Source organism: Chenopodium album, chromosome 21 (genome assembly GCF_948465745.1).
Source record: "Chenopodium album chromosome 21, dcCheAlbu1.1, whole genome shotgun sequence".
NCBI classification, from domain to species: Eukaryota; Viridiplantae; Streptophyta; class Magnoliopsida; order Caryophyllales; family Amaranthaceae; genus Chenopodium; species Chenopodium album.
The window spans coordinates 8,610,348-8,679,274 of NC_137854.1; the positions used below are offsets into that span (position 1 = coordinate 8,610,348).

Consider the following 68,927-nt stretch of genomic DNA (forward strand, 5'->3'; position numbering starts at 1 on the left):
ACCTTTTTTGGCCGAAAATAATAATTGTCGAGATGTTTACCATGGTCCCTAATACCCTCCGAGAGTTTGATTGGTGGGTGGAACCATCCAATTTGCCTTTAAATGGTCATTTTACCCGTTTTCGTACATGCCTCTTGTATTGGCTATAAGCTTTCACGGGACCTTTACGTCGCCGGATAATGGTCATATATGAGTCACACAATATTATATGATCTCGGGATTCATCCTGTAGTGTTCTGTGAAATTCCAACACCAGCTCCCGACACATCCTAAATCGCTCCGATTTCGTGTATTATAATTGCACATATATATTAAAAAAAAAAGTCATGTTTATCTGTCATATCCCTTACAGTAACTCTGATAGTGGACATTATTTCTTCATCGTTAATGGAGAAAGCTGACAAGCAACTCAAGAATGGAAAACTTGGTTTCAATGAAGGGGGAAAACTCACTTACTCTTTTGGTTTACCATGCCCTTTACTTCTCCCTTTTTTCTTAATTTTTTCGTTTGATATAACGGAAAAACCGCCCCTGGAAATGGTGATGTCAGTATCGGTGGAGACGAAGAAGATAAAGGTGTAAAACTGTCGGTGTTAGATATGGCGGTGTCCAAAATGTTGGAAATGGTGGTGTCGGTGGAAGGTATGTGGGGGTCAGGGGAGTAAAAAGAATCAAAGGTGGAAGGAGATGAAGAATCAAAGGAAGGTAGAGGAGATGAATTGAAGGAAGAGGAAAAGACATAATGACAAAATTAACCTTCACTTTACACTAGAAATGACAAGTTTGCCCCATGATAATCAAGATTAGAAACAGAAACCTAGTTTTCCTTCTTCAAACATGATACTGTTAAATTGATAAACATTTGCATCGTTGTAGAATTATCTCAATGGATTACACGAGTTAACAAGTATATTTCCTTTATTAACGTATGTTTTATTTTTAATTATTCACTTCTACTAATAACTCAATATTCAAGGGATTAGGGTGGCTCTTGAAGTGTCTTGAGCCAAAGAGATACTGTGGAGTAAAAGATCGTCAAATTTGAAACTTACTGCTTTTCTTGCGTTGCATGAAGTAATCCAGAAAATAAATCACTAGAAAAGTAAGTTTCTAACTCTATTAAAAGTGAACATCATAACAATAAATTTGTACCTAATGCTATACAGCAAGGACAAAAATTTTAGGTATCCAAATTTTAACATCTCAACATATTAACCTGATGGAGGTGGTGGAGGCGGCATTGAATATTGTTGCTGGTAAGGCGGCCTGCCAGCCATTTGCTGAGGTGGAGGTGGTGGCCTCCAACCAGGTGGACCCCCCATTGACATTGGGGGAGGTGGCCTTGCATACCCTTGGCCTGCCTGAGGGGGAGGGGGTGGCATCATGTTTGGTGGCGGTGCAGGCCTGTATTGTGGTGGTGGTGGGGGCATCGAGGGTGGCCCTTGACCTTGCTGTTGCGGCTGCCCCTGCCAAGTGTTGGCCATCTGCATTGGTGGAGGGGGGAATGATCCTACAAGTGGGGGTGGTGGAGGACGGAATTGGGGCATGGGACTCGGTGGGACTGCACCGTTTGCAAGAGGCCGTGGAGCAGTAGGAGTAGGTACAGCACCATTGGCTTGAGGAAGGGTTGGGGGACCACTTGCAAACAGGGTGTGAGGTCTGCTTTTCTGAGTACCTGGATTGCTTGCAGCGAGAACTCTCTCTGCATTTTATCAAAAGATAGAACATGTTAAATATCTGGTGTATTATGAATTACTATGGACATTATATACTGAGGCACTGAGCAATGAAACCTGACCTGCGGGAGTGCCATGCCTCTCCCCCTTTGTATCTTTCTTGTATGCATAGGATACTGTAATTTGACGATTACAAAGATATTGACCATTCATTGCCTGCAATTCCAAAAAGGTTGTCAAGTTAAAGCCCAAACATAAACTAATGCCATAGAAAAAAAAAAAAAAAAAAAAAAAAAGAGAGAGAGAGAGAGAAGCCGCCACGTATCCAATTTCTTAGACTGATATATGAGCAAAGTTCTATAGTGGCAGTACATACCTCAATAGCTGCATCAGATGCCTCGAAAGAATCATAACTAATGAATCCAAAGCCACGGGAATTTCCTGTTTCTGGATCTCTCATAATCTGCAAACGAAAGCTAAATTAATATTCATAGCATGTGAAAGACACCTGTCAAGATTGAGTCATCTCTAGCCTTAAAACAAATTTCTCCATTTTTTTCTGGACTCCATAAGAAAGATAACTAGAAACAGTATATATGTGGTTAGCTTACATCACTTACCAATGTTTCTAATTTTACAGTAAATGGCAAGCCAAATATAACAAACTTTCAGCAAGGTGTGTGAGAATTAAAATTCTTAGTTTCTTACTGAGGCAGGCATTCCTTACAAAAAAATGGTGATCTTAGGATTTGTAGGATATCAGGCCCACTACTTTCTCCAATACTTGGTTAATGTTGAAACAGAGGTTACAATCAAAGGTCAAGTAGAAACCATAACCACCTCTTTGCAAGTGATAAAGGTCAAGTAGAAACCATAACCAAACACTAAATAAAATGATAAAGATGACAACTACTAAAGGTGGGAACCTCATGAGAGACGCAATACGTAAGATCTTGTTGGTATGTTGTAGAGGATCGCAAGTTTAATTATTATGTTTGGCTATAGCTAGATAAGCAGGATCATAAGAAAAACTGCATGACTATACTAAAGTGATAAACACACAAGGGGTTTTGAGCAATAAGCATCCCTCCTTTTTCAAAAAAGATACAGATCAAGGAAAGTTGTTCCAGAAAATTGTCTCAAGCATTAAAAGCACTCGAATGTAGAAAAAAGAAATTATAATTCAAAGAAATTTCTAAAGCTAGAAGGCTGATGACAGATAGCCAAAGCACAGAGAATGACGAAGGCAGCAAGTGCTAATCTAGCATGAGTATATCCAATTTCTATGTTAGTACCAGAGATTAAGACAAATGCAGACTTCTATGTTGATCATACAAGCAATTGGTACATACAGGACAAAACTTAGGAAGCTAGAATCAATCACGAAGTCCATGAAGAACATATTCTAATACAAAATTTTCACAGATGAAATTGCAAGTTGCCAAAATCTACAGTTAATGAGCAGCTCTACAGGGTAAACCACAAAGGTAGAATGAAGTATTACCTTTGGATTTGTAACAATAACTCCAAACGCACTGAAAGTATCATAAAGAAGTTTCTCATCCACATCCTACAAAAAGAGGGAAGAAAATATCTTAATGTCACATGATAAAGAAAGAGGGAGGTGACAGAAATCATTTGTGTCACAATACATATGATTATGGCAGCAAAGACAGCAAGTTAAGTGTATTGAAAAGCAAAGTAACAATAGGTCTTACAGGGTCCAGATTCCCAACAAAGAGATTTGCTCCAACATCCAAGCTCTTTTTGTCTTGAGAAGCCTGTAAGAGGGCATAGTGGAAAAAACATATAGGGTTAAACATTTGAACTTCGCAGATCTGAATACTCTAACATAGAATCATAGATATCCTTACGCGGATAATTAAAAAAAAAAAAAAAACCCCCATTTAACTATGTCACGCAATGAAAAAAAGGTCCAGAATCAGGATACCTTATTTACACGTATAGGTTTCCCATAAAGCTTGATCATATTAAGAACTTTGATTGCCTGCATTATAGAGAAAGATATTAGGGCAGGATCACAAATATGATTAACTAAATACAACTTAAATCATTGTCAAACACATCAGAGGTGACAATAAAAGTTACTAAGGAAAAAAAGGGCATACATAATCAGCATCTTCTTCACTTCGGAATTCTACGAACCCATAGCCTTGATGGAGGTTTGTTACTCTATCTTTTGGCACATAGACATTCACTGCAGAGAAGATTAAAATATAGTTATTCATACAAGATTCAGTCATCAGAAAACCAAAAAATATGACTTGTACAAAAATTACCAACAGGGCCTGCTTGAACAAACAATTCCCACAGCAATTCTTCAGATACCTACAGCATAACAGCCAAGGATGATCAGTGCATAGTATTTTGCATGATAATTCAATCAATACAAAACAATGTTACTCTCGGAAAAATAGTTATTTCCTCCATACTTTGAAGTTCACTTATAGTAAACTATTAATTCCTATATCCACACTATCCGACACAAGATAAACCCCAAACCGCGTATCAAATACAGAGGCAGCTCAGGGGATAAGGAATAAAGCAATCCCTAGAGATCCTTACAGAGCAAACCGGTTCAGAACAACAGGGGCCAATTGTGTCAATGGTCACTGCAAATTTCTAATATGGCAGGGAAGTCTGTTGCATATTACTTGTAACCATTCGTCTTTTTTTAAGTCATATACCTTTTACTGTTTTACAGTCTTACTAGAGGGTTAACTGGGTTCTTTCTCAGATCTCTTTTCACTCACTTTCCCCAATCGGTTACAATCGCAAAGCTTAGCTACCGAGCTTACAATTCTCCGGTAAATTCCTCCACTCTTAATATACCTTAAAATTAATCTAAATTCTAAGTTAAAAAAGGTTCACTATCAAGTGATTGCATTGCCATTCTTTTCCTTATTTTAAGTTTGTAACTTAGGATACATTAAATTCCCAAACCCCTAAAATGAATTACACAAATCATACTTCCGAATTCCTCCAGCATTATAGAACATCGCCATATGTTTCAAAGTTGCAATAGTTCAAAAATCAAGCAAATTTAAACTCCCCTCCATCCCTCCCCAAGCAGAAACAAGATGGTTTGTAACAAGCTATGAACTATAGACCAAATCAAAATCACAATTACAACAAAAAAAAAAAAAAACTGAAAATATTACTGCATATCAAACTTAAATCTCTTATTAGCATCCCCATAAATTCAGTAACCATAAAATTGTTCACAATTACAATAAACTAAGTGGGAAATTACAAAATACTTACTCGATTAAGCTCACTCACAAGATTATTAATTATAATATTTAATACACGAATTGAAATCTGACCTAGTTAGAAACTATCAAAGTAGTAAAAATGGAAGCAAAATCAATTCATAAAAAAAAATTAAATGAAAAATAAAAAGAAACCCTAGAAAGGGAAGAAGAACCTGGGCATCAAGGTTACCGACGTAAGCGGTAGCATCTTGATTTCTCTCAGCAGAATGTTGACCCAGAAGATTGGCTCCTACTCCCGGAGCTATTCTCGTCGTCATTTTTCACTTTCTCTCTCCTTAAATTTCTGAATTTCGGAAAGATTCACCGGTTACCGGGGAACTTTGGGAGGGAGAAAGAAAAGAGAATTTTTGATTGAGGGTTTAAGGTTTTTAACCCAAATGATATAAATACTTTTTAATTATGTATATGGCGGTTGAATATGAAAATTATAATTGATTTTGTTGGTAAAAAAAAAAAAAACACTTAAACACAAGTGTAAGACTTGTATTTTGGACTTCTCAATAGAATTTTTTACTTTAGTTGAATTTAGGTTTTAGTTCGGTTCCATTTAATAAATTTCAGTTGTGAGATTCGTGACGGTAAAGATGAGAAATTATAATGAGTTGTTGTTAGAGAGAAGTTAATCGAGTCGTTGATTGTTTAGCTAGGTTTGAGGTGTATTCGACTCAAAAGATGACAATTTTTGAAGTAGTTGGGTTGAATCTACGTGTTGTTTTATTATAGGGTTTAAGTAGTTAGGTAGTGAGTCTTGTTCTAGTATGGTGCCTAGTGTTTAGCCTTTGACTTTGTCTTTAATTTGTATTCATTTCTTGTTATGTCCTATATGCAAAAGACAAACTTTTAAATAAAACGGATGTTCAGTAAATTACTGACCATCCGTTATAAAGTAACAATAAAATGCGCAAAAGTTATACAAAAATGCACAAAAGTTGTTCTGACATATATAAGAGTTATTTATGCTTAATTGATAAATTTGACAAAAGTGACAATAAATTTGACAAAAGTGAACCCGTTGTTCAGTAAATTACTGAAAACCGTGTGTATATAAAAGTTTTCCTATGCAAAATAGTTATGATTTTGATTGTAAAAATTATGTTATCTTCTTTAGACCAATAGTTTACAAATCTTTATTATTATTGTGGATGTCGTATGGTTATTTATTGATAATAATATTCTTCTTCTTTTTTTTTTCTTGTGTTATGTTTGTTTGCTTTCTCGTTTAGGGGCTTGCTTCTCTCTTTCATGAAAGAAAAATAGTAATACTCTAGGTGAAAAAAAATCGCTTTAAACTTGGTACAAAGTATTCTCAAGTGAGTCTCCTTCATTGCCTAAAATTATTTAATACTTCTTATACAATAAAATATAATTAGTACTAAGTATCACTAAGGCCCTGTTTGATTCACCTTAATTTTGCTGAACTGAAATTATTTTTACTGAACTGAACTTATTTTTACTGAACTGAACTTAATTTTACTGAACTGAAATTATTTTTACTGAACTGAAATTATTTTTAGGATTTTTTGACTTTTGCTACCTGTGAAACAACTCGATTTCAATTTTGCTACCCATCAAAACTTTTATTTTATTTTACTACCTAACATATGCACATTTTTTTAATTTTGCTACCCGTTAACGGAATCTGTTAGGGTTCCGTTAAGTTTATAATTTCTTTTAAAAAAATAATAAAAAATTAAAAAAAAAAAAAAAAAACCAGCAACCCCCTGCCACCCCTTCTCTCCCCCCCTGCCGGCGGCCGGCACCCATAGTTTCGGCCGGCGCCGGCGCCGGAACCCACCTAGCCCCCCTTCCCCCACCCCTACGCAGCCCCGACCCCCCTTTCCCCCACCCAGCCCCGACCCCATGAAGCAAAACCACCCCCCTTTCCCCTTCCCCCACCGGAATCCGCCCCCAGCCCCGTTCCCCCTCACTGAAATCGACCCCCCTCCCCTTCCCCTACCGTTTTCTGCCTCCCCTAACCCTAAACCACCACCCCACAACCACCAAAAACGAATTTGGATTCGTTTTTGGTGGTTGTGGGGTGGTGGTTTAGGGTAAGGGGAGGCCGAAAACGATAGGGGAAGGGGAGGGGGGGTCGATTTCGGTGGGGAAAATAGGGCTAGGGGCGGATTCCGGTGGAGGGAGGGAAAATAAGGTGGGGGATTTCAGTTTGGGGTGGGGATCGGGGCAGCGAGAACGGGGGGAGAAGGGAAGGGGGCTGCGTAGGGTGGGGGAAAGGGAGGGGAATGGGTTTGCGCCGGCGCCGGCCGCCGGCAGGGGGGAGGGAAGGGGTGGCAAGTTAGGGGAGGGGTGGAGGGGTGTCTGGTTTTCTTTTTTATTTTTTTATTTTTTTTTGGTGGCTGACGGGGAGGCATTTAGGGTGGCTAAGGAGGGAGTGGTGGCCGGAAGGTGGTAATGAGGGTGGCTTGATCTCACTAACGGAATTATAAACGGATTCCGTTAACTGGTAGCGAAATTTAAAAAACGGGATTTGATAGGTAGTAAAATAAAATAAAAGTTTTCATAGGTAGCAAAAGTGAAATCGCGTTTTTAACAGGTAGTAAAAGTCAATTTTTCCTTATTTTTACTGATTTTCTATTATAATTCTTCTTTAAGAAAACTAAATTTTACTGAACTGAACTTATTTTTACTGAACTGAAATTATTTTTACTGAACTGAACTTATTTTTACTGAACTGAAATTATTTTTACTTAATATTATTTTTTTAAGGTGAAGAGAAGAGGGCCTAAATAGTCATAATGTGTTGTAGTGTTATGCTGTTATGGTTTTACTACCATTTCTGTTTTCCATATTAATCTTGTGTTTTTGTCAAACTTAACTTATTTTGTTGAAATCAGCCCTCAAACTGATTTGAACGACATTTTGTTGGAATTTGCTCAAAAGCATTTTGCAAGTGAAGCAACAGAACGAACGCTCTAATGGCATTTTGTTTATAGGAACGAGACAGTAAAATCTTGAATCCAAAAGGAGAAGCAACTTGACATACAAACCAAGGAAAGATAAATGGAGCTGATGCATCCTCCCATTTGAAAGGATAGCATGAACCGAACTTTCCATACCTGCTCGTTTATCAGCTTGGTGGCGACAAATTGACAGTCAGCTCAATGAGATTTTGCATAATTATGCAAAAGAATATAGGTATTTCCTAGGAGATTGGGGTTTAGAATAAACGTTCACTTCAATTGAGGATACAGGCATGTAAACTATGAATATCAGATTAGGGTAGCAAATAACTAGAGAAAACAAGCTTAGAATAGGCAGCAATAGCGAACCTGAGGATCAAGTTCACCTGCATAACAGCATAAACACTGAACACTGACATCTGGATCGGACTGCTCTCTGCATCCTTGTATTACTGCATTTTCAAGCCCATGACTAAAAAAACGGCTCTAAGGAAGTTCTAGGAAATTCGAGGATGAGAAAGAATATTGAAATATACTAGTACATTGTTTCCTAAGGATGTGCAGAAGATGTCTATACCTCCAAATTAGCTTTCCATCCGTAACAGTCCAATCTCAATCAAATATCCTCGTATCGAAATCATCTACTGCATACTGAGATTACTGACTGATGCAATAAATCACAATCACGCTTTGTAAAATCTACAGAACTGGTGCAGAACTCAACCCAAAGGCCCCTTAATACAAGGAGATTGAAAGAAACCAACGCCAGGACATAGACTACGGTGCCTGAAAATTATACCTTCAAATATAAAAGCATCACCTGTTTAGAAAAACTGATAATTAGAATTGCAAGTTCATCAGCTTGAATAGTTTTTGGTGTATCAGTAGAAACCATGTCAAAGCTACATCAAATTGTGGAAATGGAAGGAAACCATCTCCTGGTGCACAGCTATGATCTCTTCAGATAGAGCAGTAAACTTAGAAAATCACTACCCCAGTATTTGATTCGTCTAAATGAGATGTGCAACAGTACAAGTATATTGCATTAAGTTTGACATAGAACTCACCAGAAAAAAGTTATTCAGCTATGTCCAGCAACTCAGCCAGAAACTATCTAAAGCAATTTCTTCTGATACCAACAGGCAACTCCACAGAAGCCAAATAGTAGGATTGAGATAAGTTTAAAAGACTGAGAAAAGTTAGCTCAGTAGTCGCAAATGCATAACCAAAGATAGAATCAGACAATCAGTTAATCTTCTTGAGAAACAAACCATATTCTGTGTTTCAAGACACGCTTATAAAAGCATTGTAAATCCATAACCAAAGATAGAATCAGTCAAATCTTCATGAGAAATTTCAAGATACATTTAAAAAAGCACAAAGTGTAGTAAAACAACATTTAGTAGCGTTGGGAACTGAGAATCGCCAAATAAAGTAAGCTTCAATTATATTCAAAATAGAAATGGAGCAAGATGGGAAAAGATAACTATAAAAATTATTGCATTGCCTGTTAAAAAATGACATGATATTTATCATTATGCCTTACAATGGACTTCAGGAAAGCTGAAGCCTCAAAATCGTACAAAATTGAGGTAAAAGGAACCGTTCAAATCCTGTTCTGTCAAAGGGAAAGTGGGGAAGTAAATACATAACTTGGGTCAAAAATCATAGCTGCGGACTGCGGTCTACTTCAAAATCAAAGACCTTCTCCAGAAATCATAAATGAGAAATCTGCACAGTTGTTTGATCATTGTCGCAATCATATCCTATTATCCTGTATTGGCCGTATCTAATTTCATGTGCCCTTCCTCAATTAAGGTCACATGAAATTTGTATTTGCTCTAGCCACACTAATTCTAACCCTTAACGTCTCCAGAGGACCACTATTTTGCAGCCTCTTTCACTTCAGGCATAGTAGCAGCAGATTCTTGTGATACCAAACCAAGTTCAACCTCAATTTTCTTCCAAGCATTCAAAACATTAGACGGGAACTTCTTCTTAACAGTCCGAATCAATCCCTTAGCATCCTTCTTGTTGTTCTTAGCCACCAACCCTTCCACCAAAACCTTCAAAGTAGCGAAATCCGGGATCTTATTATGAAATACACTACGCTTAAACACATCATAACCTTTCCCAAACTCTTCATTCTTACATAGATAATGAACTAAAGTCCTAAACGTTGCAGCTTTCGGTTTAAACCCACTAGCATCCAACTCTAGATAAAGTTTCATAGCCTCATCCATCCTCCCATTTCTACAATAACAAGTCAACAAATAATTATAACTAATAGCATCCGGTTGCAACCCCGCCGCAGCCATGTCTTCAATCAACCGCATCACATCCTCAGGCTCGCCGCCATAAGCATGACCAATCCTTACATTATACGCCGCAGCATCAATCAAACACCCCTTATTCACCATCTCATTCCAAATGCGCTCAGCCTCATCACTCATCCCTTTCTTACAAAATGCATCATAAATAGTAGTAAAAGCAACAGCAGTAACCTCAACACCCTTCTCCTCCATTTCCTCTAAAGTTTTCAAAGCCAATTCAGGATCACCCTTCCCACAAAAACTCCTAATCAAAATCCCATAAGAAACCTCATTAGGAACAAACCCATGTCTCTTAGGCATTTCGTCGAACAGTTGGGGTACATTATCATACAACTTAGAATGATTACAAGCAGCAAGCAAAGCATTAAAAGAAAGCGCAGTTCTAGGAGTACCCAGTTCATCCATTTGATTAAAAGTATTAAGGGCATGATCAAACATACCTGCTTTCCCATAACATCGAATCAAAGAACACAAAAATGGTTCTTGGGTAATTTGGGGAGTTTTTTTGTGGGATTCAATGAGAGCTTCAATGTCGGAAAAGCGGCGAGCTTTGGCGAGACGTTGAACAGTGAGTTCCTGGGCATAACGAGAGGAAACAGGGGAAGTGTAATGGTCGGAAACAGAGGAGTAGATTTGTAGGGCTTTATCCGGGTCGTGTTCTGCTCTGAGCTTGAATTTTGCTTTGGAGATTGAAATTGAAGAGGTGGGGTTGGTGGTGGTGGTGGTGGTTGAGAGTTGACGAACGAGTCGAATTGAGCGAGAGAATGACATTTTTGTTGGAGTTTGAGAGGTTTTTCTGCAACAATGGAGGTGTTTTAGGAGGGATGAAGAGGTGAAGAAAAAGAAAGAGGGGTTTAGAGTTTAAGGCCTAATTGTGTCAAAAACAGGGAGGAGTTCAGAGATTTTTGTCAAGGTTCAAGTAATTTTACAAGTAGTTATGTCCTGCTTACACATCTCACATTCTCCTCCCCATGTGCTCATGCGTTCATGAGGAAATCGCACAAAATAGTTAGTATGATAATTTGACATCTAAGTGTAGAATGGACACTCTATCTTCTAATTGAGCTAAATTAATCCTCCATTATTCAATTATATCAACATTCTCTTTTTCCCTCATAATCATTACATGGTCAATTCGAAATCAAATTGAACCTCTGTTTGTGAGTAATAATCTAATATAAGAGCGACTGACATCGCACAAAAAGACAAAATCAACTAGCCACCGATCAAACTAGCAATTCCATGACACGTAAGTTGGGTCAAAACTATAAATGTATGACCTAGGATTTTGATTTAAACAAGTTCATATATTTAGGGTAGACCATGGTTTTATGAGCAACTAAAAATTTCCAGCAATTGAAAGTAATTCGACAAGAAAGAGTGCAAATAAGAGATAGGTAGACTGTGCAATCAATACAAATTAGTGAGAGAGACTTGGTCATCGAAGAAGCTTTGGTGGATAAAGCAATGAATGGCAATGGCTTGGGTAGAAGAGAGGGCACACAACAACCAAGGTACCCTAAACTCACTTATACAATACAATACCATTAGTACCATCACCAAATTAAGCTAGCCTGCAGATGTGTTACAAACATGGCAGAAAATTTGAGCAGCAAACTCAGAAACCATTCAACCAATAGCTGTATAAAATTATACCATTTCACATCTAATCCAAACCAATTTCCTGTTCAGATATGGCCTAACAGGCTAGCACACACATTTCAGCAGATTTCCAGAGACTCTGTAACTACAGAATCTTCGCATAACAAGCAAAATCATTCATCTACATTTTAAGGTAAAAGAGGATGATAGCATCAAATTTACTAGCATCTAGCTGTAAAAAAAACAGCAGTCCTATTTAGCAGGTACAAAATAAACCCCATTAAGTACAAAACGGTAAGAATAGGAACATCTACAATCTCAGCAGCCTAACGAAAATCTACATGTGATTCAATTACTAAATTGAACAGAAACCAAAAATAAAAGGATGTCAATCCTATCATATCTTCAGCCATCATATTGTGCCTCTGCATATTTGTTTTCCGGGTAAAATGTAGCCACAACTTCTTTGCCACCAAACTTTCTTCCATTCATTCCAGCTCTTGCCTTTGAAGAACTCTCTATATCTGCATACTCCAGAAACACCTGGGGAAGAAGAAAGAAATAAATTTTAAAAAAAGTTATAAAAAAAAACAGCAAACGAATGAAACTCACACCCTCGGTAGCATAAACATGAGATCATTCTTCAATTGTGACAACATTAGGTCATTCTTAGTTTTACATTATTATAGGCCATATCAGAATGTTCCATTGCAAAGTATCAACTACGTCATTATATCAAATAAGGAAGGAGCTTTCTTAGAGGAAGCAAGGTAATATTTTGCGTCCTTAACTCTTCTTGTTACATATTATGACTCACATAAAATGACTAAAATATCAATTTTAGTAATAATTGTTACTAGTCAATTTATTTATTGTAACATTAACTAACACATTAAAGTTGTTTGCCCAACCTTAAAAGGCCACACTTGAACAAAAATGGAGGGACAACAATACAATGATTAAACACAAACATAAATCATTCATAATGTCAATGTGACATTACACTAAACTAACCTTTCCAAGCCCAGGTGATGGCTCTCCATTTGGATGTGGCCTGGGGATGACAACGCTTAGTAAAGAACCTGCAAAGATGGAGGGGAAATACACAATGAAACAGAGATATATGGAACCTTTCAGATTAATAGCCACTAGTCTTCATAGTAGAATATGGCAATATACTCTATACACCATAGACAAAATTTACACTATGTGGATGGCGAGAAAAAGAAAATAAAAAATAATCCAAGCAGTTTGAGTCTAGTACCAAATCTTTCTCCCTCTTGTCTCATATCTTCAAAGATATCTTCAAACTCCTCATCATCTCTAAGCTCATCCAGATTTACACAGTTTGTTAAGCACACAACCTTAGTGGGAAGACCACCAGGTTGCAGTATCATTTTCTGCAAAGGTAAGAGACTAGTCAGATAAAATAATCCTGCTATAGACTGCTGCTCAAACTCGAGCAGACAAAAGATTGTGGCACCAATACGGAAGTATTGCCACAGGATAAGATGGCCTTTCAAATGATACTGTCATCCGTGTGCCAACATAAGGGTGAAACTAGCAGTAATTTATTCATCTCACAAGAATTCACTGTACAAGATCCAGGCAGATTAAACCTAGCCGCAAATACAGCTACTATAGAATTAATAGGATAAATAAAACATGGACCATAAAAATAACCTGCAGTGCAATCTGCTGCTGCGCGTGCATGTATACACTCTCTTGCTCAGGCTTTGGTTGTTGAGTACCCTGGTTTGCACGCCTGACAGTGAGGGTTTTATCCCCCATTTTGATTCCATTAAGTGCTTGACAAACAATATCTGTAACAGACAGATCTTGGTACACACAAAATGCATAGCCTTTTGAATTTCCAGTTTCTCTGTCCTTAACAAGATCAAATCCTCGGAGTGCTCCAAAGGATTCTAACAACTCTCGCACTTGAGACTCAGTAAAGTAATAGGGAAGTCCACCCACAAATATCCTGTCAGGACCCTCAAGACCCCCTGCAGAACCTGGAGTCAAACCAACAGCAGCCAGGTTTAGGTTTGGATTAGGCTGACTTGGACCAAGTGCTGCAGCAAGTGATGGGTTGTAGTCACTGGGTCTCCTGACCTTAACCGGAGTACCCTGCAATAGCAAGAGCATAAAATGTAGAGTGAGTAGTACAATCAATATACAACACCTCTCCCCTGCCCAACAATCACACAAACTGACATACATAAAAAGTTCCACTTCTTGTAATAAAAGAAACACACCGTCATGGTGACATGGATACGAGAACCAGTACAATAATAGTATATCAAGAAAGGCAGATGGATTACCTCGAATATAATACCATCTAGCGCCATAGCGTTACTAGCTTCCTCCACAGATCTCATCTCCACAAAAGCAAACTTCTTTTCGTGATTAATATACACGTTAACCACAGCATCACCTGAATATGCACAAGTTATAATATGATTAATCATTCAAAATAAAAAAATCTAATTATTGAGACAGAATACTAGTCACTTTCATTGTTCATTGATTTCCTACCTGGGCCTGCAGTATTTCCTCCAATTGAGGCCATAACATGGCTGAAATAGATAGCCACAGACTGCAGCAAAACAAAAATGAGACAAGATAACAATCAAATTATAGTAGCATGGGGATAAAGGATGAACAAAATGACAATAGTGAAGATAGAAAACCTGTTCATTAGCTTCTGGAGGTAATCCTCCAACATAAACCCGCCGAGCATGCCTAGTAGCCTGCGTATTTAATCCAATCATCAAATTTAAGATGTATAGAACGATGATGCATGAGCTAATGACAAGATATCAAAAACATCACAAGATTCCCAACACACCTGCTGAGTCATTGCTTGTACAGGCATGATAGGGAGAGTTCCAAGCTGCATCTACAAACAAAATAAAAATGAGGGGAAAAGGGTAGAAAAACTACACATTTATATAACTTTTCAAATAAAATACATACCGGCCCTGATGTTAAAGGAAACATGTTGGGAAATACCCCAGGAACAGAAGCTGTCGTGACTGGGCCTGTATTGGATACAAAACTGTCATTTTTCTATAGAGGCACCACATACATTGGTAGTCAAAATAACAGACCAATATCCTTTTCAACTTGTTAAGATAAATAAAAAAAAAAAAAAAGGAAAAGAAAAACACATTCGATTCGATTTGTCATAAGTTGATATTGACATTCTTTCAAATATAAAACTTCCCTAGTTACATGTTCGCTATCTTTTCTATAGAAATTTGACAAAAGTAGAAATTGCAGAAGGCAGATCTATTTGCAAGAAGTAATAATAAAGACTACAGAAACACGCATAAGGCGCCAGTTAAAAATGAACAAAACCCAACCTGAGCATTGGTTCTTCCTTGTACATTAAAGCTACAGAAGTCGGCTCACACCCAATGTCAGCACAGTGGGGCAAGTAGCCCAACATTACCTTCTTACAACAAAACAAAAGACACAAACAAGAAACAAACACCAAAAGACAAGAACAAACGAAAAATATCTTTCAGTTCCAGAGTTATTTAACTAAATATATAAAAAGTGAAGAATGAAAAACTCACTACCGCCCATCTGCAAACACTCCACCAGGCTCAATATAGCAAATAAAAAGTGGATGAATAAGCTTACCCAATGAAAGCATGTAATTTGATACGAAGTTTCCACACTAAAGCAAACAAAAAAGAAGCAACAGTTATAAACACAATTCTATGTTCAAAGTAAAGGTAGATAGTCAGACCTCCAACAGCAGGAGCAGTCATCAACGCAGCTGGTGGTGCCATGTCAAATCCGCTGATCCTTTTACTGCTAGCACACAGTAACAGTCAATAGGAAGACACGAAATACCATGGAAAAACAATATATGTACCATCATGTCCATCAGTAACAAGGCAGTAATGGAAATAATGCTACTAGAGATACTAAGTTAACCAGCCAAAATAAATTTGCTCACAAGGATTTTGACAACATACTAAAACCTAAAAACAAGATCATATACACACTTAAATCCATAAGTGCATAAATAAATATAAATAAATAAATAAATAAATAAATAAGGACCATTTGTATACATAAAAGCAGAGCTTCTTTTCTTTTTCAAGAAAACAAAAAAAAAAAAAAAAAAAAACAAAAAAAAAAAAAAAAAAAAAAAAGCAGAGCTTCTTTCCCAGTAGAAGAAATAGCAGCAGATAATAAAGAGCATTAGACCTAAGAACTTCGTCAAGACATAAGAGGTCACAAAAGCAAAACCTTATTATGGCATCATACATATCCTAAAACAAGACTATGACTACAACCATCAAAAGCCAATTAGAATCCATATGTATATCTCAGATATAAAGCTTACTCATACTGTCACCAGCAGAGTACTATTCATAGATTGCAATCATTCTCAAGAGTATAGAATTCTAGTTCTTTCCATATAACAAATGAGAATCTAATGATCAAATGAGAATTGCAAACTTGTCCGCACAACTTCAAAGTACGGTGAATAATCATATATAGTCAGAAAATGAATTCATAAACCAAACAATAGCATCTTCCTTAAAGCAAAAGAGACCAAAGTGAAAAGCTTTGAATATGTGCCTGAACTACAAACTCATATTGTCAATGGTTAGTGTCACCACTTAACATAAGAGATGCAAACTCTTAACTGACTTTAATAACGTAAAAAGGCTAGTATATTAAAAAAGATACACGCACAATAATATAAAAAGGAAATGATTGGCTTCACATTGAGGTAACCTTATACAGCTACCCTTCCAACCAACACACACAAGCAATCGCGCACACACGAATAATAATAATAATAATAATAATAATAATAATAATAATAATAATAATAATAATAATAATAATAATAATATTAACACCCTAGGCACCAAGCTACTGGTTTTAGCAAATCAAAATGCTAACAATTATCAGCACACATCAGCTTGAAACCCACAAGGGCCACAACAGTACAGAATACAATAAACGCCACAAATTTAAATATTACCTCTTAGATCGTGAACGTGATCTCGACCTTGAACGAGAGCGTGATCTTGATTTATGATGAGATCTGGCCCTAGAATGAGATCGAGAGCTTCGTCTATGCCTATCCTCATGGTCATCGTCATAATCTCTTCGTCTACAAATATGATTGCATCCAAATTTTATGAGATAAATGAACAGGGTAAAAACATTACTAATAGCATTTGAAGGAAACCAGTAACTTGATATTCTGATTCACACACTTAGGCTTAACATTTAAAAGCTTTTACCTTTCACGATCTCGACTACTGTGGCGATAATCTTCATCTACCACATCCCTGCTGCGCTCCCTTCTCTCGCTCCTATCTCTTTGTCGATCCCTATGGCGATCACGCTCTCCTCTGTCCCTATCTCTGTCCCTACTCTTTTCTCGGTCTCTATCTTTATCTTTATCTTTGTCTCTATCCCTACTCTTTTCTCGGTCTCTATCTTTGTCTCTATCTCTGTCTCTGTCTCTGTCTCTGTCTCTGTCCCTGTCCCTCTCCCTCTTTCTTTCTTTGTCTCTATCCTTATCCCTTTCCATTTCTCTGCTTCTTGTAGACTCCTCCTGACTTTGTGAGTCATGCTGCAAAAATGTAATTGTTAGTAAATTTCATACATAAAGTACAAGAATGTCTACAAAAATTCAAAGCAACAAACAGCCCATAAAAGTTATACAATATTTAACCATGAAAACTATCCATGTCAGATATAAATAGGTGGATTTCAGTATACCATGAGAAATACCAAAATCAAAAGAATACTCCAGCTCAATACTCTATTACTAGTGACGCATCTACTAACCAAAATATCTTGCAAAATCCATCTTAGTATTGAAATGCAAAGAATTTAAAATTCCTCCTTACATATAAAAGGCATATGGAATTACACCCCATCTTTGCTGAGAAAATTAAATTGAAAACAGCGACATCATGTTGGTAATTTGCATAATATCCTTGAGGCAGTTTAGTCGAAAATCCAAACTGATACTCCCTCCATCTGGAATTGTCACACCATCCCAACCCCATAAGGGGTAATTCTTAGGATACCTATAAAGCTATGATATTGGTCTCATAGCCCATCCGTCTCCATCTATTCAACTACGGTTATGTTTGATAGTCTAACCACATAATCCATTCATATTGAAAATGTGATTTCTTTTTTTTCCAAACATTCCAAAATAGTATAGTATGCATAACGACATTATAAATTCCAAACATGGGAGCAATTTGTTTTACCAAATAGCTTCAAATTCAACTACCAAGTAATCTTTTCAGCAATCCAAACTCTGCAAAGGCTGAACTACTCATTCTATTCTCAATCGACGCATAAAACCCCGAGATTACAAACAAAGCAATCCCCTTTTGCTCCACTCAATATCCATGAATCCTTAATTCTAATTCCAGTCTCCACTAAAACATAATTCCTTAACATAAATTTCACTAATATTTCGAATTAATGTAAAAACTCTAAACCCTAACAAACAACAATTACCAGAATCTGGCAAAGTCGGCAATATAAATTGAAGGTTTTAAATAACCTTAATTTAATTATGAATCAAACTGAGAACAAAAACTACTAAACCCTAAAAAATTGTGAAGATCAATTTAAAAAAACCCTAATTCATCGACGAATTAATTGAAAAATTACAGCGAGAAACAAAAGCAAAATCTAATTATGTAAACGAAAAAAAGGTACCAGTGATTTGGAGTCGTTGTGGTTATCGGCGGCACCGCCATGACCGTCGCTGTGTTGCTGCGCCGGCGAGCCGTTTTCTTCGCCGTTGCCTTCGTATCGTTCGTCGTACGACATCGTTTTCGCTCACTCTGTTGTGTGCGACGGTGTTCTAGAGAGTTCTTATTGGAATGCTGTCTCCAAAACAAGCAACGCTAAGGCAAAAGCCCAGAGGTTGTAGCAGCAGAAGAAGAGTTTTGGTAGAGCCCATGTGTCCGGTGTTACATTTATACCCTAGATCGCCAAACCTTCGAGTAATTTGGATTATCCGGGTTAGAGATGTCAATTCGGATGATCGGATCGGGTCTGAAGAGGTCGAGTCGAGTTGGGTCAATTTTCAAAGTTGAATCATGCTAAATTGTTAAGTTCACGCGAGACTAAATCAGAATTGGATACTTTTTGGGTCGGTTTCGGGTTGGGTGTGATTTTAACACCTCTAATCTGGGTCACGAGAATGTTTCACCAAGTGTTACACCACGTAAGATTAAAACTAAAATCAAGTGTTGCACCAAGAGTCCACAAACAACTAAACTTTAACGTGCCATGTTTAGTTCAACTCATACAAGATGCACGAGAGCATTTTTGTAATATTTGCAACTTGTAGACTAAACTACATCAATTTATTGAGCAAGAGATGGGAAAGAGAAATATTGGAAAATTACAACCATCGACCTTAAGATGCCATTAAATCCATTGATGATTAACCCGAGTTGCCCGACAATGTCTATAGCAATGAATCCTCACAATCGAAATTGTTGTTCTTTGTCGACAAGGCGACAACAACACTGAAAGTTGTTGTGGTATTCCTTACACTACTCTACTCTCGAAATTCGACTTTTCAGTTAATTCTCTCCTAGATCTTCCTTGTAATGATATTATAATTCTCGATTTTTATTAACTAATAGTTCCTAAGTAAAAGCTTAGAAATTGAGCGTGTTGTCATCTAAGAGTTATGAAATTATCTAATTGGATCATTTCGTATAAATTTATCTTAATTAGAGGATGGTGTTCGACAATATTGAGAGATGTGTAATGATTGGTTACTTAATTACTTTAGTATAAGGAGAAAAATTTATTTATTGATATAATGATGTCACCCAAGAAAAGTATAAGGAGACTGAATTCATGAAAACTGCGTTGCAAAGTATCAGTTGCAGATTTTGATTTATAATATTTTGAAAAATATAAAAAAAAAATTAAAATTAAAAAACTAGGAGTGTTTTGGTTAAGAGCTTTTTGGAGCAAAATAAGTTGTTTGATCATTTTAAAAAGCTATTTGGGATGTTTAGTAATGTGTTTTTGAAATAACTTTTTGAAATAGATTAAAGCTTTTAACTTGTTTTATACACTAAAACAACTAATAAGTAACAACTACTTATTTAAACATTTATTTTGACACTAAACAACTAATTATAAGTAGTTAGTTAAACAAGTTAATGCAAATCAAATAACTAACAGCTAGACAAAGAAGCTAACATTTAATAACTAATTAGGAGCCAGCGTATAAGAGTTTTCCTTCATACGTACAATATACGTAGAATTGATAGATTATATATTTGTTAATATTAATGTTGTATTTAGCCACTCTTGTAATTACGTTTATAGCTTTAGGTTAACTCCTAATTATGATTGCGCAAAATCTTGAGAACGAGTAATGAGAAGTCAGGGAAACGACTAGGTTTCCCTTCACATACACCACTTTCCTTTCCTCTATTCTCTTGATCTTCTATTTCCTTTCTCTCATAGTCAAACCACCAAATTGCATCCCGCGACCACAGTAGCTAATATCAAGCTTTATGTTCCTGTCACTCTTGACTACGAAGGCATCCGGTGCAATAATTGGTCGACCTCGTTTTGCCTTCATTAACGAGCGAACATGATTATTGTGTACAAAATTAGTTTGTTATAATATTCAAATATAAGAATATGTTGAGATTTTTATTCATTTAACAAAATTATCCGATCACTCACGAAGAAATACTATATAAAATAGGATTTTGGTAAATTTTTAATAATATGAGTCATTGATATATCGTTGATCAAAATTCATCATTTGATATATAAAAACATAAAATTAAAACATGCTATTCTTTACGATAACAATTGAAATTAATTAGTCTTTATTATATTATTGGTTTACTGTATTAATTTTTTTATTTGAAATTCCTTTATTCTTTACGTTTTCTGTTATAAAATACATAATACTTTAATTTTATCTTTACTTTAAAATAAAAAATAAAAAATTGTGCTCGTCATAAATTTAACATTCATCAAAATTAATTTTTAAGGCTCCCATTTAATTAAACCTTTGATTAAACCATCCATAGTAATAGAATATCTTATTTTAAAATTAAAGATAAAAACTAAATCTATTACCATAGGTGAAAAAAAAAAAAGAAATAGATGAGAGTGAGTGGTTTATTCATAACACCATTTCCAAATCATGAATGTAAGCATCAATCTAATATATATATATAAAGGGGAGTTTTTTCCCGAGTTTTTAGAGAGCCACGTAGGATCTAATTTTCTTAGCGCGCCATGTAGGATTATAAATCTTAGTAATAGCCAATTAAATAAGAGATTATTAATTTCTTTTAGAATTAAATAATTCAAATGTCACGTAAGCAAAATTGGCGAATGAGATTTTTAAGTTTAAAATAATTTAATATTAAATATTATCTTTTAATATTAGGAATTTTATCTAAATATATAACAAATTTTAGCTCATAGATACAAAAAAAAAATAAAAAAAATAAAAAAAATAATTAAATAAAATTAAACAAACCGTGCATCGCACGGGCTTCATCTAGTACCTTTATATATAGAAGTATATCATATCATAAAATACTATATAATGTTTAACGATTATCACAAAATAGCGACACTTGGCATTTTAAATTTTTGCTAAGTGTAGCACTTCATATTACACCAAATCAACAACTAAGTATTTTATTATGATACACATGATACTAAATACGTGAAAGTCAAATAGATTTTTTAATAGTAGTTTTTTTTTTTTTTTTTGAATTATAACTTCCAATAAGTATCTTATAATTTCGTTGTCAAACATTATAAGATTCCTTTTAAATAGTACTTTAAAATAGTAGTAATTTTTATTTAAATCAAACAAAAATTGGAAAAAAAAAAGTATAAAATTGTTTAATCAATTAAACAACATAAGATCCCTACATTTTAATAGTACTTTGAAATAGTAATAATGTACTATTTTTGTTTCAATCAACAAAAATTGAAAAAAATGTATAATTATTTTAGCAACATTTAAGATTAATTTCTTTTGTTGACCTACTATCATTAGTATAAAGTTTAAAAATCGACATAATACTTTGTTCAATCTCTTTTTTGTAAGGTTTGTACTTGGTTGAAAACCCGTGTTTCCCCCTTTTGTGATTGTTAGAAACAAAGAGTGAAATCATTGAAAGAGCTCTGAATTGGGGAAAGGACCTTTAGGTGTACTCTACAAAAATATATGGAAGTGTAAGTCAGATCATGGTGTGAAGCATTCGGGAAGTGTGGATCGCGCTGCCTCAGGGAGTGGTTGGGTGGTCACTGGTCAAGGTGTAGTCATTAGAGACGCATCGCAATTTTTGGGAGCCAGTGACTTTTGAAGGGAACACTCTTGATATGACAGCCCGTGTGGCGCGCCGTTTTAGGCTCAATCAAGTCAATTCAACCATCATCTCCTCATTGTCCAAAGCTTCAATCCACTTGACTGAGCTTGACTCCTTGCTTGAAGATGTACTCTCTTTATGCTCTTCCTTTAAGTTTGTTCATTGGTCACATGTTAAAAGGGATGGTAATTATGTTGCCTATCATCATGCTAGACTAGTGTCGTTCAGTGTGGATCAGGGAAGTTTAACAAGGGACATTCATATAATTACATATATGTACGAAAGTGCGTGATATTATATATTGGATTATCAAATAACACCATTGAACATATGGTGATACTATATATGCATAAATAGTATCACTGAAGATTCAATGGTACTATATAAGCCTAAAGTGGAACAATCAGTATGTGGTCCCCCATCACGTGAGACAATCTGACCAAAAAATAGGTGGGATCCACCTACAGACCTCTCTCTTCCTATCTTTCTTCTCTTTTCTCTTTCTAACATGTGTTTTTAGAATATTTTTATGTATTTACAAATATATAACACCCCTCCATATAAAATTCCTTTGTGGAACAAGCTTGGGTGAGTCATTGCCCTCATGAAGTTTCACCTAATGTTAATATGGACTCTTTGTCGATTGAATCATAAAGCACTAATCTAGACTTGGTCATTCTTAGCTTCGCCTGATTTTAGGCGAGTTTTGGGAAGGTTTTCTGGCTCGAAATCGGGTTGGCCCGGTCCAACCAGATTTTTTTTTTGGTCGGATTTGAGAATGTGTTTTTATGCATTTTTAGTTTTTTTTCCCTGGCCGAAAATCCCGCACAAGTTTGCATCCCGAGAAGTGAGCATATTGTTTTTGCTCTCAGCCCACCAAACCACTCACCGCACCTCCCTCGCTGTTCACGCCCTTCATTAGCCCTCCCCCGTCCCTCGTCGACCTAGCAGGGGTCATCCTTCCCCCGAAAACCTCCTCAGCCCAGAAAAACCCTAGAATCTAGTATCACTCCTCACTCCCCGTGAAACCCGTCGGCCGGCCCTCCCCCACCCTTGAAACCCTATGCTAGGGTTTCAATGGTAGGGGAGGGTTGGTCAGGCGTTTAACAGTGATGAAGATAAGTTTTTTAGGTTTTTCGATGTGGGTTTCGATAGTGATGAAGACCGACGAGGGGAGGTGTGGCGAGGGGTGGGGAGAGTTTATTGGTGGGCGGCGATGATCGTGGAAGGGGCGGCAAAGGTCGTGGAAGGTCGGGGAAGGGGCGGCGAAGGTCGTGGAAGGTCGGGGAAGGGGTGGCGAATGTCGGTGGAGGCGGAGGTGCGACTGGGTGGTAGAGGTAAGGTAAAAGGGTGGTGGCTAGTGTGGGTGTGGTGGTGGAGGAGTGGCTAAGAAAAGGGAATGGAAAAGTCTAAGGGGGGTGGGAAATAAAGTTGGAAGGATTTGGGGTAATGGAGAGGGTAAAGGGAATGAAAAAAAGTGATGGATGGACGTACAATTATTATTTAGTGCTCATAATGAAAAAAAGTGATGGATGGACGTACAATTATTATTTAGTGCTCATATTGATTACACTAGCTAATTCAAGCCAAGTCACTTCATTGAGATATTTTGTGAGATGGAAAGTGTTGTATTTTCTTTTTGTTATATCACGTAGGTCAAATTCCACCGAACCACATATATTAGTGTGTTCATCTCATTTATTATCTACTTTATTTCTCAAATTTATGTTTATGTTATCTATATTCACATATCAAACACGTCATCTAAATTAATCGATGCTCTATTTCCTAGCATCGAAGTACTCATAGTAATTAATAAATTGGTTTTGAGAGGATTTTTTATTTTTTCAATCTCCTTGGTTCCCAATTCTTCTCATTTGTTAAGTCTTTTTCACGAACTTTACTCGGAGCTAGGGCTTAATTTTTGTCAAACTTAAACTAGGATTTCATTGTACTGAATTGTATATATGAAGCAGAACTGACTTAATTTGAGCATAACTGATCAACTGAAATTCCGATAAACAAGTCCAAAAGAATATGGCTTTTATAATTGTATTATTTTCAATGTCCCAAACCATTTGTATGTCACCTAAAACGTAATTCGAGTTGTCTATCTAATTCTCTTTTCGAATTAAAAAAAAAAAATAGATGATAAAAATTTAAACACATAAAGAAGGAATTTCATCCAAAAAATCAAGTATAAAAAAGCTCCCCACAAAATAAAAGGGCAGATCAACAAAAAGGAAAAGAAAAGAGGAAAGAGCGAGGCAAAGTAAGTTGAGCTAGCAATATAATGTACAGTTTCATTTTCAATTGAGTGGTTGATTGTATAATAATCATTGCAACCTAAGAAATCAATGGAAGATATATTAGCTGGATGGTAATTAGTCGTTAATGTGTTTAGTGGCATGTCTAATCTTTAATTAATTATGTTTACTGCTATCTATTTTCTTTCAATTCCTATCTTCTGTATGATGCTAATTAATTCGTTCAAAGGCAATTAATCACTATTTCAACTATAAAAAGGACATCATATTCTTATAGTGTATACAATGATTAGTTCTATTACTTTAATGCACTTTGTTCCTAATAATAATACGTTCTATTACTTCAATGTACTTTAATTTGTTCCTAATACTTCATTATACGTCCATATGATTTGCATGAGCATGTGAAAATCTTAATTAAGGTGACAACTAGCTAGCTAGCTTAGTACTCGTATAATCAAATACTCCGATCCAACTAACCAAAATAAATACGAGTAATTACATTTAGAAATTATAATTTTAGAATAAAATCTCATCATTTGATTTATGTATTAGTCGTCTCTTTCCATATCGTGGGCCTGGATCTTGGGTCCATTTCAAGCGTTACACCACCTAAATGGATTATTAAAAGGTGACTAACATTATCAACACAAGTGATGAATGAATTTTACCTATTACGACATTTATGAGAAATTGAGACAATGTGACCAATAAGTGTATAGTGTTTTTATAATAGTGCTGGTTGAAGAAACGCAACTCGTAATCTGTAGTTCACTGCAAAAGCAATGTGAAATAATGACTAAGAAAACCTTTATGAAGATAAGAGAGCTGGCTCCCATAATTAATCAAACAGGAAATAAAGAGAATTAAGCATCTTATTACAATTCACGTCGACGACTAATAATGAAGTGGAAATTCAATAGATAAAAATCTAAAATTCAATAAAACCCCACGGCAAAAGAGATCCGCCCCTTTACTTTAGATATAATTGACTTTAATTTTGGTGGTTCACAGTTTATTTCATGATTTACTTTTGATTTGACTCTCATCAATTATTGAATTAATGAAGATCATTTTGAAATATTGGTTCGCTTAACAATTATACTAATACTTGTACTCCGTATTAATTTATATGCATAGCCTTACAAGTAAATATATACTTATTATTTTTAAGAAAATTCACCAAAGTAAGCACTTATATTATTTCTACATCAGTAAATTTGGATTGTCGCAAGTACCTTACTTTGACGAACATATATACTAGCTAACCTTCAAGTCATGCATGTGAGTAACACGACTTGCATTATGCTCCTCACCTTTATGTTTGTGCAATTTTTATATCATACGAGTAAAATTAGATGTGTCTTCTCTTGCATGAATATGCTTCACACATTCACTTTAAAATTAGGCCCATCTTAGCCTAACTTATCATCAAGCTAAGGGAAAAAAAATAGAATTCGTTGTCGATGTGAGGATAAAGTTTCTTAATGGTTGTTCCTATATGATATTGATTTTTTAAAATTGTATTTGTACATGCGTTGTTACTCCGTATTAAAGTTACCTTTTTAATAAGGACAATAGATTTACGACATACGTAGAATAAATTATTAATATATGCAGTGCTTCGGTGTCGGTCTTCTAAGTGTTTGAGCCATTTTTTTTTGTCTATTTTTGCAATATATAATTTCAATTATTATTATCAAAAGAAGAAAAATAATCATGCCCTACTTTGACAAAATAAATAGGATATGAAGGTGCCTTTTATGTTGCGTCAGTCATCAATTGATAGCCATATGATATGCTTGTTGATGTATTTTTGACGGTTGATTTTTTTTCAAAGGGCCAAAACTCATATTGCTCGTACTTTTGTTTTGTCGTAGTCATAGATTAATTATTTGATTAACATGACACATTTATTAAGCTAAAAATAGGATTATCAAAAAAATGCGTTACAATAATATGACATCCCCACATTTAATCGTGCAAGAATGAAAAATTAAAAAATTGTGGACCTTCGTATCTTGATTCTTGAGGTACAACTATACAATATATTGACTTTAATTACTTTAGATCTATCTAGCTTTAGATGACTTCATATTAAAGGGAAATTAAAGAAAAACAAAAGAAAACTTTTTGTTAATACGTGTTTCATTGTAGAATTTAGAATGGTATTTAGGTAGAGTCACGCAGATTAATTAAAGGGAAAATAACAAGTAATAGGATAAGCGGATAAAGAATGAATTTGGACTAAAATCTAAGGTTGACTATAACAAAACGTTTGCCACAATTGTGGGTGTGATAGCTTTGAAAATACAAAACAAAGTTTCGTGTATTTCGAAATCTGTATCTTATACTAGAGATGAATAACTTCTTGGGAAAAAAAAGGTGTAAGGGTATATGATGAAGGTTTTAATAGATAGTTTATCAACAATTCACATTAAGAATTAAGAATTGATTTATAATGATGTACGTAAATTATGTGAAGTAAATATTAAATTATGTCGTTAATTAATATCTATGATAAATTGGTAATGTGTGTCCATATTCAAATATGCCACTTTTTTCATAATTACTTTGTACGAGTATAAGAGACAGAGTATCCTTTATCATCACATTAAATTGATATTAAGTGTCAGGGCCTGTTCTCATACGATTATTTTCAGTTCAGTTCTGTTCAGCTCTAATAAGTTCAATTTAGTTCAGTTCTTAATAAACTTCTCTCATAAAATATCGAGTTCAGTTCAGTTCAACTCAATTCAGTCAATAAGAACAAGCCCTCAATCAAATTAAAGTTTATTAGAAAAGTCCCTCTTTTTTTTTTATTTTTTTAACAAACTTATGTTTTTAGAGATTCACCGATTTATTTGTTTTTTAATCTTAGTGGTCTTAACACATTTTACATAATTAGTTTTGAAAGTTACATAAATCATTGTTATTGAACTTAAGTTACTAGTATCCTTCCATATTACTTAATATTACTCCATATTTTCCTAAGGTAAAATAAGCATTGCTTATACAAAGTATTAAAAAAATTAAAACGTATAGTACTTGTACTTTGTTGTAAAAAGATATCCTCTAGATTTTGTAAACAGATTTCTTCCCATTAAATGTGAGCAGATTTTCATGACTCAATTATTGTCAAGCCAAACCAAAAATAATTTTTTTAAAAAAAATCCAACAGATGGTTTGAGAGAGACAAGGGAAAATACAAAAACGAAAAAGAGTAGATAATGAAGCATTAAATATGAAGACTTACTGGCCCAATGGGCCCCAATGTGTTGGGCCATGGATCTAAATACAAATAAAGAATACTGCTACGTAGTCGGGTACTTATACTGCATGTAATGGAGTAACAATTCTACAGTTATCTACAATTCTACAGTTTGCCTAAAAGATAAAGATCCCATTTTATAACGATTTTTGTAAAAAGGTGGGTCCAATTACCAGTTGGCCAAAGTGAATTTAAAAAAAATTAAAAATGGTCGCTGTAAATCTGAGTCAATGCACGCAATGATGCGTACACAGAAAAGATAATGCTGCCTTTTTGGTTGTACGTCCCTCTTCCATCTTATCCTCACCACTCTTTTTTTACTCTTACTTACTTAGCTCATTATTATCACTTGCGGCCCAAGGCCCATATAAATACCAAGTATATACTGTATAGATTAAGAATTATTGTTATACGGAGTAGTATTTACTTAGGGTCTGTTTACTTCACCTTAATTTCAGTTTAATTCAGCTCCAATCAATTTATTCTAGTTCAGTTCCTAATTTCCTTCTCTCGTAAAATATTCAGTTTAGTTCAGTTCCAATTAGTTCAGCTCCAATCAGTTCAGTTCAGTTCAGCTCAATTTTGCAAATGTGAACATGCCCTTAATGTTAATCAATTAGGGTGTATAAGTACCAAGTTAAGTTAGGTTTACTAAGAAAGATTGCGCTTTTCAACCTTTGGGTTGGGGGTTGAACCTTCACTAGAGACATTTTGAGGGTGAAATCGTGGTAGTTCCTTACTCTTTTTCCTCACTTTCAAGGTGTCTAACCTGCGGACCAAAAAACACCATAATGGATAAGTCTATTCATGGTCCAAGTGAAATATTTAGCGTTAGATAAAAGAAAACCCATAATGCATCCACGTTTTAGGCCTTATGTGCTCACATGTGAAGGGATATGATAGATTATATAAATCAATAATGAGCTTACTAGCTTAATTTTTTAGTTGAGTTGATTCGCTAATAGCAATAAGGCTTTAATAGCTTATCTATGAACTCTGATGATTTTTAATAAACGAGTTTAGTTATTTACTTAACATGTAGTAATGAGTGCTTAACATAAACATTATTTTCCCTCAAGCTATTGTAAATGTTGTTATGAGTATATAAGCTAATTTAAATTTATTTTGGAATATCATAAACCTAGAACCTTGCATATACAAATACTTGATTCTAGTTTTCCCAACCCTAGCTCTTAATTCTCAAATATTCCCTTTATTTTTTTTTTAATTTACCAATTTTATCATTGTGTACTATTTACATACTTTACTTTAATCATAATAGTTATGTGAAAAATATTGTTAGAATCGTCTTTATAAACAGTTTCTGATTATCAAATTTTTTATACTTTTTATTTGTTGAAAATTAAAAATAAAGTAAGTTAATGGGGGATATCAACAAGCGTAAAAACAATTATAATGAGTAAAATAACTAACCTAGTGTGTTTAATCCCCACTAGAAAAAAGGATAACCCGTTAAAAAGCTTAATTATGTGATAACAATATATTAGTCGCATCAATTTGCTAAAGTACTCAACATGTTAGGACATACTTGAGAGAAGTTACCATCTTTATATTTGCTTTTAGGAAATATGATTTCTAAGGTAAAAGTATAGTCTGTGTGTTTTATAGATGGAAAGTGAGTGTTTTATACTTGTAATAAGTAAGTTTCAAAAGTAGAATTTACTATTATGGAGTATGATAAACAACTCTTATCTTTTAGATTAGGTAAGTCACCAAATGAAGAGCTTTTGAACATGGGAAACCTCCTTGGTAATAAAATGAATATAGTTTGAAGAGGAAAAAAAAAAACTAAATTTAAAGGGCAAAAATAGTAGTAAGATACTTCTTAAAATATTACATGAATATTCAAAATTATTTATTAATAATCTCATATGAGATTGATTAATAAATCTGAGTTTTTTAAAATTGAATATGACGTGATCTTTGTTAAATGTGGTACCGAGGAGGATCATTATCAAAACTTAAGTATATTTTGACCAACTAATCCATTTAACATATACAACTATACAAGTATAAAATATCATACTCAATCTATATGCACACAATATGTGATTTAGCTTTTTAAAATTACAGAGCAGTCAATTTTTTTTTTAGAGATTTAAGTAAATGTTAAATGTGCTTTTGACATTTTACATGGACACCACAGCCTTACCCCTTAATATACTCGTGTAATAGATATATTTCATCGTATAACAAACCTAGATATGATTGATTCGTTAATAAACATTGACATTCATTATTTAAAAGACATTTGTTAAACCTAGCAAAACTAGCTCATACTTAATTATCGATTTGAAATATTAATATCCAAAATCACTTAACTCGATTTTAACTTGATATGAATTAAGCTAACCTGACCTAACCCACCCATCAAATCAACCCTTCAGTCAAATTTTATAACACAATCGAAAAATAACTTAATCCGCTCTAAATAACCCAGAACAAAAAATTATACTAACCCAAATAAATCTTATCCGAACATAATCCGACCCAACTCAATCTAATCCAAACGACCTAGTGGCCACCTCTAAAATGAACCAACATACCACGACAAATCGGTGCCACGAAACACCGATAGGGTTACACAAAGCCATGTTGCCGACGAGTTACCCAACGGGTTGACACGACACCGTGATAAAATTCGAGTAAATCAAAACTCAATAAAATAACACAATACTCATTTTTCACCTCTACCCACGTGCCCTTACTTACACATACACAATTTTTTTTTTTTTCGTTTACTCCCTTCATATTCATTTTCTTTTCCTGTCTTTTTTTATTTCCTTTCCAAAAAATAAAAAATCTATTTTCTCTCTCTTTCCTTGTTTTTTCCTTGTAGAAGACCAAGAAATGCATAGCAATTAGCAACTCATACTTGTTGACAATTTTGCAGAATTTCTCTCTTTTTTATTTTCTCTCTCCTCCATTTCTCAACCTCGCCGTCTTTTCAAAAATCCCCTTTTTAACCCTCTCAATTTGTCCACTTCTTCTTTGAATCTTTCCCTAAATATTCCCAAATCAATTGCTACTTCAACCCCCCATATCTTACAATTTTAGAAATTCCCCTTTTTCTTTAAAAAAATCCCATCAAATCCTGCTTTTTCTTCGCCGGAGTTCGATTCATTTTCCGACGAGTTTTCCGGCGAGATTTCTGGGTTAAACAACGAAAAGAAGAAAACCCAGAAATCATTTCACCTTTTTTTTTTGAATTTTAGAAGTAATTATTAAGAGTAATTACTCTAATTAGTAGTAGCGTTGGCTAATTTTCTCACCCAGTGTCATGTTCTTCTAGTCAGAGAATCATCAGTGCAGGGACCAGCTGGTAGTTGAGAGAAAGATTAATTTTTTTTTTTTTTTTTTTTGGGGAAAGAAAATAAAAATTGAAGTGATAAAAGCAAATTGACTGGTAGCTGTTGAAGAGAGAGAAAAAGGAAAAAAAAATAAAAAGTTGAGTGTGTTTTTTGTTTTTGTTTTTTTCTCTCTCTTAAAAAAAAAAAACCCTAAAATATATCCTGTTCTTCCCCAAAAATAATTTGGTGATGCCGGCAGATTTGGATGATTCATCAGCTAAAACTATGTCAAATAACACAGGAGCTTCTGGTGAAGCTAGTGTTTCTTCAAGCGGTGATCAAATAGAACCCTTAAAACCCCCTACTAAAAAGAAGCGTAATCAGCCTGGAATGCCCGGTAATCCTTTGATTCTACAGCTTTGATTGTCATTTTTATTCGCCTCTTGTCCGACCTCAGTTGTCGGGGTTTGAGGGTGTGCTGTTTGAATGGCTTGATAATTAACTTGTTGGTTGATAATAACTTGAATGAGCAGATCCGGATGCTGAGGTGATAGCTTTGTCGCCGAAAACATTAATGGCGACGAACAGATTTGTGTGTGAGATATGTAACAAGGGGTTTCAGAGAGATCAGAATCTTCAGTTACATAGAAGAGGGCATAATTTGCCGTGGAAGTTGAGGCAGAGATCGAGTAAAGAAGTGAAGAAAAGGGTTTATGTTTGCCCTGAAATTAGTTGTGTTCATCATGATCCTTCTAGAGCTTTGGGAGATTTGACTGGGATTAAGAAACATTTTTGTAGAAAACATGGTGAAAAAAAATGGAAATGTGATAAATGTTCTAAAAAATACGCTGTTCAATCTGATTGGAAAGCTCATATCAAGATTTGTGGTACTAGGGAATATAAGTGTGATTGTGGCACTCTTTTTTCAAGGTTGGATTTTTTTTGCTAAATTTTTATTTGGTTGTAAGAGATTTTTTTGGGTGATTAATTTTTGGGGATTTATTTCTTTATTTGTTTTTGTTGTTGATGAATGGACAGGAGGGATAGTTTTATTACACACAGAGCATTTTGTGATGCTTTAGCTGAGGAAAGTGCAAGAAATCATCCTAATGGTAAGAATAATGCTAATAACAATAGCACTAAGATGGAGATTGAGTCAAAAGCTTCAGCTGTTATTGCTTCGCCGCCACCAGCAGTTGCAGCAGTCCCGCCACAGCCATCAGTGTCACAACAGATGCCTCCTCCGTCGCCATTGCCTGCTCCACGGCAATCACCACCGCCACCACCAGCAGCACCGACTCAGTCAACCCCAATTTCTGTGACTCCAGCAACTACTATGGTGTCATCCGTTTTGCCTATTCAGAGTTCAGGTATATTGACCATTTCTTAAGTCTGAAAACTAGGTGGTGTCATATTAATAATTGTGTTTGTGTGCGTGGTTCTCTGATATGCTCTATATTTATTTTTTTGTTGAATTGGATGATGAGTTTGGTTGTCTTTCTCTTTCTCTAATTTTGTTTGTTCTTAATCTTTGATGATTTTTCTTTGGATTTAGTTTATTTTGTCTGTTGTTGATCTTATTTTTGTTCTTTTTTTGTTTTTATTTGGGTTTTAGATTGGATGCTTATTTATTAATTCTGACTTAAAGATTGTATTAAAGCTACATATTTTAGTTAAAAGATGTCAACAGAGTGCAGTTGGGTAGGAGATTTAATGATTTTAATATCTTTAAAACTTTCATTAAAGGGGCAGATCCAATTGATTCAAAAGTGTTTAGTGGAAGAGTTGGAAAGAAGGGGGAGATGAGAAAGGAGACTATGATTGAATTTGACTCGTTTACTTTTATTTAAAGTTCATTTTTAGTGCAGAAAGATAAAAAAGGCCATTGCTGTTTAGTGAAGAAACACTTTTTCATCTTGTTTTACAGTTCAAGGGTTGCCCGAAAGTCATACTCCAGTCTCGGAAGATGTACTCCCTCCGGTCGCTATAGTCACAACTGGGTTAAATGGTAGCGGAAGCAGTAGCAGTAGTTGCAGTTCTAGTAGTGGTGCCAATACTAGTAGCAGTGTGTTTGCTACCTTGTTTGCTTCTTCCTCAGCTCCACCAGCTAGTTTACAATCTCACGCAAATCCGGCTTTCTCAGACTTCATTCAAACCATGACTCAACCTGAGTGCCCTACAACAGAACTTCCTCAATCTGCACCTGCAGAACCCATTTCACTTTGCCTTGCTACAAATCACGGGTCATCGATTTTTGGGCCTGCTGGTCAAGAACGAAGGCAGTACGCACCGCCTCCACAGCCAGCAATGTCAGCTACAGCACTACTTCAGAAGGCTGCTCAAATGGGAGCAAATGGTGGGTCTTTGCTTCGTGGACTTGGGCTTGTCTCATCAAATTCATCTGCTGGACACTCAGATAGTCTTCAATGGACTTCTCGACAAGTTGAGCCTGAGACTAGCCCCGTCCAATCCGGTCTTGGGTTGGGCTTACCTTGTGATGAAGGGTCCGGATTGAAGGAGCTAATGATCGGAAGTTCTTCAATGTTTGGGCCAAAACAGCCTACCCTGGACTTCCTTGGATTGGGAATGGCTGCCGGGGGAAGCCCAAACGGGGGTCTCTCGGCACTAATCACATCAATGGGGAACGGCCTTGATGTGGCTGCCGCAGCAGCTTCTTTCGGAGGACCTGAGTTTGCTGGTAAAGACATTGGAAGGAGCTCATGATATTGAGAAGCAAAGGGAGAAGCTAGATTGTACAGAGCATCACTTAGATGTTGCAAGAGAATCAGATATAATTGTAGGTGGGGTTACTTATTTGCAATTTATTATGCCTATAATTAAAGACTTAGAGGCAGTTGGGGTCTTTTTGATAAATCTGCTGCTTTTATAATGATAAAAAAGGGCTATAAAATATGTTGTACTATGTTGTAATTCAACTACTTCTGGTTAGAAACTTTAGACAAATCCATTCCCCCTGTTAAGTATGTAAAAGGGGGAATTAGTAAATTCATGGATCAAGTTAAGTTCTATCAATTGTCCAATCTCTGCTGGTTGCTTAGCTGCTACTATTACTTCATGGTTGTTGCAATTTCTTTTTTACGCAATATTTTCGAAAGATACGGTGCAGTTTTATTACTATACCTTTGAAAAATACAGTAGTTCACTACTAACAAGGTTGGTCTGGTGGTGGGAGCTGCACTTGGTGACTTGGAGTCCCAAGTTCGAGCCCCACCGCTAGCGCTTGTTTTGAAGTTCACCTTCCCCCTCTCCCGTCCTAGTCTCCTGCTCCATGGGCAGGTTCACTGTGTATCAGAGCTTCACGGTAGCAAGTTTTCTTCGTGAAGTTTAAATTCAGTGGCAAATTGAAAATAGAGCTTGCTGAAATCTGGTTGATTGCAAGTCAATCAACTGGTGAAGTATTGTTGCCTAAGTGGCTCTAACATCTACTATACTGCAATGTACAACCTAATTTTTTGGTCTTAAATTGTTACAAGAACTTCAACTCTGGATTTATTTTGATGAGAAGAGTGAATTTTGCTTGTAGTAGTAAATCGTGTAAATTTGGATGGGTATTGTAGTATTGGTGTGCCTAACGCGTTTGTAAGAAATTATACTTCTACTCCGTATAATTTTTATGATGTCGTACCTCATTTTAGGATTTCTTATTTGATGTTTTAAATTATACTTTATTCTATTTTTGATATACATTTAATTAATACTAATACGTAGTACTTTGACACTCTGTATCTACACTTGTACCTTACATTATTTACACTTTTAAATTGCCTTTATTTTATCCTTTTTTTTTTTTTTTTTTTTTAATTATTGTATACTCCTTATTTCTTTTACTTTATTTACCTTTTTTCATGCATTCTCTCTTCGAAACAAGGTATGCAGTATTAATTGGGCATACCAAAAGAAAACAGAGGGCATACAAGAAGAAGATCAGATTGATATGGTTATAACTTATATTGGCACTTTCATGTGAGCTTCCTTTGTTTGTTTGCTGAGAGAATAAGCTTTCTTCTTGGATAACAACACTCTTTTGGAATATATATGCTGTATTTAATATCCAGTCAAAGGAAAAAAAATAATTGACACTGAAATAATGTTAGGATATCCAACAATCTTACAAGTTTGCATTTAAGATTGCGTACCCCAAACAAGAATGCTACTTCTTTTGCTTTCTTTGGCCATCTCTATTTGTTTAGGCTTTGCCTTTGACAATCACCGGCCACTGCTCCTCTAGACTCGTAAACAGAAGGTTGTTTACGTCTCGTCTCCAGCTGATATCCACAATTATTCGGTACCCGTAGCCCCGGTCCCGTTCCTATGCAATAAGGCCATGTCCTGTGATAATATGTCACTTTTTAAATTAAGTTAAACTTTAATTACCTTCATAATTCGTTATTGACTTCTGTCTCCGTAACATTCATAATTTCAAAAGAAATGACCGATGTTATATATGTTACGTGTTACTAGTAATTATCAAACTTTATTTATACAAGTACTGTATTACCTTTAAGGTTGACAAAGAAATGAGCAAAAGATAATGGAAACAGCTTAAAGACTAAAGACTAAAGAGGATGTTTTGAAAATTAAAGAGAGATATTGGATGATAACATGGAATAATAGTAGAGTTAGTTCATAACCAATAAAAAGGATCCAGTTTGTAGTCCTATATATGAGGCTATTATGTTGTTATTCTACACAGCAATTAAGTGGATGTCTAGTTGCTTATCAAGTTCCCAATTTTGACGTCGGCAATTCAAAACAACAGTACTGCTGAAGCCCCTGGATCCTCATTATTGACATCACCAAATAGGTCCAAATTACCAATTATGCATGCCTAGCCTACCAACTAATTTTAATGCTCAATCAGTTGTGTGCCTGTGTCATTTTTCTTCTTTCTTTTATGTAGCCTTGAGGGCTACTGTATAAAATTAAAAAGGTACGGAGTACTTCGTATTCAAAGATACAGAGTACTTTTGACGTGTATGACAATGAATCTGTTCACATTTACTGAACCGAGCTGAACTAAATTGAACTGAACTAAAATGAAGTTGAAATGAACAGGCCCAATACCACATATATTAAATTGGGTTTTCACTCTAAAATTTCCACATAATATAGAAAATAAAATTTGCTGAAATTGTACTTCTTGTGTCTTAGAATAATTGATATAGTCAAACTTTGCATACATGCTGCTGTATTAGTTAGACATTTGACCTTAATTTTATATAGCTACATATTAATGAAAATTATTTTAAAAAGTTATATTATGAAACTTTTTATAAATACCTATCTAACAACATATTTTTTTGATAGATTATGTTTTAAAAGAATTGTAGCCAAAGTTAATACGGAGTATATAAATAGTGAAAAAAAAAGTCTAACATGTCAATTATTCTGAAATGGAAGGAGTATGATTGTAAATTGTATATTGTATAAATTTAAAATAATACAAGTATTACTAAATTAATGATAATAATTTTAAATAATCTTCAACATTATTTTCCTCTACAAACTGCTAGTCATGATTTTTGCATTTAACACATATACATTTTGGTTTTTATTAATTATCAAGTGGAGTAATTAACACATCCATGATGATGGAAATATTTTAATAATTCTATGTTTATTTTGGGGATTTTTTATTTTTTATTTTTTTTTGGAAAAATACCCAAGGTTTTTAGAACCATCAATGCAAGTATGATTCCCCAAAACCAAAAAAAAAAAAAGCCCCTTATACAATACAGTATTAAAATTATCAACAAATTCCTATGCGTATGTTTGACTGTTTATTTGTTCCTGCGGTCCTGCCTCAAACCCCTTGTTTCCAACTAGTCCATCTCCATCCTGCTGCTTATTTACACACCTTCCCCAAGTCCCTAACTCATGTATACTCATCAAGAGTCAAGACATATATCATGAAAAGCCGTTGTATGAAATACGGGGTATACAATAGTAATAGACCAGGTAGTATAATCATACATTCATACTTCGTAGTATTCATGTTTTACAAGTATTAATTTTGTCATTAGGTGTTGACTTCTCTCCTCGATCCATATATTTAAATCTACATTGTGAAATAATTTAATCAGTAATGCTAGTAGTTAACTCATCTTCTAGCTCTTTTTATTTAACTTTCGATTACATTATTTTAAATTGGTCGAAAAAAGTTGAAGAAAGTTCAAGGAAGAAAGATTGAGACAAAAACTACGTAATAAGTGGGGGTTGTAACCAAGATTGATGTGTACAAACAGTTGTTTAAGAAAATAGGCACACACATTCTAAAAGAAATCCTGCTAAGAAAATGTGAAAAGGGCAAAAAACCCGGCAATGCGAAAAACCAAGTGTAAACGGGCTCGGATCCATATTCCCACAAACATTAAAGGTGGGATCACTGCGATCGTTATAAAGGCCATGAATTTGTGTGACCTTCAACATAAATTACAATTTGTCAATTTCTATTATTGTTGTTGTCCTTTTCTCATTTTTAATTATGCCACGGGCTTGGTCTACATTTTGCATTCAACTATTCTTTTTCTTTGTATAGTTCTTGTCTTCTAGCTACCACATGTCTATGAAGATTGAAGACACCCTTTTTGTTAAGCGAGTAAGTTTGGTGAAGTTGGTGATAAAATCGTGTTGTAATTTTAAGGTCACAAATTTAAGTGTTATTACTTCCTCTGTTTTTTGTTTTTTTATTATTATTTTTTTTAATTATATATATATATATATATATATATATATATATATATATATATATATATATATATATATCAGTTTGACCGGCATATTTGCCGAGACGCTACTTTGACCATAAATATCTTTAATTGTGTATCAGTAAAAATTGTAACAAAATCTAATATATATATATATATAAAGGGGAGTTTTTTCCCGAGTTTTTAGAGAGCCACGTAGGATCAAATTTTCTTAGTGCGCCACGTAGGATAAGATACAAGTTATCCTGCTTTCTTTATATCGTTGTTTAATACGTAGTACAACTTTTTTATAAAAGTTTTTTATAAATAAAAATACTAGGTTGCGAGTAAGAAAACATGAGTAACAAGTATTAATCACTTTTTATGCGTGCGAAACTATTTAATAATATAATTATGTATAACTAATGAAATTACAAATGAACCCTTATTTTCATTCTATCTCTCCTCTCTGTTCTAGGGTTTTAATTTTCTTGGCCGTTTAGACTGGAAATAGTCTAATTTCTTTAGAAACCCTTTTTCTTAGATTCAATTTAGTTTTTGTTTTGTTTTACGTTTTGGTTTGTTTTGTTCTCTCCGTCTGTGAAAGTCTGTCCCAATTTTCTAGGTTTTTGATTCTCATCCATGGATGGGAATTTTATTTTTAGGGTTCTTATAAAAATTTGGAAAGAGATTTGGATTCCTATGGGTCTAGGATTTGTCATCAATTGGTCGATCAAAACATTAGCGCAGATTGCGAAGGTCTCACTTGGAAAGATGCAAAGACATCGAAAATCATTGCTCGCGTCAAGCTTGAAGCGGTGGAGTATGAGCTATGCCAAATATGCAAATTAATTATGATTTTTTTTTGACAAGAATTAATTATGATTTTGATTGTAAAAGTTATGATATTTTCTCTAAATCTGTGGTTTAAGATCTTTATTATTGTAGATGCCGTATGGCTATTATTTATTTTATTTTATTTGTGATTATTTAATGATATTAATGCTTCCCGTTTCAAAAAAAAAAAAAAAAAAAAAAAAAGAGTTGATGTCTAAGAATATACACATTGACAAAAAACTAATTTCATGGTATTATACATCAATATGTACATACGAGTAAGAAAATACATTTGAAATGTGATAACTGACATATTTGTTTGTGCCTATTTTATAAGGTTAGAACTTGACAAATGGAACAATCTCAAGAAATTATTCTTTATAAATAATATTACAAGACCTATAATCAATTAGGATTCCTTGCAGTATTCAAAAATTACAACTCTTTCTTTCATTCATAGTGTGAGTACCATTAATCTTTTATCTTATATACTCATAAAACTATATGTATTATTTACTAGGCCTGTACAAAACTATCCGAGAATTCGAAAATCCGATCCGCAACCGATCCGAGTTTTAGGATATCCGATCCGAATTTTCATTTCGGATCGGATATCCGATCTGAAAAATCGGATATCGGGTACGGATTCGGATACTGGTTTTCAAATTTTCGGATATCCAATATCCGAAATATAAGGCTACAACAGTAAATATAAATATATTTTCTTTAAAAGAATTATGATATTCTTAAAAAAAAATAAAACCAAAACGGCACTCTAGATTTCACTCTCTCACTCTTACTAAAAAAACCCTAAAGTCCTCTTTCTCTCTCTAAGTTGGCCGCCACCCCACCCTTCACAGCCATCGGCTCCTGCTCACGGCGCTCACACCTCAAACCACTCAGATCTTCTTCTTTGTTCAGTCGTTGTCCTAATTTTCTATTTTAATTTTCGATTTTCTTCGTTCAGCCGTCACCAATTGCTAATTTGTTCTCCGTTGCTCACCAAATCGTCATTCATCGGTATCCTCTAATAAAGGTTAAAAGGATTCATTAGTTGTTGGGAATTTTGATTTTCAATATGTGTATGTGTCGATCTCCTCTGATGTTAGGTTTGCTTGCCAATTTGTTGGTCTTCTCGCCAAATGAAAAACTGCTAGCATGCTACTGTAATGGAGAAGGTATTTTTTTTTTTTTTGAAGGATAATGGAGTAGGCTTTTTGTATTTGTGAAAATTGATTATACTTTAGTTTATTATGTATGTGAATTTGATGGTCTTTTAAAAGACTACTACTACAGCATACTGTTTAGCTTAATGATACATAAAGCAATAAAAATTAATCTGATTTGTAAAATAGTTGTAATCAATTTTCATATTGGATAATGGATATCCGAAACATCCGATCCGAATGATTTCGGATATTGGATATCCGAAATTTTCGGATCGGATTCAGATATCAAAATCTGATATCCGAAGGTTCGGATATCCGTTCCGAAATCACATTTCAGATCGGATATCCGATCCGTGAACAGGCCTATTATTTACGTTTAATATGCGTGTTCAATTTGGAAAAAAAATGATTTGAGGTCAAAAGAAGAAATTGACTATCTTCGAATATCAAGATTATTGTTCTAACAAAACAATAAATAATGTTTCCTTAAAAAAAAATAACATAATACTTAAATATGTTTTCTCAAACCAAACATTATTTCTATCGATTTAATTCATTGATTGAGAAAAAAAATAATCTTGATACACTATGCGAAAAAGTGATTTTTTTTCAAATAAAATACATGCACCAACTATTCAAACATAACGGTATATTACTGATGGATTACCCGTTTGACACATATTTATATTTTTGTTATTAAAAACTCTAAATAAATCTTATACATCGTCGCTTCCAAATAAGCTGTCGCTAGAAATTTGTAATATTCTTTTAAATTGTCGGTTTTTTGTCAAAATTACCAATGAAATAAAGTAAATCATTGATTTTCTTGGTAGTGTGAATATGAATATAATACTCGTAGCATAAGTAAATGCATCAATCATATAATCATCAAGAAATATATTTCGCTTGGGTTGATAGCTAATTGAGTTATTATTATATAACCAATTACTAACCAAAATGAATATTTCACTTTAAAAAAAAAAAAAAAAAAAAAAAACTAAAAACTAAATTTTAGGTAAACAATAGTTATAACTTACAAAAAAGGCAAAGTAAGAGTACAAGAACTAAAACTTTATAATAGCTAAATCAAATGCATACAATTTACTTTGAGTGCAACATATACAATTACACAAACAAACACTATATTAATAATAACATTTCTTCATTTAATCGTTAGTAGCTCAAATACTTTACTTGACAAGTTGATAATCGATCCATAAGCTAGTTATATTATGAAACTAGACATTATGACAAATCTAATGATATATAATATAATAACATTTATTTATTTTTTAGAGGTGAAAAAATTAAGTCAACCATGGTATGTGAATATTGCAATTGTCAAAGTGATGCATATAAAAAAAACGGAGGGAGTATCATTTAGTTATTGTGTTTTGGGGTGAGAGATTCTCGTATCTTTTTTCATTACTCTTAAGTGTTGACTTATTTAGCTAGATTGATTGACTTGTGAGATGTGTCAACACCAACTAGTCAAACCAATTAATACAATCCACTATATCAACCAGCTGATAGGTAATCCGATCCGAATCCGTTTAAAAATAGTTCGAATTTGAATACGAGGTGGACCAGACTTGGACACTGTGCAAAGTCCGACCCTAGACAATATTATATAAGAAATCAGGTTTATTAAACAATTATAGGTATATCACATATTACAAAAAAAAAAGGTATTCAAATCATTCGGAGGTCCGAATAAATGGATCGGATTCAGATCCTAAAATTGCGAGTCGGATCGAACTCAGACTCGAACTCGGACTCTTTGAATTCAGATTCAGATTCAAGTCCAGAGCCCATTTAGTAAACAGATTGGATTTGAATTTAGCCGCATTCGACTCGAATCTGATCCGTTGCCATTCTTACTCAAACCACTAAATGAACCAAATATCCTTAAAATTTAATTCCAAGTCTTAAAGCAAACCTTTACCGCCAATGCTATGTAGTATCAAGTATCAACGAGTGTTTTTTTATTTTTATTTGGGTGTTTTCATCTGCTTCACCTTTTGGATTAATTTGGATTCAAGCTCAATTCTAAGTGGTTAGGGTTCAATCCCCTTCCAATCGTTATTGTAGAGATCGAACAAGATTAGTTGGATCAACGAGATTAATTGGATGAAGCTCGAATGAACGACATTAAAACGAATCTAGTCCATTATACGTATAAGGCCCATAGATCCATTTAGACCATTTCAGGCTAGCAAGTTGCAAATCACGTGATTTGTGTTTCTCGTTCTGCCATATAATATAAAATAATTATATCCATTTCTCTCCTCTTTTTTCGGCCAAAGAGAGAGAAAATTCCACCTTTTTCCCCACCGCCGGTACTCTTCTACTCTATTCGCCGGATTTTATTAGGGTTTTATCCAACTTTCATCAATTATCCTATTTCTTTCCAATTAATTCCTAATTAGGTAAGCTTTAAGCTTGATTTATTAGTTATTTATTAATTATTGTTGCTTTTTTACTGAATTTTATTGGTGTATATTCTTTGATTAATTTTCTATTTCAAGCTTATTTAATGATCATTGCAAATTATTTTTCAATTTTATAAGTAAAAATAAGCTTGCTACCTTGCTAAATTTTGTGTAATTTTAGTTTTTTTTTCCTTTTTTTTGGAATTAATGTTGATAATATGGTATTGTGCTTGAACTATCCTAGGAGAAATTTGTTAATTTACATCTGTATTGATATGTGCTGATTAATTAATTAGTAGCTGTGATAGTTGTGACTTATTGTGGAGATTTGGTTAAATTTTTAGGTTTTATTGGGCATTGTATTGGCAAGGGATGATTTGGCCTTTAAGGGTTTAAGATGCAATTGATATCTTTGTCAAAGCTGAATACTGCTTGTAGTTCGTCTCTCGGAAGATTGTTGTCCGGTCGGGTTAAATCGTGGGAGCAGGGGAATTTGGTTGCAAGTTTATGCATTGAGAGTCAAACACTGAATCAGAGTTGTAATTCTGTGAGGTCTTATAGTAGTAATCGGATAAATAAGTTTTTGGTAAACACAACTATTGTGTCTTTGTGCTGCCGTGTTATAAGGAATCCGATGGCTGCTTCGGGGTCCCACGCTGTTTCTGGGGATGTATGTGTTGATACATTGTTTAAGGGGTATGGTAGTGTTGTGGACTTTGCGAAGCCAGGTGGTGTTTTCTTTGGTGATAGAAGTGTTTATAGTTGTCGAAAGGCTAGTGTTGGTTTAAGAAATCGAGATGTTCATTTTGTTAGTCTGGCTATCCCTGGTTTATCTTACAAGAGTTGGGACTCTAGGCAGTTTCTTGGACAATGCTTGAGGAGTTACCGTGCATCACCTTCTGCGAATTATTCTGATGGAGCTGCTGCTGATGTCCCATTTGACATTTCTGCTAGGGATGTGCCGCTTGATAATCCTACAGATACCTCTTCCTGGTATGCCCTCTTTCCCGTCATATAAAGGACCTTTTGTTTGACACAGTTTTATGTATTATTGCTTAGGTATTTCGAATTCTGCTGTTAATTGTTACATGCTAGATCATTTGAGATGATAGGAATCTAGTGTATAGCAGCTCTTCACTATACATGTCTTCAGTTTGAAACATCGAACAGTGTTTCAATTATTTAGTTTAGTGAAATAGCTAAATAGTTTGGATACAAAGTACAATGGTATTGTTTTGGATTTTTTTTCCATACATAGAGTGTACTGATAATTACTTTTGTGAAACAGCCATTGTAACAATGGTACCTTCCCTATCCATATTCTTTCAAAGATAACAAATTTATAAAATTCATTATAAATGTTATAGGCCTTATAGGTTATTTGAATACATAGGAGAGAAATTAAGACTTGAGAGATGCTTGATTCTTGGATTAATTGATGTTCATATATAGTGAAAATCAGTTAACTCAACTTTGAAAAAGAAGAGCTGTATGGGTGTATAGGAGGAGGCAATTGAAACTTTGCATATTAAATACTTCGTATATTAATATAAAGGAAAATAATGATAGTGATTAACTTTGTTGTTGTTGTTGTTGACTGTAGTAAAAACGTAAGTCATAGATCCCTGAAGCTTCGTTCAGGATCATGTTACCTGCCACACCCTGACAAGGTTAAAACTGGAGGAGAAGATGCTCACTTCATTTGTGAAGAAAAACGAGTGATTGGAGTTGCAGATGGTGTTGGTGGATGGGCAGATGTTGGTGTTGATGCTGGAATTTATGCTCGACTACTTATGTCTAATTCTATGACAGCGATAAAAGAAATTTCCAAGGATGGGGTAGACCCGGCTAAAATATTGGAGAAAGCTCATGCTGACACTAACGTCATAGGCTCCTCAACAGCTTGTATAATTGCTCTCACTGACCAGGTTGGTGCTTTTGCTGCTCTTACCTGATGAAAGTGAGACAACACTGTTAATTATCATGGTTAAAGTTCTTTGGTGGGGTCTGTTTCTTTTTATATTAGATGGAGCAGTTTCCTGTCTGAATGCCTTATTTTTTTCACTTATGTTTAAGAGGCCATATTTCTCTTGCTCACCTTGTGTTTTTGCTGCCAGGAGCGCTTTTGCTTCCCCCCTTCTCCTTTTTAATTTATTCTATATACTTCTATTATAGTTCTCTTCTCTTAGTTATGCTTTCTCTTCAATTTTTTAAAATTGTTGATTCACGTTAGAAAAACATATACACTAACTCTGTTTCACAATTACTTCACCATATTGACCTTTAGAACGTTTACAAGCTAACGCGCTCTCTTTGACCACCTTACGTAAAGAATAATATAGTCATGTGGGGTCCTATTATACTCGTCTCGATTTATACTTTCTAGACTTCAACTTATTATAGTTTTTACATATTGAGAGTTATACATATTAATGGTCAAGGTTATAAGTTAGGAAGGATAAAGTTCTCCATGGTGCAAAATTTGTGGAATAGAGGAAATTGAACCTTACCCTACGTTTGGATGGAGGGAAAGGAAGAGAAGAGAAAAGGAGGGATGCATTATCCTTTGTTTGGATATCTAATGCAAGGAGGGAAGTGGGGGGGGGGGGGGAATTGGAAGGATCCATTTTCCTTCCCCTTTTAATAAACCAAATCCCTTCATTGTTGGAGAGATTTGAGAGGAAAATGGAAGGTCACCTTCTCCCTTTCCTTTCCCTCTTTTTCCTTCCCTTTACTTTCCCTTCACTTTTGTTATCTAAACATAGTGTTAGTTTTCTGCAACTGCTGGGGTGGTCTCTCTTTTACTTAATTACAGGATTGTCATGTATTGCCCTCATCATTTTATGATTTATCTGAAACATAGAACCATTTATGCTTTCTGTGGCTCTGTGCTATGCGTAGATGGTAACAGATAATACCAAGAGGTTTCATAGTTACATGTGTTTGCTGATTTATGTTCTTTTCATGCCTAATTGGTTAAAATAATTCAAGACTTTTACACTTTGTTTGGATAGAAAGAAATGGAAGGAAAAAAAGAGAAGAGAAAGGCAGGGAGACAAATTCTCTTGTTTGGGTAAAGGATTGGGGGAAGGAAGGGGAAGGAGAGGGAGGGATCCATTTCCCTCTCTCTTTAATAAGCATAATCCCTCCAAAATTGGAGAGATTAGGAGGGAAAATGGAGCTCACCTCCCCCTCCCTTTCTTTTCCCTTCCCTTCCTCCTTTTTCCCTCCCCTTTCCTTCCTTCTTTGTTATCGAAGCACAGCGTTAGCTTGGTCACATGACTTTTGCCTGACGCTTTTTATGCCTTTTGGATTTCTTGATATCATGTCTTCTATTGTTGTAAAATGTCCACTGAGTGACCTATTATTTGGCAGGGGATCCATGCCATAAATCTCGGAGACAGTGGATTCATAGTAATTAGGGAAGGAAGTACAGTATTTCGGTCCCCTGTGCAGCAGTATGGTTTCAATTTTCCGTATCAGTTGGCAAGTACTTCAGCTGGAGGTGATTTACCCAGTTCTGGCCAGGTACATTTTCAGCTGTTAGCTTTCATGGTTTCCTCTATAGTTGGATCATACCATGACTACTCTAGTGATGGCTATATCCCTTTACCATAAAGCATTTGTTGAATAAGGGCAGTTTTGAAGAGGATTTTGCGTCTCTGCAAATCTGCATTTTTTTTTGCCAGCTTTCCAAGTCTCTTCTTCTCTATCCTTGCTGGGGATTTAAAGAGCTGGAACTATGAATTATATTATTGGATTTTCGGGGCATGGTTGATCTAGTGCGTGTGTTGTATACTTGGTTTTTAATTTTTCCTTAAAATTTGTCATGGAATATCTATGTATGCTAACCATTAGACTCTGAAATAATACTCTTCACCGAACTTGTTTTTTCTAGAGAGTGGTAGCTTCCATGTTTACATTTAAGTGATGTTTTATTCTGTATGTGGCAGGTCTTCACATTTCCTGTTGCTTCAGGAGATGTTATAGTTGCTGGTACAGATGGATTATTTGACAACTTATATGACAACGAGATTACTGCTTTGGTTGTCCAAGCTAAGAGATCAGGTCTCGATCCCCAGGCAACAGCACAAAACATAGCCACTCTAGCGCAACAAAGAGCTATGGATAAACATCGAAAAACACCATTTGCTGCTGCTGCACATGATGCTGGGTTTCGTTATATTGGAGGAAAGCTGGATGACATCACTGTTGTTGTATCTTATATCATTGGCGAGGATAATCAGTGAGTTGTGCCCCTTAGTTTCTTTTTGTGTTCCTTTCAGTTTCCTGGTCACTAGAATTCCGATGAATAGAATGGTGAAACTAAGATCGATTTTGCAGCAAATGTTCAATATTTATTTCTTTCTTTGTATTGGTTCATTCCTTCTCTCCTCTTGTTTTGTCTCACCAAAGTAGAGAATCTAGGGTGTACGCACTATACTTGGATGATAATTGGAGGGCTAGGAAAGGTGAAAGAATTAGAAAATTTCTTCTTTTACTTGAATCTTGTTTTAATTTGAAATTTAACTATGTAAATATATATATTAAAATAAAGTTACTTTGTAAAGTTATTACAACAATAATAAAAATAAATAAATAATAATCTGAATAAAAACCACCAGGGAAGTAACCTTTTGCAGTTTTGCTTACAAGGGTAGTTCTCTTGGATTAATGGTCCTATCCTGGCTTTGCCAACTTCTTGTTCTCATCATATTTGATGTTGTAATACTACTCCCAAAAAATCTTCTAGATAAATGATAAAAGATTATTGAGGTTAAATCTAGAAAAAATTTCAATTAGCTATATAGACAAAAAAAAAGGGTTAAAAATAAAGCGTGTAGTTTTTAGAAAGATTCAATCTAAGATTTTTTGAGCTTGAAGGCTGGTTTTTTTTTATGTATTTATTTATTTAAATTTTTGGTGGTGTGGCATTGGCATGAACAAATTTAGTAGTGCAGCAAGCGAACAACTAGAACTGCTTAGAATTTTAAAGAACGTCACAAGATATGGTAGATGCAAGTGGCTTAATTTTGCAAGCATATAATAAGATAAAATATTAGGGTGCCATTGCTGATATTATCAAAATACAAACGGAAAGAAAGAAAAGTGTTGTTGCCACTGCTTAGAGTGAATTATCTACCAGGTTTCTACCTTAAATCACATTACTTAACTATTGCAAACATTTTTATTGCCCTGGTGACGAACTATATGTGGCATTATGATATTTAGGCAGAATTTCGAACGATGATGCCAAGCTTATCTGGGCATTGAATCTACCAGCGACCATCTGAAACCTTTGTTGTACGCCTCAGAATTCTTCTTCCTCCTCTGCTTCCATCACTTTCTTATGTCTCTCTCCTTTTCCTTGCTTCTTTCTCTGCTTGCCTTTCCCGTTCCCTTCTTTCTTCCTCCTCTCTTTTTGCTATTTCTTCCTCAGTCTCTTGTTCTTCCTCTCCTCCTTCCTCCTCTCTTCTCCTCCGTTCTTCTTCCTGTTGTTTTCTTTCCTTCTCTTCTATCTTCCTTTCTTCTTCCTCTTGCTTTCTCTGTTTTTCCTCCTCTCTTTGCCTCTCCTTTTCTTCTTTCTTTCTCTGTTTTTCCTCTTCTCGCTGCCTCTCTTTTTCCTCTTGCCTTCTCTGTTCTTCCTCTTCTCTTTGCCTTCTTTTCTCTTCCTCATGTTCTCTTTCCTTCTCCTTTTCTTGTTGCCTTTGTTCTTCCTCTTCTTCATGCCTTCTCTGTTCTTCTTCTTCTTCACGCTTTCTCTGCTCTTCCTCTTTTTCATGCCTTTTTTGTTCTTCCTCTTCTCTTCGCTGCTCTTCTTCCTCCTCTTGTTCACGTTTCTTTTCATCTTCTTCTTTTTCACGCTTTCGTTGTTCTTCCTCTTCTTCTTGCCTTCTCTGCTCTTCCTCCTCCTGCCTTTCCCGTTCCTCTTCCTCCCTTCTTCTTTCTTCTTCCTCCTTTCTCTTCCTTTTTTCTTCCTCTTCTTCTTGCCTTCTCTGCTCTTCCTCCTCCTGCCTCTTTTGTTCCTCTTCCTCTCTTTTCCTTTTTTCTTCCTCTTCTTCATGCCTTCTTTGCTCCTCCTCCTCCTGTCTCTTTTGTTCCTCTTCCTCCTTTTTTCTTTTTTCCTCCTCCTGTTTCTTTCTTTTTTCTTCCTCTTCTTCTTTCCTTCTCTGCTCTTCCTCCTCCTGCCTCTTTTGTTTCTCTTCCTCCCTTTCCCTTTTTTCTTCCTCTTCTTCTCGCCTTCTCTGCTCTTCCTCTTCCTGCCTCTTCCTTCTTTCTTCCTCTTCCTGCCTCTTCCGTTCCTGTTCCTCTTCCTCTCTCTTCCTTCTTTTCTCCTCTTTTTCTCGCCTTTTCCGCTCTTTCTCTTCTTCCTTTTTCCTTTCTTTCTCCTCCTCTCTTCTCCTCCTTTCTTCCTCTTCTTGTCTTTCCTTTTCAATCTCATCTTCCATCTTCATCTCCTGTTCTTCAGCACAAGAAGTGCAGTCCATTATGATTGCTTCCTCTTGAGCTGCTAGCAGCTGGTCAATTGTTGTGTTTGACACATTAAAGGATGCACCTATTATGGTTTTGCTTAGTGTCTGCAGTACTGAAGCCTTTCCTGCTAGGAACTGAGGATGGTTCTTCTTTGTTGTGCTGCTGAACCCCATGAAAACAAGTGAGCCATTGTTGAACGATGTTTGTGCCATTGGATGAAACCTTGGGACGGTGAATATATCACCTTCCTCAATTCTAAACCTTGAGTTTTTGCATTCTTTATTTGTCAGTGCACTTGGACAAACCACTCGAACCATTCCCTCTCCTTCCAACACTACTGATATCTCTGTTGCCATCGGGTTCCAGTGAGGCCCCATCGTTGAACCCTGGATTTTGCAACAAGCAATGCTGTTAGATACAGAACACTAAAATTTATATGTGGTCTAGCATAAGTGATTTTTAATATTTAACTCTGAACCAACTATATGAACCCTACATAATTTTTTTTTTTGAAAACTTAACAAAATGAAGCACCCTGTTTTGTAATCAAGACCATCCTATCATTACAATTCTGCTTATTCAACCTTTACCAACTACTAGATATCATTTGAGGGGTGATTATCAATATTAGACCATTTTCAAAGAAGATATCCAGTAAACTGATATCGGTGTGGGTGTTTTGTTTGACTATTAGTCAAATGTTGGGGCCTTCTTTGGTTGGTAGTTTTAAGAATAACACCTTTGCTTGAAGGGTGGTTTTTGGTTTATTTCCCTAAGTTTTTGGCTTAGATACTACAAGTAGAAAAATACTCAGAATATGTGGGTAATGCAATATGTGGAATGACATATCTATCCTGCTGAGTTTGTTCTTACTCCTAGATTGAAAATGTTGAGACAATGCTTCTGTAAATAGAATGAGTATGTTTGTGGCTCACCTTGGTAAGGTTCACCATGTAGACACCGATATGGGAACCTTGTAATGCATGCAAATTGTGATCGGTGACTGCTGTACTCCACCCGCTGCAGCTTTTAAAATCCGGGTCTTCCTTGAAGAAATTGAATGTCTTAGTGTGCTTCTTCTTGTTTTCACTGATTTTATTGCTGTAACTCTGGATTCCCAAGAAAACATTGATAAACAGAAGCTCCTGCTGCCAGAAGTTCTTCTTTTTGGTCTCTGCGTGTACTATTGCTGGTGTATCTGTTGCACTTGTTAATTCTTCTATTACTTCTTCAGGTACCTGCGGTATGATAATTTGTTAAATACTCCGTAGTAAGATTATGATGATGATGGAAAAGAACACAGAACCTGTTAAAGTTTTACAAATATTACTGTTCTTGTAAGATGAGAAAGATTTGGGTACCTGGAAAGCCGCCTGAAGGATGCTCTTATCAAAGCCTCGAACCAGGTCGTTGATGCTTGAGTACGGCCCAATTAATGGCCCCTAAAAGAGGAAATTTGATCACAACATTTTAGTTCTATTGGGAGAAAAATGAGGTCAATTGAGTAAGCTTAAAAATTCTTGTACCTGTAGTTTCTCTTCCTCCGGATTGGCAAAAACAGCAACGATTCTGAGCCTCGTCTCTTCAGCCTCTAAATTGCTATGAAGGTAGAAGAGATTGCCAGACTTGAGTCTATAAACGTCTCCTCGCTGCAAGCTAACTTTATTTAGTTCATCACTATCAGTCCAGCTTATCTTCCCACTTCCTGCCAATAATGCAATAATGAAAGAGATTTGCTTTATTGAGGGAGCTTTCAAGGTAGTTATAAGCTTGACCAACAATGGTAAGCGTGCTCCAGATTAGTATATGGAGCTACCGAGCCTAGTTTGTTGCGTTTGATTTACATAAAACAGCCTTCCCTACCTATACAAAGTGCTTAAATTTATGTATTAGTTTCACTCCACCTGGTTTAAGTTCGAAAGCATTAATCCCTAGTCCTTATATTCCATATCACCCTGTCTATTTATCTAGATTAGAATGGGAGCTTTTTGTGATCTGCTTGTTAGTTGTTACTACAAAATTCTCATTCAGTGTTTGAGCATTTTTGGAGCTTTTTATAGTTTGCTCGAGGAGTTAGAACTAACTTGTATACGAACACAGGTCAAAGCTCAAACTAGATGTGGCTCGATTGTGCATCTATCTTCGACCGAATCATTAGTCTATAATTGTCTAGTTAAGCTGTTAAGTTAGTCCTACTAGTTAGGGATTTAGCTCCTAAATGACTATGTCTAGTAATTGCCCCTAGCTAGATTTGGAATTGGAAAGCTTTTATGGGTAATCATTGAGGTCTAATCCTAGTGCTTAAGAAGGATGTTTTTAAAATTCGTCTTGAATTACTCATTGCTAAATTAACTTGCTCTTGGTCATGTTATACATTCACACCATTACTCATGTGTGGTCTTCCTAGAGCAATGTATCACTACAACTATGTTGGACCTAAAAAGACAAAGATTTAACACGCGTTTCATCTATTTTACTCATAAGCACATCAAAATTGCATTCTTGAACAACACATGGGAGCTAAATGAACTAAAACTAAACACACTAAAATATACAATTAGACGAATCTAACAAGATCACACATGACTATACTATATTATCTTTTATAGATTAAGAGTATATTATGATTAAAGATTATAAAGGTTGACCCATAATTTTGCAATGGGGTAAAAAATTAGGAACAGAGGGAGTATATTATAGTCTTCTTCCCATCTAAGAGCAGTAATAAGGGAAACTTTAATGTTACAACAACATGTTTAAACATCCAAAAATAAATAAATAGTATATGTGACTATTAATTCCGAGCAGGTATAGAGTTCCATACAAGCACTAGTACTACAAGAGTTTGTGAGTACCTGTTTTGACATAGAAGACCATGTCAGCATGTAGAAGCACAGGAAGAAAAAGCGCATTAGGCTCCAAAGTAATGAACTGAATATGGTAGCTATGCCTCCCTGTGCCCAAACCGTCATCGACATCGACCGCCGATATCTCACCGAACTCCGTCGCAACAACCGGTATCCTGTCTTCCTTCTTCACTAGCCTCCCAATTGTACCACTACTCCCACTACTTACAACACTATCCTCATGAAAATTCAATCCTCCATTAACAACACTACAATTACTTAATTGTAGCACTATACTACTAGTAAATATGAGAATAACACACCAAATTTGGTTCATATTTCCTGATTTATTCATCATTCAAACACTACTAAAAGTGTTACATAAAAAAAGTGGTGGATATATTTTGTGAATTTAAAGAATGAAGAGAGAGAAAGAGAAGTGCATGCAGATAACACACGTAGGAGGTGGTGTGGCAAGTGGCAAAGAAAGACTCCAATGAGGTGAGAGCTTTTTTGGTCGTATATTACTACTCTGCCTAATAATGTATTTTAAGGGTGAAATTTCGAAGAAATTACGTACACATTCATTTGTATTTATCTAAATTTAAATTTTGGAATTTAAATTTTGGGAATCTTATATTGAGAGTGTCTTGGTATATACAAAGTAATTGGAATGGACAAGCTAGAATGTATCATGTAGGGTTGTTGGACCGGATTGAAGATCGGAAATTTAAAATTTAAGATCCGGAAATTGGATCAATCTTACTTGGATCGAATTTGGACCAAATTGATAAAACCGGTCCAAAGTATGGACCGAATCGTAAGAAAAAATATTGTTTGATGTTTATTTGAACGTCTTATGTAAAATAGCTTATAGAGGTTTGTGTTCATAATTTTAAACAAAAGAAAATGGTATGTTCAAAGATTGGTTTTATGGGGTATTGGACCGCACCGAAGATTAGAAATTTTAAATTTCTCACGCAGTATAAGATATACTCCGTTTTTGCTTAATATTCAAAGGTATTTTTGGTAAAGTTGCATATAATGTTTTCGAGGACAACAAATGTTGATTCGCAAATCTTATACTCCATATGTTAGTTGTTCTAAACAAAATGTTGTATTGAAGCATATAAATTGTATACAAAATCACAAATGTGTTATAAATTGTATACAAAATCACAAATGTGTACATCAGAAATAGAAATAGAGTTAAAAGACAAGTTTGGCTTTGATCAATTATGTTATAGGAATTTTCCTCTTTCTTTTTCATTTTAATGGAATTTTCCTCTTTGATTTGATGGGTTAATGTATGTGGTACTTGTATTTTTTTTTTTTAGCCTGAATGAATTGGGCTGAGTTTGATTGATTAAATGTTGGGCTTTTGATGATCCAAACATCGCAGAGGATAATAAGAACAGCCCATACAATCTTGTACCCCATTAGGTGTTAGTGTGTTACTCTATCAGAATATTCGGAGAACACTAAAAATAATTCACCAAGTTTCAACCACATGTCACAATGACTTCTGTTTTTCATATTTGATTTGCTTAGGCCGAAAATGGTCTAATTTATTTTAGGAAATTAAGCTTCCTTTCTCTTTGGATAGTTCAGGTTATTTTAGTTACAATAGTTCCATTTTTATTTGATTGTTTATTTGTCTCTTTATGCTTGGAGCAGCTTAGGGCTAGTTCTAGCGATGGGTATCCCCAGCCCCGTTATTTGTATTGCCAAGCAGCCAATCCCCTTTTTAGCTTTTGTATTAGTTTGATTAAGAGGTTTAAATTTTCCCGTTGTTGTCTTGAGTTAGTTAGGAGCTATCTTCCTTTTTGGACCGTTATAAAAAAAAAAAAAAAAAAAAAGGTCTTTGTTTGAGTAGTTTAAGTATAGTCTAGCATAGATTTGTTACTGAAGATTTATGCAACATTGAAGCACATGTAATTATATATTTTTTAAATTTTTTTTTTTAAAAACTACATTAGATGAGATGAATCACATAGCATTCATCGTCATGACAACAACAGTTCAATAGAATCTCCATCCTCATGGCAAGTTGTATGAAATATCAATAAGAAAGAGGACTAAAAATGTTTATATTACAACGATCGTAGTTTTGTTGAAGAGATTTTATTAAATACGATTAATGTGATATGTATATATATACTTCGTATGTTAGATGCAAGTTTCTTTTGTTAATGTATTGAATTCCGGTCAATGCATTAATTTTATGAAATAATCTAATGTACTTGTAAAGTAAACTGTTGTACACGGAGTTATCATCACTAGTTACGCCTAAGGCCCATAAAATATTAGAAACGGCCTTGATCATATCTTAATCAAGTACACACATATCAATATAACTAATTATCCATTTTGTTTTGAATTCTCTAGATCAATAATTAAGTTGAAGAACATCTCCTTCCATATTGATTTATTTATTTATTTTATTTTTTTTTCAATTTTCTTACTACCACTAAAGTATGCATGCAGCTGATCATTGGCGAGTGGCCACTTCTATTGGTAGAGTCACTTGGTTTGGCTTTACACTTTTACTTGTAGCGCATTCACAAAGATTGGACCATAAAATTGCTAATGGTTGGGACCATAAATCGGGAAACTTTTGGTCCTGGCCAACGAATTTTCTAGTCAACTTATGTGATGCATATATGGAATGACATTGACTTCTCTAAGGAATTTTTGATCCATCATTTCTTATGGTGCACATATTTTTATTCCTTATCGTTGTGAGTTTTTAGTTTTATCGAAAACTTTAAAATACGGTTTTGAATCTGAAAAAAGTTATTTCCTTTATTTTTAAAATTATTTCAATAGTATATTTACGATAAATCTCTGAACTTCTAACCCGAGGTCAAATTACCCTTATATCAAATGAGAGTTTGACTATATATAAAAGTAGATTTCAACCTAAACCAATGAATAATATAGGTGAAGTAATCCACTAAATTTATATGTTAGTCGCTCATCCTCTATTTCTTCATTGTGGTACAAATAACCCCTAACTCAAACGTGATCTATTTCCTAACAATATTGCATTGATAAACAGATAAGATCAAGAAATCGAGATTCGAAAGTTTATAAAGAGGTATAAAACTTGGTGATTTTATCATCTAACTCAAGGCACTATCAATATCAATCAAGGAAAGATTTCTAGTCAAATAAGGTTTTACGTCTCACTATTACGGTTACGTATATGTTCCACATTTGTGGCAATCCTTTTATTGATTCATATCTACTATTACTCAAGGTCTCATCATCCAATTATTTAAATAAAAATTAAAAAATTTCAAATAAATAAATGTAAATTTAGTGACATATAAAATCTTACATTAAAAAATTGGGACAGATAATTTTATTCCATTTTCAATCATATAGAAGTGATGAGACAAAAGCCACGTGTGAATATAAAGGAATCATCATCATCACCATAAAGATTAGGGAAAAATAAACTTTGTCCATCAAAAATTACAAGGAGTAGATCTTACATGAATCAACAAGTTGGAGGGTTCTTGTTAAAGGGAAAGAAAAAAAGAAAAGTTGGAATTAAATGGTATTTTTTTCAAAGCATACCAAAAAAAATTATACACTATATGAATGGATCCCCACATTGGAAAAGGACAATACATAAACATGATAACTAGTAAAACATTTTATAATATGAAATCTTTGTATAATGAAACTTCTTTAAAATGGTATCAAAATAATACATCAATTTACTATAATATTATAAATTATTAATATTATTATATAGTTTATTATTTAATCATATGGCAATAAAAATGATTTCCAACCATTAAATCCTTACCCACCTTTTCTTTTCTTTTCTTTTTTCCTTCGAAAGTGGAGAGTGAAAGGGAGACCCATCATACCATGGCTTTTTATATGAATGATTAAAATCAGAATCTTAAACATGTACATTATAATGGTTTATTTTTTAACTTTTGGTGTTCTTCAACTTTTGTATTCTACAAGACTCATCGTTTCTCCCGTGTTGTTCTTTGCTAGCTACCTTAACTTCTAAGTATTTGACGTAAGCTTGTTATTCTCTTCCAATTATTCTTTCTACCTCTAATCCATTTTTTTTTTGGTGTAATATTATGTTCGTTAATAATCTAGACTTTTCTAGTGACATTTGACGATCAATGGTTTTTTAACAACGCGTTTGAACTAACCACTTAGGTTAGCTGGTAAAAATCTAGCTTAGCTTGAGGGTTATATGATATCTAAGACTTGAAATTGAATTTCTTTTACATCTTGTCTTTTTGACATGCATCTAAAAGAAAAAAATGGAGTATAGAGATGAGAGAGAGCAAGATGCTATATTAATATAATTTCAATATAAATAAAAAGCATTCTATTATACTATTATACCACCGTATCAAATGAAATAAAGGAAATGGATTGTTTTCATAAACTATACTGTAATTAGTTAGTATCTTCTAGCATGATCAAAGTATAGAAAAGGAAACTCCATTTACTTGTATTAGGTAACAATTCACTTTATACTACATATATAAATTAACCTAGGATCCTCTATGGTGTATCTAGAGCTAGAACCCTTCATGAAAGAGCTGAGGTATAAAATACTAACATGTGTATATGTGAATTATCCTTACATCCATACCTCTTTTTTATGTAAGTTAAATTTTTTCTGTTTTTTTTTTAATTGCAACACTTCTCATTTCACGCTTGATAATATATAATTTCAATAACAAATATATTTAATCATCAATAATTAAATATTACGGAGTATAAAATTTGTTTATTAAAAGCTTTAATCGGAAAAGTTTAACAAGATTCCACATAAATAAGTTTTTCCTTAACTATAAATCTTTAAAGCTGGTCAAAATAGAGTACATAAATAGTGTAAAAGTCAAAGTATTATAAGTAAAAAGAACGAACAAAGGAAAGACAAAATACTATGTGTCTAAGAATGTATATAGCAGTTGTATCATACATACTCTATACACCCTCCGTCCCCTTATTAGATGTCTATTTCTCTTTATTAGATGCCTATTTCTAGCATTTATTACTCACATAACAAAGAGAAGTAGACATCTACTTAAGAGACAGAGGGAGTATAGGAATTTTTCGGAAAACCCATTTTAAAGAAAAATTTTAATAACTAGATGTCATAAATTATATGCTCCATTCTTTATAAAATAATTTTTCTTTCATTTTTTATTTTAAAAATTAAGTCCAATACTTATCCATAAAAGTAAATAAATAAATAAATAAAAACCTCATTTTTTAAACTTGTGAATGATGAAATTAACTTGTAAGTTGTAACTCCATCTTTAGCACACACCAAATTTGCAAATATCCTAATCGTCCGATCTCAGGCCCTACCTCAGGCCCCTTTAAAAAGTGATATGGTAAGTTTGGTAAGAGACACCAATATTCATCTTCTCTAAGCTTGCATGCGATACAGTACAAATTATCCATTATTATCTTTCATATTAATTCAATTATTTCCATCAAATCATTCTCTGTTTTCAAAGGAACGTAGAGGTATTTATCTAAATTTGGTTTCATAAAGCCAGTATGCCTTCAAACGATTCCACCTCCAATCTTGCTCTAAGATGTCGAAATAAACAACGATACCTATTATCTATTCCTTTGACTAAGCGATTGATATTGAAATTAAATGTGTCAACCACTTGATTCGACATATTACGACAACCATGGCATACTAATTGCCTTAATAGAACTATGTTCCTGCAAAACACTTAAATTATATGAGTAATAAGAAGTACAATAAAATTTGTTTTCTTAACTGATTAATGTTTCATAACCCACGAAATTAAACACTTACCTCGTCAACTAATCATGAATTAATTCTAAATAGGGTTTATGCTTAACATCATGTAATTACACTCAGAGACAATAAAAGAATAAATTGTATTATAATTAATTATAAATTAACAAATTACATAAAACTACGTATATATTATTGACACATGTATTTATGAGTATTAATAGATTAATCATAATTTTATATCATTTTTCTCATATTATATAATTCTATATTTTTCAAATATTTGTAATAATAATTTTTTTTTACAAAATAAGCAGGATCAATTGTTACCATTACATTGAAAATAGATCATCCCTAATTGTATATAAGTTTATCTTTATATTACATACATATAATAAATATATGTATGAGTATCATGGAATGTTGGATATTTGAATGAGACACCCTCTTAGAAAGGCTTAGGAAGGCGTAAAACTCTATTTAAAATATTCACAACATATAGACTCATCTACTCATCAAGCTTTATTTTATTTTTCTCTACAATAATACAAAGTACTATTTAGCATTCTCTTGGATTTTCATATGTAACATTTGCAATAGATTAGATAGAATTGGACGTATAATAATACTCCATTAACTCATTAACACACATCTACATAGTAAGATAATTAATAATGTAATTAACACATTAATAAAAAGAAAATATAATTACAGATAAAATTTAAAAATTGTTTGTTGATTGCAAATGCACTTTTTCAATTGCAAATTAAATGCACTTTTTTTTAAAAAAAATAAAAGTAAAAAAAATAAAATAAAATTGTTTGCTAATTACAAATGCACTTTTTCCCACTTAAAAGTTTTTGTTTCTTCCTTTGTCTCTTTTACCTGCATGGGGAAAAAGGGTTAGAAAAGAGCACTTGATTAAGGGAACAAATTCAAAGAATCTAAAAAATGAACTTTCATTTATATTTATGGCTCTTTGTTGTTTCTAGGACTTTCTATATTTTTACTTTGGAGGGCCGCTCATATATACAAAATAATTTTTAGGGCCTGTTCCGATTTACTGAAAACAACTGAACTAAACAGAACTAAACTAAACTGAACGGATTGAGACTGAACTGAATTGAAATGAGCTGAAATTAATTGTTTATGAGAGAAGGAAATTAAGAACTGAACTTAAATTAAGCTGAACTGAACAGGCTACAAGGAACCACAAAAGACAATAATATTTTTTGGTTCATGAAGTGTCGTGTACAACAATGATAACATAAAGGTTCATGTTGTTTTATATTTAAACAAGTAAATAAAGTAATTTCTTTGTACTTTGTAATGCTTATATTGGGAATATATAATTTCTAGCTCTATATATGTATACAAATTCTTAAATGGACCTGGTTCACACTAATTTATTGTGGACCGCTAACATTAGAGAAACTATGGTTGTTTTATTAATAAAAAATAAAGTCACTATAATAAAATGAAGGTCACTATGTTGAAAAAAAAAGTCATTTTGGTAATATAAGGCTATAGGAAGTTAATTTTTTTAATGAAATATTTTAAAAGGTCAATATAAATAATAAAAGTCACTATGTTAAAATTAGGGTCATAACGCCGTACTTCAAGTTTACAATAGTATTAAACGTTATACAACTTTTAATAAAGGTCACTATGTTAAAAATAAGGGTCACTATGTTAAAAATAAGGGTCATTATGTTCAATATAATGCCAGTTGCGTGTGTATAAACCTCGGGTCCACAATAATATTATTGTGGACCAGGTCCACGCAAGTATTTCTGATATATGTATACGGAGTACATGTTAATACACTATGTATACTACGGATCGGAGTACCTATTGTTTGGTACGGAGTAATATTTTCTAGAATATACTTACCATGCTAATCAAGATTAATAATGGGTTAATTGGAAAGAAAAATCTAAATTCATTTTGGATGAGGATCAAATCTCCTTTTGTTTCTCTCAATAATTTTAGTTACAATAAGCCACATGAGAGAAGATTATATGGTTTTCATTTTTAATTATAATTAAAAAAATGCACCTAAAAATCTAACCTAACCATTTAATAGCACATTTGATTCTTCTTGTTTTTCTACTTAGTCGTCTGGACCAAAACAAAAAAAGGCTAATTTTACACTTTCCTTGAAGATGGAACGTTATTAGCCGCATCTTCCATCCTCCTCGACAAAAAGATGAGTATTTAAAAGTTGATTACACAACTCATGCATGCGCTTTACTAAAATGGAGTATTAACAAGTTAAATATACTAAAAGAAGTTTGGGTCCCATCTAATTTTATAAGAAGCGTTCACACAATCTATATCCTTTTTCAAATTCGATTTTCAATGATATAAGTGTCCACTCTACACCTGATTGTACCATACATACATAATTTATTCACAATTGTTTTCTACCTGTTATTTCAATTATTGGAGCAATGAGCAATTAAATAGCCTTGACGTTCATTAGATGTACACAATTCACGAATGATGAAAAGGACACTCCACGATTCAAACCAACATAATTAAGATTTTTGCTTTTTCATATGAAGGGTATTATGCAACATAACATAACATTGATTCTAGAAAACATGAGTTTCCAATTTTCCATCATATAGAGGTCAAAATATTTAGCTTAGCATGACAATCAGTAGTGCAAGGTGAGTGGTGACTAGCTAGCTAGATAGTCTCACAGATCCATTGTAATATGAGCATTTAATCTTAAACAAGCAATTAGGAATAAGTATACATATTCTTTCAAAAGAAAGAAAATATACGAAGTATATATTAGTGAATTAAAAGGATGTTTTGCTACATACAAGTATTAGTTATCTCCATTTCAGCCCACAAATAAAAGAATGTTTTGAGTTTAAATTAGGAATATTATATTATGGAGTACTAATTTTTTGTTCAGCTGAATCTTATACGTAGCATTATTCTCATTATCATAACTAATTACCTATTCCAATCCATCTATAGTTTTGTCTTATCGGCTAATCTGACTAAGCTACTGTCCTCAAATCAATCTTTGGTCAATGGTCATTGGTCCTTATTGAGAAGCAAAGTCAAAATTATAGATGAACCTGCAGGCCTCTTTCCATTAGTAAAGTTGATTAAATTTTGAATAATAAAATTTTTCAACATATATTGTGGAGCAAGTAAAAGTTTACAAAATACGACAACACAACATAAACCAAAGTCAAGTACAGTAACAACTAATTAATAATCGTAGTCAATACCTTATCATAATGGTTGTCGTAACTTTTAATATTTTCTTTTTCTTCTCTTTTAAATAAAAGAAGCTACTCGTCAAAAAAAAAAAAAAAAAAAAAAAAAAAAGAAGCAAGTAGAGTACTCCGTTTTTATCATTCTGCGTTATAAATGAAGATCTATCTAGATTCATCATTTTCATAAAAAAAAAATCTAAAAAAGTAAAAAAAAAAAAGTTTCATCAATGTCCTCTTAGGGCCTATTCTGATTGATTGAATTGAGCTAAATTCATTTGGACGGAATATGTTATAAGAAAAGGAAATTAAGATAAGAACTGAACTGAACTGAACTAAACTTATTGAATCTGAAATGAACTGAAAATAAGCTGAAGAGAACAGGCCCTTAATTAATCTACACAATTATTTAATTTTCTCCTATTCCTAATTCTTGTGCAAGATTAGATCAATGTCAATAAAACAAATGTCTCAACATAAAGAGTAAACGAGTAAATAGGATACTAGTGCGGTTAAAAAATTGGAAAGAAATGATCAAGTTCGTTAAAATTGGAATACAAAGTGTAAGCTTTATTTGGTTAAAGGGTTACAAATCAAGAAAGGAGAAACACAGAGATATTGGATGGATGCATGATGAATTGATGATACGTAAATATAAAACAGAGATTAAAAAAGGCATGCTATGATTGGTTAATGGATGATACACGATCTTTCTGTTAGGCTTGTCGAACATATTCTCTTCTCACTTTCTTTGCCGCCTATTGCTCTACTAACCATGCATGTAGTTTTTTTTTTATTTTTTTTTATTTTGAAGAGATATTATTATTATTATTATTATTATTTTTTATTTTTTTATTTATAGGAGAAAGACTTTTGATTAGACCGTAACCTTCACGGTTTTATTAGTCTACTATTTACAGGCCACACTTTAAAAATGAACGAGGAAAAAGGGTAAGAGATTTCACCCTCAAAATGTGTCTGTAATGGAGATCGATCTATGCATGTAGGTTAAAATGTGCAATTTTTTCTTCTCGATCAAGCTTAACTTGTAACCATGCATGTAATTACATGACATACATTGATCCATGCATACATGATGTATGTGCATGCATGTTACACATAAAGCTTCCAAGTGGGTCCCTAGGACTATGAATAGCCAATCACAATATTTTTCCATGTCAAGGAGTGGGGCCCCCCAACATCTTTGTGTTTTACTCTGTCTTTTACTAATAGGGCAATAGTACGTACCACTACTACCACATGTATGTATACGTACCTTTATTTAAAAAATCCACTTGTACCTCTTGCTTATAGAAAATATTAATAAAAAAAAAAGGTGGACATAATATTGATTACACAAACTTTAAATAAAACGGATGTTCAGTAATTTACTGAACATCAGTTATAAGTGACAATAAAATGTGCAAAAGTTACACTAAAACGCACAAAATTTATCCTGACATATATAAGAGTTATGTATGCTTCATTGATAAATTTGACAAAAGTGACACTAAATTTGACAAAAGTGACACTAAATCTGACAAAAGTGTACCCGATATACAGTAAATTACTGAAAACCAGATGTATACAAAAGTTTTCCTATTGATTATCAAGTAGATGAATTGGATGTTTTTCAAAAACTAGTTGGTAAAATTCGGGCTTAATGAGGGTAAAACATGTCAAAAACTTAGATACGAGTAGCATTGTATTTTTTTTTTTTTTTAATTATAGTACTAAGATATCAAGTCACATTGTAATTTAAAAGATATAAAGAAAACAATTATTGTGTCATACATGCATGACGATATATATGAACCTAAAAATAATGAAATTGATATTAACGATAGTATTATAAAAATAATTAAAATCAAGTTGAATACTGATTAATGTAATTTGCTTATTTAACATGGCATACTGAAATATTTGTTATACTTTAATCAAATCCCTTAGTGTTAATTGGGTGTATTTTTATTTAATACCTAAAAAGATGAGTTAGATTGAATAACCCTTTTCCTTTTACTTTATTTCATCAATCATCTATTAATTTATCTAAGAATTGAATAAGGATTCCCTGATTTAGGATTAGTAAATACCGTACCATAACATGGGGATCCTCTAAAGAATATTACTACCGATGATGAGAAAGAATGTTCTCATTTTCAAAGGTGGAACATTGCAAATCTTGCACAGATATTCGACTTACTGGTCAGGTTAAGATGTATTAAGTTGATAGTGAGAGTTCAAGTCTAGAAATTGATGGAATATAAATGAAGAATTGAAAGACATGGTTGAATATTAGCTATTCGTTAATTAAGGACAGTTTATTAATGTCAACGTATTCAATTATACCATATACATGAAACACGATATATGTAATAATCAAGGCTATTTTTAAACACGTTAGAACTTACAACTATACTCTGTAGCTTAATTATTTGAACTTATATGGAATAGTAACAGTAATTAGTTAAATAGAATTGATTGAGCTTAAGCTGAATCTTATAAGATCTCATCTAATAATATATTTCTTACATACATATTTCGTATTATATTACTATTATCTTACAATACAATAGAAGTCCAATTTAAATACCGTATTTAATTTATTTTTATTTTTTTGAGGAAAAACCATGTTGTATTTATACATTCAAAGCAAAATTCCTTATTCCAAATAAAAAAGGGGGAAATCAGAAATTATGTGATCCAAATTTAATATTTTAATGGAAAATTATTTCAACTTTAAAATGATGTAATAATATTCTAGTAGAAAGGGTTTTCAATCGATTATCTATGTTCTGTTAGTACTGATGTCACAAAAATGTTGTGATATGATGCTATCAAGATAATGTTTATTATTTTGGTGCTACTCTGATCCGTCTCTATTTTTTTGCCTTATATTTTTAGACGGTTTTCTGAATTGTTTATTTTCTCATACATTATCATGTTCTCATCATTTATCCCACACTTAATTTATTTACACTCGATCATAAAAGTTTAAAAAAAAAAAAAGCACAACTTTTTAAATAACTCGAGTGTACAACAGATATTTATACTTGGAAAGTTAGTGTAGGCTTTATTCTTTTCACCTTAAAATAATAATAATAATAATAATAGACGATGAACGCCAAGACTTATCGCTGTGTGTTGTTGTTGGAACCCAATGTGTATCACTTGTGAGTGTCCCACATTGGAGAAAGAGGAGAGGTGGTTCCACTTTATAAGGTAGAGGAGTAACTCCTACTATTGCCAATTGATTTTAGTATGGAAGCTTCAAAGCCTTGTTTGTGGGCCTAACTCTCCTCCTCCTTGTTCGGGTTGCCCAGGCCCATTTCACATTGTTTCGAAATTTAACATGGTATCAGAGCCCAGGTTTGTTGGGCCGTTTATAACTGGGTATTTGTCAAACCACTGGTTAAGGGGCCTCTATTGGATGTTCATTCCCAAAGAGGATTTATATTGTACCTTCTGGTGTGCTCTAATTCTAAGGACACTCACAAGTGAGGGGGAGTGTTGGAACCCAATGTGTATCACTTGTGAGTGTCCCACATTGGAGAAAGAGGAGAGGTGGTTCCACTTTATAAGGTAGAGGAGTAACTCCTACTATTGCCAATTGGTTTTAGTATGGAAGCTCCAAGGCCTTGTTTGTGGGCCTAACTCTCCTCCTCCTTGTTCGGGTTGCCTAGGCCCATTTCACATTGTTTCGAAATTTAACAGTTGTCCTATCGGTTGGGTGTTCCATTGTTCTCTATCTCGACGTTGTGCTCTGCTTGTTCGAGGGTTTTTGCTGGAGATATTTTCGGTGATCACGCGGTGTCTTGTGCTGGTATTGTGGGTATTAAACATCGGCATAATGTTGTTCGGGATACTCTTGTTGATGTGTTGCTATCGTTCCGGGATTTCAGCGAGAAAAGAGGTTGATATTGGGTTGGCTGGAGGGAACGACGAGGCCCTCAGACCTGCGGATGTGTTACTTTATTCATGGGATCGTGGTCACGATGTCTGTGTTGATTTGACAGGGTCTTCTCCTTTGACACAGTCAGGGCTATCTGACTTCATTCCTGGGCGGGTTGTGGCTGATGCAGCTCATCGGAAGCGGGTTAAGTATGAAGCTCGATGTCAGACGATTGGATATGGTTTCATTCCCTTCTCCTTTTCTTCGCTTGGGGAATTAGAGAAAGAGGTTGTTGCGTTACTGAAGCGGATTCAGAGGTTCTCGACGACGCAAGACATTGGGGCTCGTGCTGCAACTCATATCTTCACTAGGGTAGGATTTGCAATAGCTAGAGGAGTGGGGGCCCAGATTGTATCTCGGCTTCCCACTAATTTATTGTAGGTTGTATGACTTTTGTTTTTGAGATATAATAATAATAATAATAATAATAATAATAATAATAATAATAATAATAACCCTAGTGAGATCGCTGCCCCCGGACTCATGAAAAAATTGGCAGATATATATTTCACGAAGGTCACTACATCAGCGAATTCCACTTTCTCTTTATCTGCACGTCAGGTTGCGTTATGGAAGTCCCAACAAGGGGATCACTCTTCGGCCTGGTTACGGGCGGTTTCGATATCGGGTTGGGTCAAACAATGAATGGTAAGACTTACCGTAGTGTTCTTTGCTGCAGGTTTGGTGTTCCTTTGTTCTCCATTTCAACACCGTGTTTTGCTTGCTCAAGGGTTTTTGATGGGGATATTTATGGGGATCATGCAGTGTCTTGTGCTGGGATGGTGGGTATTAAGCATCGGCACAACGTTGTTCGTGACACTCTTGTTGATATTTGTTTTCAGTCTGGGATTTCTGCTCGAAAGGAGGTTAACGTTGGGTTAACTGGAGTGAATGACGGGGCTCTACGACCAGCAGATGTGTTGCTTTATTCTTGGGATAGAGGCCTTGATGTATGTGTTGACTTGACGGGATCTTCACCTTTGACATTATCGAGGTTGTCTGACTTTGTTCCTGGTCGTGTTGTGTCTACGGCGGCTCAGCGGAAGCGGGACAAGTATGGTGCGCGTTGCAGGGCTATTGGCTACGGTTTTCTTCCTTTCTCCTTTTCTTCGTTGGGGGAATTAGAGAAGAATGCTATTGCGTTGCTGAAGCGGGTTCAAGCGTTCGCTAAGACTCAGGATATTGGTGCTCGTGCAGCTGCTCACATCTTCAGCAGGATCGGGTTCGCTATAGCTAGAGGGGTGGGGGCCCAGATTGTATCTTGGCTCCCCACTAATTTCTTGTAAATTAATTGACTTTGTAGGTTTTTTGATAATAATAATAATAATAATAATAATAATAATAATGTTTAGTAAAAATAATTTCAGTTTAATAAAAATCGATCACTAACTTTAAAGTACATATATAATAGAGAAGCGGTAAAAATTAATTTTAAATTAATAAAAATAATCATTTATTCTCTAAAATAACTTAAGCTCGATAAAGATAATTTCATTTTAGTGATAATTATATGGCGAAGATAATAGGGCCTTACCCTAAAATAATAAAAAGCTACCCTATTTTTCAGAGATAAATTTATGTACTCTCTTTACTAGAACAAATCTTGTATAAATCAATCATAAATTCGTAATGCATAAGTGTAATCATGTAATCATACCACTCTTTGTAAATTTATATCTTATTAACTACTTGGTTATTTATTATAAAAGAGTGTTATTGATTTTATTCCAACATTAGTTAAAAGTTATTCAAAGTTGATTTAAAGTTACCTAACAATTGATCAATATATACCTCAAAAGGTTTTAAAAAGATAAATATGTCTTCATCCGCTTGTTAAAATTTAGACCAATTCTTAATAAAAAAAAACAAATTTTACATATAGGCAACCAAACAGAGACGAAGGGAGTAATTATGATGAAAAATATATAGTATTAAAGAAAAAAAAATTATAAATGTTTGCCAACCAAGTTATTTGACTTATTTTGTCGTTGCACGATTGAAAAGACCTAGATTTTGCGTGTGATGTGAAATGACCTATGTCTGCCAAAGCCACAAATATTCCTCATCTTTAAATCCACTAGTGTCTATGAACTCGTAAGAGACTAGGAGAATTAATTTGTTTAACATTTTTTTAGTTTGGTATACATTAATACATGGTCTTAATCTTACAGATGTAAAATTACACTCTATTTCATTTTTAAATACTCTCTTCATTTTTCCGTCACTCCAATCAGTGTGAACTCTTGTTTTCAAAAAAGTTTGTAAGTTTAACCCCATTTTTTTTTTTGTAATAAGTGAGTGAGTGTAAGGCCCCGTTTACTTCACTTAATTTTTGCTGAACTGAAATTATTTTTACTGAAACAAAATTTTATTTGTTGAACTTAAATTATTTTTACTGAACTTAAATTAATTTTATTGAACTGAAATTATTTTTTTATTGATTTTCCAATTATAATTCTTCTTTAAAAAAACTGAATTATACTGAACTTATTTTTACAAAATGAAATTAATTTTACTAAACTGAACTTATTTTTACTGAACTGAATTTATTTTTACTTAATATTATTTTTTTAAGGTGAAGTGAACAGGGCCTAAAAAAATGAGTAAAATAATAACGATGAAATTTTATTTGTGTGTGCGTAAGAAAAGATGGATAAAATAAAATTAGACTAGAAAGAGTGATCTTTTGGAATGAAATGTATAAATATTGTGGATCGTACATGTGGGGTTAAGAAGACGCGGCTAAGGTGGTATAAGAAATTTGCTAAAAATATAAAACAAGTAAATCGACATTACGAAACACTTCATGAAAGAACATAAATTTGCAAACATTTAAATTAGCTTAGGTTAGAATCAAACAATATGGAGTAAAAATTTACAAGAATGCTTATTATAGTCATTACCATGTGAATTTTCAATTTGATATTCAGATTTTCTTATTAAAGAAACAAATAATAATAATCATGTCAAACAAAAACCATAACATGTGAATATGAGATATGTTGTACTAGTATAACCATGTCATGTCAAAATAACCATGCTCGTGGAAGACAGAGCAGTTCCAGATCATATGGGTTTCATGTTTGGGTGTTTTAAGCATGTTTAAGCATGGGTAACCTAGCTTTAACAAAAGTCATGCCTTTTTTTTGATTACTAATAATACTTGATTTTTGGGGTCAAACATTGCTGAAATCATAGGATATATAATTAGTTTACTAATCAAAAACAAATGTTTTAATGCTCGAAAAATGAAATGAATCTGGATCATTAGTTTAACTTGTCAAAAGGATGTTTGTGACTATGTGAGTCAGTGACCATGTAATTGGTTGTAAATTTCTTGGATTAGTTTCTAGAAGATTGTTGAATCATGCATTTGGTTGAAAACATGCATAATGATTTGTACTTGTAAAGTAAGACCATGTTCTCCATCTACAATAATATTTATTTAATTTGAATTACTTCTGAATTCTAATAATAATAATTTTTATTATTGATGATTCTGTAGTGTAATTTCATACTTCCTCCGATTTCTTTTACTTGTAACACTTCCTTAAAAAGTAAATGTCACAATATTTGCAACACACTATAAAAGGAAAGTTACTGTAGGGAAAAACTATACTATTTCCCTTATTTAAAGCATATGACCCACTAAATTACACTCTTAACAACCACTCATCCCATTATATCATGTGAACCCCACATTTCTTAAATAGCGTGAAAAAGTGTGTGTTGTATCTAAAAGAAATTGGAGGAAGTATGTAGTATGAGGTACTAATTAATAAAAGTTGATTAAAACTAGCTATTGAGCAATATTTTTGTAAGTTAAACAAGGAAAAGTGAATTTACAAGTCATATATACCACTACAACCGTTATTAAAAGATTTTAATACTTTCCAATTTAATCTGTTTTTGAAAGTTTTTTACACTCTATAATTTATTTCTTGGCGAATTTCACTCGCTACAGTTTTTTTTTTTTTTTTAACTTTTCTTTCACCAGTCAGCTTCCTATACACTCTCTCTTACTTTTTCCTCATTTTTCTTATTTTAACTCACCACATCAACATAACATTCTCTCACCAATTACGTAAATTTATGTGCAAATAGTAACACTAAATAAAAGAGCTTCGAACGAACACAAGTACTATTATTTGTATCACCTTAGGATGATAGTCAATTGTCAATTATATGTGTTGATGGTCCAAATTGTAAGGTAGGAGAGACAATAAAACAGGCAAGAATATTTTCAATTCATTAGAAATCAAAAGAAACAAAAGAGGGCCCTAGTTACCAAAAAAAACCATCTCTAAGAAAGAGCAAAAAATCCCAGCTACCCAAGATGGGTTGTCCCTCATTGCCTAAGGGCTAGAAAGAGCATGATATGGGGCAAGTCCCATAGACGAGTGGATGATTGTCACCCTTGAGGCTAT

The 68,927-nt window shown here is 34.0% G+C and overlaps 5 protein-coding genes and 1 pseudogene across 6 annotated transcripts; 2 read left to right on the forward strand and 4 right to left on the reverse strand.

The window, feature by feature from the left end:
* Positions 1-1,026: 1,026 nt before the first annotated feature.
* Positions 1,027-5,335, reverse strand: LOC145601997 (uncharacterized). Its single transcript, XM_081658106.1, has 9 exons — positions 5,125-5,335; positions 3,977-4,025; positions 3,806-3,894; positions 3,628-3,684; positions 3,395-3,457; positions 3,181-3,246; positions 2,053-2,139; positions 1,799-1,892; positions 1,027-1,702 (listed from the first exon to the last, which is right to left on the reverse strand). Exons 1-9 carry the CDS (start codon positions 5,227-5,229, stop codon positions 1,212-1,214), a joined length of 1,101 nt encoding a protein of 366 aa, XP_081514232.1. The 5' UTR covers positions 5,230-5,335; the 3' UTR covers positions 1,027-1,211.
* Positions 5,336-9,374: 4,039 nt separating this feature from the next.
* On the reverse strand, positions 9,375-11,085 carry LOC145602514 (small ribosomal subunit protein mL103 (rPPR7) pseudogene; annotated as a pseudogene).
* Positions 11,086-11,926: 841 nt separating this feature from the next.
* Positions 11,927-18,793, reverse strand: LOC145602866 (splicing factor U2af large subunit A-like). 2 transcript variants are annotated; one of them, XM_081659018.1, is made up of 13 exons: positions 18,558-18,793; positions 17,111-17,445; positions 16,846-16,977; positions 15,589-15,653; positions 14,808-14,872; positions 14,680-14,724; positions 14,522-14,581; positions 14,367-14,427; positions 14,153-14,265; positions 13,512-13,958; positions 13,093-13,228; positions 12,843-12,910; positions 11,927-12,371 (listed from the first exon to the last, which is right to left on the reverse strand). In XM_081659018.1, exons 1-13 carry the CDS (start codon positions 18,669-18,671, stop codon positions 12,234-12,236), a joined length of 1,779 nt encoding a protein of 592 aa, XP_081515144.1. In that variant the 5' UTR covers positions 18,672-18,793; the 3' UTR covers positions 11,927-12,233. The 2 variants fall into 2 exon arrangements, with proteins under 2 accessions (XP_081515144.1, XP_081515143.1); XM_081659017.1 differs by having other exon boundaries at positions 11,928-12,371; positions 14,680-14,730.
* Positions 18,794-30,558: 11,765 nt separating this feature from the next.
* On the forward strand, positions 30,559-34,100 carry LOC145601719 (zinc finger protein ENHYDROUS-like). The gene is made up of 4 exons (XM_081657784.1): positions 30,559-31,468; positions 31,605-32,001; positions 32,110-32,441; positions 32,999-34,100. Exons 1-4 carry the CDS (start codon positions 31,321-31,323, stop codon positions 33,793-33,795), a joined length of 1,674 nt encoding a protein of 557 aa, XP_081513910.1. The 5' UTR covers positions 30,559-31,320; the 3' UTR covers positions 33,796-34,100.
* Positions 34,101-42,058: 7,958 nt separating this feature from the next.
* LOC145602867 (putative protein phosphatase 2C 80) lies at positions 42,059-46,741 on the forward strand. Its single transcript, XM_081659019.1, has 5 exons — positions 42,059-42,213; positions 42,561-43,209; positions 43,820-44,144; positions 45,592-45,744; positions 46,170-46,741. The coding sequence occupies exons 2-5, from the start codon at positions 42,614-42,616 to the stop codon at positions 46,464-46,466; spliced, it is 1,371 nt and encodes a 456-aa protein (XP_081515145.1). The 5' UTR covers positions 42,059-42,213; positions 42,561-42,613; the 3' UTR covers positions 46,467-46,741.
* Positions 46,742-47,104: 363 nt separating this feature from the next.
* LOC145602864 (uncharacterized) lies at positions 47,105-52,009 on the reverse strand. The gene is made up of 5 exons (XM_081659016.1): positions 51,546-52,009; positions 50,217-50,395; positions 50,052-50,132; positions 49,626-49,928; positions 47,105-49,076 (listed from the first exon to the last, which is right to left on the reverse strand). Exons 1-5 carry the CDS (start codon positions 51,892-51,894, stop codon positions 47,565-47,567), a joined length of 2,424 nt encoding a protein of 807 aa, XP_081515142.1. The 5' UTR covers positions 51,895-52,009; the 3' UTR covers positions 47,105-47,564.
* Between the last annotated feature and the right edge of the window lie 16,918 nt (positions 52,010-68,927).

Bases quoted from the DNA above. Each gene is read 5' to 3' on its own strand.
- LOC145602866 (XM_081659017.1), bottom strand. From the start codon at position 18,671: ATGTCGTACGACGAACGATACGAAGGCAACGGCGAAGAAAACGGCTCG. The intron at 14,873-15,588 runs GTCTGACTATCT...TATCCAATACAG, and splicing joins GACTGCTCCTGCTGTTGGAG to GCCCAGTCACGACAGCTTCT. The intron at 12,372-12,842 runs GTTAGTTTAGTG...CTTCTTCCCCAG, and splicing joins CATCACCTGGGCTTGGAAAG to GTGTTTCTGGAGTATGCAGA.
- LOC145602864 (XM_081659016.1), bottom strand. From the start codon at position 51,894: ATGATGAATAAATCAGGAAATATGAACCAAATTTGGTGTGTTATTCTC. The intron at 49,929-50,051 runs GTACCCAAATCT...ATCATACCGCAG, and splicing joins TCCTTCAGGCGGCTTTCCAG to GTACCTGAAGAAGTAATAGA. The intron at 49,077-49,625 runs GTGAGCCACAAA...TGCAAAATCCAG, and splicing joins ACATGGTGAACCTTACCAAG to GGTTCAACGATGGGGCCTCA.
- LOC145601997 (XM_081658106.1), bottom strand. From the start codon at position 5,229: ATGACGACGAGAATAGCTCCGGGAGTAGGAGCCAATCTTCTGGGTCAA. The intron at 4,026-5,124 runs GTTCTTCTTCCC...GTTATGCTGTAG, and splicing joins TCGGTAACCTTGATGCCCAG to GTATCTGAAGAATTGCTGTG. The intron at 3,458-3,627 runs GTATCCTGATTC...GCCCTCTTACAG, and splicing joins AACCTATACGTGTAAATAAG to GCTTCTCAAGACAAAAAGAG.
- LOC145602867 (XM_081659019.1), top strand. From the start codon at position 42,614: ATGCAATTGATATCTTTGTCAAAGCTGAATACTGCTTGTAGTTCGTCT. The intron at 43,210-43,819 runs GTATGCCCTCTT...TGTTGACTGTAG, and splicing joins CCTACAGATACCTCTTCCTG to TAAAAACGTAAGTCATAGAT. The intron at 45,745-46,169 runs GTACATTTTCAG...TGTATGTGGCAG, and splicing joins ATTTACCCAGTTCTGGCCAG to GTCTTCACATTTCCTGTTGC.
- LOC145601719 (XM_081657784.1), top strand. From the start codon at position 31,321: ATGCCGGCAGATTTGGATGATTCATCAGCTAAAACTATGTCAAATAAC. The intron at 31,469-31,604 runs GTAATCCTTTGA...TTGAATGAGCAG, and splicing joins TAATCAGCCTGGAATGCCCG to ATCCGGATGCTGAGGTGATA. The intron at 32,002-32,109 runs GTTGGATTTTTT...ATGAATGGACAG, and splicing joins TGTGGCACTCTTTTTTCAAG to GAGGGATAGTTTTATTACAC.